The sequence below is a fragment of the Myotis myotis genome, unplaced genomic scaffold (assembly GCF_014108235.1).
Source record: "Myotis myotis isolate mMyoMyo1 unplaced genomic scaffold, mMyoMyo1.p scaffold_m19_p_14, whole genome shotgun sequence".
Classification (NCBI taxonomy): Eukaryota; Metazoa; Chordata; class Mammalia; order Chiroptera; family Vespertilionidae; genus Myotis; species Myotis myotis.
Window position 1 is genome coordinate 22,374,139 of NW_023416318.1, and position 72,089 is coordinate 22,446,227.

Genomic DNA, 72,089 nt, shown 5'->3' on the forward strand with positions numbered 1-72,089 from the left:
TCTCTCTCTTTGGCAGGTATAAACAAAAGCAGTAAAAGACAAATTTACTGCTTTGTCATTTGGCCTGAAGGAGAAAATGTGATTCTTAATTCTTTATCTTAAAACACTTACTTCATGCCTTCAAGATGCTGGTATATTTTTAATTTGACTCTTACAGTATAGCCACCATATTCTCATCACCATTTTACAGATGACGGCGAGGGAAGAGAGTGGGTGAGTAGGTTGCCTGACTTGTGTGTCCACACCTGTCTTACCAGTTGCTGTGCTAAGTCAAAGGCAGGGAGACATCCAGGCAGCCCTGCTTTCATATGCATAACCCTGGGTCAGAGCTGTTTTAAGCCTCAGTCAAGTGCCCTATTCTCTGTGTAAGCAGACTACAGAAAGAAATTTGATGACATGGAATCTTCTTCCCTCCACCTGTATAATTAATTTTCATTCATGTAAGAGGGTAATTGCTGAAAAAGTGATTCCTATAGTTTCAGGATGTTATTTGATTTTTAACAGTGGTTCTCAACCCTAGCTGCACAATTAAAATTACCTGGGGAGCTTTTTTTAAAAAAAAATTCTTACTCAGGCCCTATCCCCAGAGATGCTGACTCTTAGGTGTGGGCAGGGCTGAGACCCACTGATTTTACAGCCTGGGTACTGCAGCCACAGTGTAACCACAAAGTGAGGAGGAGCTGCCTTCTGGCCCATGGTATACAATGGATTTACACTCATAGGCAAGTGGATCTAAATTTGTAAGCAAAAAATGGGAATAATAGTGTATCACATATCAAAGCTGAAGAATTAAATTAGGAGCTTTTTTTCTTCTCCCTTCCAGATATAGATTGACCTGAAGCTCAAGGCAATTGTTTTGGTATTTTGAAGGAAGGAAAGTGGGAGATAAGTACATAAATGAAAAGATATTATTAGCACCAATTCTTAAAAAAAAATTAAAGTTCTCCTCTTAGAGGAGGAACAAATGTATTTGATAAACACATGTTAAAAGCTAGCTTAGAATAATTTTTCAGTTGCCTTTTCTCAACATCTCATTTCAAATTCGCATTTACTTTTATACAGTTTAAGATCCTTGGAGGCAATGAGGTATTGTTATAAGATGGATGGATTCATCTTCCAACATATTAGGATAATGATACTGCCCATATTCAGGCTGCAACCTTTACCTAAAAAATTTCTGTAAGAAAAAAAACCTTACCCCGAGAGACGTGTCAAAACTTAATCATTCAACTTCTCAAGTAAAAAGTTATTTAAAAAAATGATAGCGGACCACCATTTTCTTTTAATTTTGAAAGGGAAGTATTCCAAAATCGTAATGACATTCAAAAGCATTTTAACTCCACTGATGCTTTTCAGGTTCCCAGTCATAGCACCGTGTTAATAGCAGCATTGTGAATGCCTTAAAGGAAAACCAGTAGGGCAGATATTTCATTAAAGTCTCAGATTCCCTTTTAACTTCCGTAGGAGGATTGGGTGACAGGATAATTATGTTATATAGAGATTTATTACATTTTGATACCAGGCAACATCACTTGGCCTATATTTGTACCTGTGATATACCTGAGGTTCCCACAGAAAGCAAGACTAGTACAAGAGCGATGAGGAGCTCAAACACAATACTTGACCTAAATACATTATGTAGCACTGGGTACCTGTTAAATAGGTCAGCCTGTATCTGTTAAATAGGGCTCTTAAAAGTTATGCAAAACTTATTTCTGCCACACAGGAGATATGTCACTAGTCAAGCTGAATAAAAATCAGCTTTTTAGGCAGGAGGAAAATGCTTCTCACCACTGGGAGGAAAAAAAACCTCTTTGCCATACATAAAAGGTCTTAAATACTATACCACGCTTGTCATATGTCTTTAGGCCACAGAAAGTAATAAAAGCAATGAGGCTGATGAAATGCCTAACAATTCCAGGATTCATTTAAGTGGATGGGAGTTCTCTGAACACTGGTATAGAAATTCTATTCTTCCAGAAAAAGCAAATGGGATTTCGAAGGTCTCAGCTACCAAACCAGCATCGTGTACCCTGTCACAGGATGCAGACCTGGGCAACTGCTTTTCCAACGACAAAACAGGGAAAGTTACAACGCACCCGCACTAGGGTGCCTCCCCCTGCACCTCCACTCCTACTTGGGACAAAGTTGCCTTGATCTTGCTCAGTGTGGCTTCATCGGCTGCCTTAAGTGTGCAGGGTGTTCCTTTCAAAACTACAAGTACATCAAAAGCTCACAAAACTCTTTCCATGCTCAGATCAATAATATTTGATGGTGCTAAAGCATCTGCCTGGTCACTAGGCACTAAAACATGGCTAGTGGTTCTCAAAGTGTGGTCTCAGGAATCAGCAGCATCATCAACTGGGAAGTTGTTTAAAAATGCAAATCATAACCAACCACATGGAGATCCAATGAATCAGAAACTCTGAGGCTGGGGCACAGTAATCTGTGCTTTAACTGGCCCTACAATGTGAGAACTCCTGAACTAAGCAATTACTTACCTTGAGAGTGGGCATGATAGTTTCAACTTAACAAAACAATTCTTAATTACCCTTAACAATGAGGGATAAGAATCAAGGTAAAATAAAGAACATCCCCAAACCTCCTACTAGCCAACGTCAACCTCTTCCCTCAAACACACATTTTATAAACAATGGGCAACGTTTATAAGCGGTCCAAAATCCTTTCTAACTTGAACTTAGTAATTCTCATGGGATATCTCTGCTTCTAGAAAACTGAATTAAAGCCAGGGGCACATGAAGAAGAAAAAATGTGAGGCAAATAAAAGCAAACAGCTCAGACTACTCACTAATCATATGGTTTAACCCCTAGGAATTGAAAATATAGAGAGAGTTTAATAAGGAAGTTAATTCATAGTAAGGTGACATTTGTGAAATCTTTTTTTAAAAAAAAAATTCTTGTGGAGTGAACCATTATAGGCAGGCACTAGGGAATTAGAATTCCCCAAGTTCCCATAGATTTGTGAGCTTAATAATATACTGAGTTTGGATGTTTGGTCCTGATCAGTAGCTCTGACATTCTAAAATAAAATTAGATGCTTCAGACTTCTCACTGAAGGGCTGAATTTTTACCTCTCACCTCATTACCCTCCACACTCTCTTAGTAGGTTTAGTTTAATGTATGTGGGTTCCATTTCTGAGAGCACAAACTCTTATGATTTTGCGTGATTGAAAGACATTCATTAAAGAGACAGGAAATGAAGTGTATGCAAATTTGAAGCAAGCTAATAAATTTCTGTTCCCAGTTACACACTAAAAAACAAAACTCAGAGCAAAACAGATCCCAGCTGCTCGAGTAAACTGGAATACGCTCTGGGAAACGGCATTCACCTTACCCCATACACCTGTTAGCCAACAGTCAGGCAGAAGCAAAATCGGCACGAGGAAATTCAGTGGCAAAAGGTAAACAAGTTTCTTCATTTTGCATTATCACCCTAGACGCTCAAAGCAGGTTTTTACTACTAGCTTCTTGCTGATATACTGAACTTCACAGGGGTTAGTCACATACTGCAGGTAGCTTTTGAGTCAAATTCAGTTCCTCTGGGACAAGTGATCATTTTCTTCTTTCTGACCTAGTGAATGCGACAATGCTCCACACATACAGTATTTCTGCCCCGAAGGCATTTATGTCCCACCACCTTACCCCGAAAAGCTCATAATAATGCTAGGCAAAGTGACAAAAATAAGCCTGCCCCTTTTTTTTTTTTTTTGCATATCTGAAACAAAATACATACAATGCTGCTGCTGCTTTTATTGCTTTGTTATTTCATCATTATTCACCACAGTTTTTTGCCTTCATTTGCAGAGTTTGGGTTTTAATGTAATGGCCATTCAATAAAAATGTTGCTTTTAAGGGTTTGCATATCATCCCATTTTCTCTTCAACCCTTCAGCAACCATATGGCAAGCAATCAGGTCTGCAATCACTAGGTCCATATTATGTAGAGCATGATTTCGGCATTATGCTATTACCCATCTGTTTCTGTAGAAAAAGACATGAACCCGTGTATAAGAGGTCAGTGGTTTCATTGCACACTGTATTCCAGAAATCTATCTCTGTTCACTTGAGATCACTTTTGTGATTTACTCTAGTTTCCAGGCCAGACTTTCTCTCCCTCGCTCCTTTTTTTTCTTTTTTAAGAAATACAGACAATCAGCACAATTTGTCTGTCTGCCTATTGCATAAAATTATTCATAACTGTCAGAGTAGACACTTAAACTTTCTTACTTCAGGATATTTATCCAGAAATTCTGCACTTTAAAAAAAAAATGTGGGTGGTGGAGAGAGGAGAAATCAATCTCACCGATTTTACATTTTTAACTACCTACACAATAAAGATGACAGAATTTTCAGGTGGAAGCAGACACAGGAAAAAAAGAAAATCCAGGCTGCTGCCTCCAATTTGAGACTCCTAGCATCAATCTACACTAATTTTTCGGGGCTCAAGGAAAGATTGCCATATATATAGGTATTTTTTTTAATATATTTTATTGATTTTAGAGAGGAAAGGAGAGGGAGAAAGAGATAGAAACATCAATGGTAAGAGAGAATCATTGATTGGCTGCCTCCTACATGCCCCCTACCAGGGATCAAGCCTGCAACCCACACATGTGCCCTTGGCCGGAATCGAACCTGGGACCTTTCAGTCTACAGGCTGACGCTCTATCCATTGAGCCAAACCAACTAGGGCTATATATACGTATTTTTTTTCCATTTCTGTATGCATGCCTGCCCTGTGGGTTCATACATGCTCTTTCAATAGCAGGCTCAATTTGAGTGTTGAATGTTAATTCAGTGGAATGCTTACTTAGATACTTCATAAACATGGCACTTATAATGAACTTCAGATGCAATCAGTTACGACTATGAAAAGCCTCAAAGTTTGGAATTCCATCTATCCTAATAAACCAATGACTCTGTTGGGTAAAACTTGTTACAAAATACCTCCAATGTCCTCTATACTGTTTCCAACTGTTATCATCCCAAAATTGATTTAGGAAGCAGGACAAACACACCAAATGATGAAGCCTGAGGCACGGAACCTTCTGCAATATCTTTTGGGCCATTGGGAATGGCTCAGAGCAGATGTGCTTCTCTGCTCCATCCACTGGTTCTCAAACTTGGCTGCATGTTGGAATCAGCTGGGGAGGGTTAAAAAATCCTGATACCTGCATCCAAACCCCAGAGATTCCAACCTAATTAATCTGGGTGCAGCATGGACAATTGGATTTTGAAAAGCTCCCCAAGTGTTTCTACCATGCAACTCAGATTGAGAACCTCTGGTCCAAGAAGACATAATTAAATAAAGATGATCTTCATTTCATCATTTAAAAATGCAATGACAGGATAGGTTGTAAATACTAGAAAAATCTGCAAAATGTTTAAGGCATAAAAGGCAAAAAAAATTACAGGCTGACAACCATCAGTTACAAAATACATGCTTTGTAACGGTAACAATAGTGGTGAGATTTCTATATAGAGTTGGACTACAGTTTTATTTACAACTTTCAGGAAACGTGAATGTCATAGAATATGTATATACAATGTTAATGCTGGAACTTTAGTAAAATACTGACAAATTTAATTAAATTTTTACAATTAATAAAGGTCATTACAATGTAATAATTGGAAAAATATAAAGCCAAATTACTTAATACTTATTATGTCCATGATGATAATTATTCATACAAAAATTACACAGGAAATATAGCCATATGTCCCTTTTGCAAATCACTCATGTGCTATAAACTCTTAAAGTTTTGATATGTCTTGTATTTCAAAATCAATATTTTTTTAACTATTAAACCTCACTAACATGTATGTGTTTATTTACTTAGTTCACCCATACCACCCCCCCCCCCCCCCCACACACACACACCTAATTTTTGGCAACCATCAGCTTGTTCTCTATATTTATGGGTCTGTTTCTGTTTTGTTTTGTTTAAAAATCAATATTTGGGGGCAAATACTTTGGTAAAGAAAACTGAATTATTTACAGGTTTTAAAAATATAAAGTTTCAGTTGCATTAATGTTTAACATAACTAGCTACAAGCAAGAAAATCTAAAATGAAGCCTGACTCTCAGAACTCATGATGCTTCTTAGTCAATGTCTATTTAATCAAATGGATGGAACTTTAACAGCAATGTTCAAATATTAAAATGGGTGGGACTGCGTCTAAGCACAATGAAAACACACCAGTAGGTAGCCTAACTCCATCTTCCCATGGCCATGGCCATGACCACAGCCACCCACAAGAAAGCATCTTTATGCAGGAAAAAACCAATTGTAGGACTATAATCTTGCTGGTGGGTGTGTCCCTATCTAATTAGCTATCTCACCACTGTGGGCTGGACATGCACACATTATGAGAGTTGGTCCATAAAGATTGATCCCAGTGGGCATTGTACACAATTATGTAAGTTCCTCTAAATTTGTTCAATTTCACAGTCACCCCATCTTTCCTTTAGGCATAGCTTTCAATATTATTATTCCTTAATTACTCTCTATTAGAACTCACCCACGACCGTGCATACCCCAAATGCTCAAACCAGCTTAATCAGAGTTTGGGTAAGAGGATGTGAACAACCCATTTTTCTTAGTGAGTGCAGAAAAGCATCCTTCTCAATATCACTCAGAATAGACACAAAATGTGTTGATTGATTATATGTTGACATATCATTATTCATTACAAAAAATCCTTTCTAAAAGTGATTTGAACTGAGTTACAATATAGAATATATGTACAGTAAGATGAGATGGCTTTAACTATTCAAAGAAAAGGGAAATATTCCAGTTATGAAGGTTAAAATAGTTTCCATGGTTGTCATAATATCTGGCCCTGTGCTTCCTGACAGTCAGAGAAAGAGAGAAGCATGGTAATTTATATACGTTTTATTATCATAAAGAAGAGAGCACTACAATTCTTCAAATTAGACAAAGCTTTTCCTGGTATTACATTTGGGAAGGCTGTCTCATGGGATATTATACAGGTGACATTGACTAACATAATGTCTAGTGTCTTCAGTAACCTTTATATTGCAAAAGAAGACATAGGCCCTAGATCGCTGTTCATGGATCTAGTATACCTTCCTCTCCCATGGTTTCTTTTTCTTATCCATATTTTCTTTTCACCTTATGTTTCCAACCGTCTCGTTATTATTTGTGTCATTGTTGCTATTATTATTCTCTTTAAAATATATATATATATATATATATATATATATATATATATATATTCTGTAAGTCATATTAAATATTTTTGGAACAACAAAGGGTTGAAAAAGTAAATAAATATTGTTTAAAGAATTAGTGAAAAAGTGTTGATCAATCAGGTTTGGAATCCAATACCTAGCTGAGACTCTTGCAACTCAAGGAAAGATTCCTGGTAATGTGTAGACTCCCATGATCTAAGTCTCATCCTAGTGACATAATAGACTCCAAGTTATTTCTTTTCACACTTTCATGTGCCTGTGAGTCATATGTTAAACACAAGGATTCTGATTGAGCAGCTGTGGAGTTAGGTCTGAGATTCTGCATTCCTAACAACTTCCAAGGTGATGCTAATGCTGCTAGTCTGCAGATAAAACTTTGAATGGCAAGGAAGAAATAGCCAATGGTGGAGGTTACACTCTCTAATGAGGGCACAGGTATTCTACATTGATAACTAGAAGTCCAGGAGTCTGGGAAACCAGATGAGCAGGTAGAAAGTGTTCATGTTATTGAGAAAATTGTAAAACCTAACCATATACTCTCTGCATGCAAGTGGATCACTTATCTGTGAGTGCTCTAGGTATATGTGAAAATGGTTCTTTGTTTCAAATTTCACATGATTAGTCTGCCTAACTGCTAAATGGTGTTAGTTGCTTGCAAATTTAGTCTTCGGTCAACTGAACTAGTAAACATCTTGGGGGCAAGAATTATGTTCATACATCTTGGTTCTTTCCCCACCCCACCCCTCGCCCCCCGCCCCCCTTCTCCCAGTCAGTAGTAGATAAAGGTGTTTCAGAAATGTGTTAGTTGTAAATGAGTGGTCAATGAACAACCAAACTATAATAATATGGCCCTACCTCTGGAGAGTCACAGCAGTATTCAGATCTGCAAATCATTGAAACTTTAAGCGTGAAAACATTTTAAGAATAGAGATTGAGTACAACTAGCAATGTATAGTTGATAAATACCACACCATATTTGAACTTCACTATCTATGGCTCTTGCTCAAAAAAGCCATCTATTCATTCATTCATTAAACATTTATTGAGCACAAAAGGCTGACAACTAGTTATGATCCACAAAGAATAATAAACTAAAGAATAAAATAAACTGTGCTAATATGGGTCCTCTGAGAAGCAGATGCCAAGATGACCTTAGAGGAGAGGCTGGGGGAGCCCTTAGCCAGCGGTACTCAACCTGTGGGTTGCGACCCCTTTGGGGGTCGAACGACCCTTTCACAGGGGTCGCCTAAGACCATCGGAAAACACATATATAATTACATATTGTTTTTGTGATTAATCACTATGCTTTAATTATGTTCAATTTGTAACAATGAAATTGGGGGTCACCACAACATGAGGAACTGTATTAAAGGGTCGTGGCATTAGGAAGGTTGAGAACCACTGGACCATGATGCAGTCTGAACATGAGGAAGAATGGAGAGCTTCTACATTGGTCCCAGGAGCAGGCCTGACTTAGCTTGTCACCAAGCTCAGTGATTGGCTGAGCTATGTAGGAGGCATGGCCTTGGAGCAAACCCAGAAGTAGGTTTCAGAGCACAGAAGCTGGGGACCTCAATTCTGTTACCTGGGCTCAGGAGGGAACTGGATGGAACTCACAAAAATGGTACTCCGGTGAGAGGTTAACTAAAAAGCTCGTGTGCATGAAGGAAACAGCATCCGAAGGGAGAAAGAAGATGCTGCTCTCCAGTCAAGGCAGGGGAACGGTTATAAAGAAGTTGAGGCCAGAAGGATGACGTATAACTGTGACATCTCAGTCTGTAGAGGTGGGGACTCTGGTCCTTGCGCGGTGAAACTATACCCTTCCTCACGCACTGCACCTCTCTGTAAAGTCTCCTTGCCTGATAGGGCAGTACCTTGCAGTTACTGGAGCCACTTTATCTGATGGGATGCAGGGTTTGAGTGGCAACTGACGGAAATTCCAATCGTGCCAGGACAGGCTTAGCGTGTCCCCATTCCACATCCTATGGGTGGAGGTGTGGGGGCACGTCCTACTGGCTGCCACGGGCACTATATAGATGTCGATACTCATATGAAGCTACTAACGGACTTCTGACACATTTAAATGTGTTAGTAGATGTAAAGACACCTCCACACAAAACATAGTGAAAGTGAGATTATATCAAATGGGTCTATAACAGAAAGTATACTCAATAAAACCATATGTGCCTCAAGGTAAGGGAAATATATTAATATGCTATGCATTAAAAGATCCCTCTGAGTCAAATTATATTGAGATTTACAAGCCTCTTTTTAGATACTGTAGGGATCTAGCAATATAAAAATACACACACATACCTTAAACCAAGTTAAATACTTGACTCCAAATCTTTGTTTTACCTGATTTATTCTTTAAACTATAAGTTCAGTTATAATCCTTGTGTTTATCTCATAGAAGTGGGATTTTATTTTTATTTGCATATGTTTAAAATTGTCCAATGTAATTTTTGTATTAATTTCAAATAGACTCAAAGCTGGAAGAATTTAAGATGCATTTTACTTTATTCATTATTTTTAGAATAAGTAACATAGTTGCTAATAATAATAATTTTATATATATATATATATATATATATATATATATATATATATATATATTTTCCAGTTTCCTCAATTGTGTCAGGGTGAATTTGAGAATATCATATACTTAATATCTTTAAATAAACCTGCAATGCATTAATTACAAAGTCTATATGTTAGTTGATATCTGGTAAAAATTGGTAGTTTTATTTTTCTATTTCTTCTAAAAGTCTTTTTTGTATGAGTTAATAATCTTTTCCCTTTTTTGGCAAAAATAATGTATAATTCCACACTATCTGATCACAGTTTCCCAGTTCAGTATTCAATGCACTAGGGGACATTTTAATTTCGATTCGTTATACCAATCAAATTTTATAATCCATTTCATTTGGTTGCCTGCATTGCCATTTTGTGGCCAGCCTTAGAGAAGCTTCCCCTGAGTACAGATATGATTGCCCAGTTTGATGTTCAAAGAGCCTGGATGCGCACATTTTTGGTCCTTTGGATTGTCCATTCTCATGCCCAAGGAGGTACATGGCAGGTGAGGAGGGCACTGTCATAGCTAAACTGTTTGATCCCTGCTGCTGTGTCCCAAAGATATAAAAATAAAAGATTCCTGTGGCTCCTTTATTATTCCATTTTGTCTTGTTTTAAATGTGATGGCCTGACCTTTCACACAAGCAGCAGGGAACTTTGAACTTTTCAGAATTCATTTAAAAATATTCAGCTCGGTATTTGTTAATGACATAAAATTAAGCCAGCACAGAATTTGCCATGGACTTACGACATACGAAATATTCTACAGGACTAAAAGACTCTTTTTCTTCCCAAACCTGAGAATAAAGTTTCAAGAGAAAAATCTCTCAAGTAAGATTTCAAGATATTACAGTCAGAACTTGAGAAAGCTTATGTCAAAACCCAAATCTAATGGGAAGAGGTCAAACTCCAGAATTAGGATAAATCTGACACTTTTTTTGTGATTCGGTCATAGGAGAATGCTTAAGGTAAGGGAGACAGAGGAAAGTTGCATGAACTGTTACATCCTTGCTATTAGTGAATGTTTTCCACATGTATACATAAGATACACACATACTTACATATATACATTATGCATAGATGTACATATGTTCATTTCATAACAGTCACACTGGAATGAGTCCTTTTCCAACATCCTCCACTCATCATAAGTCAATTAAACATTTGAGGAGTCAAACAATCTCAGCAACAACATTATAAAGACTTCCTATTCCAATACACCAAGTGCAAACAGGGCTGCTGAAATAATGGGGGCCAGGGGGAAGAACGTAATACTTAGGGTAATCACCCATAATGACCCCAAAATAAATCATGTTTCTTGGAAGAGAGTTTCACATTTAATTAACATTACCACATTTTTATAACTCATATTAAAACAAAACAAAATGGAAAAAACAACAACAGAAAAGTTAAGCTGAAGAGATTCTCAACTACTAATCAATATGATTATAATCTAATTTGTTATATCAAATATTATTGTTCCATACTCATATAAAATAACCACATCAGAATGCTGCACAAAAAAAGTAAGATGTCATATTTACTTAAGGGTTCTTCACATGACAACCATGGAATTCAATGAATATGTCCTTAAATTTTTGAAAATAACTAACTCTTGTGGGACTTTTTAAAATTGGCATGGACTGATGAAATAACAACAACAACAACTGTAGAGCAATAGCAGCAATGAAACATTTCTCTTAAGAAAAATCTTTCCTGGGACTTTGACTATCTAGACAAGGAGGGATGGCAAATATATGGCATGTCTGTTGTCATTCCACTCTCCTACCACCATGGCATACATTGATAATCAATAAAGAGACTCTTGCAGCTAATCTCAGACTTATTTCAGAAGCCTCAATGCAGCACCAGAAGCAGCCACTGCCAATCAATAGGATTTGGTAGGTGATTTGAAACCTATTTGCCACTGCGGACTTAAAGCATGTATTCTTTGGAACACTTTATTTAGCACTTGTTTTGATATACCTCTTGATGTTAGTGTGTTAGTGTGTGTGTGTGTGTGTGTGTGTGTGTGTGTGTGTGTGTGTGTAAAACAGAAAGTCTCATGTGCCTAAATTCATGATAAATTCTATGAGCCAGACCATGCTTTCACTCCTCTAGCATATCCCTGGGCACTAGCACAGTGCTTGGCTCATATTTGTTAATAAATATTTATAGAATTCTTATTAAAAGCAAAACAAAATAAAACATTGGGTCTGTCATTTACATTCTTGCCATATTTGCCCATATTGACTTGTTTGATTACAGCAGTATATTATGACCCAACTGAAATAAAAATTAAAACTAAGACACCCAGACATAACTGCAATGTTTGAGTGAGTAAAGAAATACTGGTCTGCAATCTCCCATCTGCAACTCTGAAAACAAAAAGCTCTGTAAGGTTTTTCATAACTCATGTGGCAGCAAAACCAGACCTGAACTAATTTCAAAGAGAGATTTCCAGCCTTTATTTATCCCATGCAGTGTGAATATTCATAGATTGCAATGCAAAAATGTGAATGTGTTTGATTGTAGGGTGCTGCCCCGGACCCAGCTGGAGATACTGCATAATCTGTGGTATATGTACCATATTACCTTTCTAAAATAGAAAATTTCTGAATGCAGAAATATATCTGCCCCAGGGGCTTTGGATAAGAGATTGCAGACCTGCAAAGTGTGGACTTCCTGCAACTCAGACCCTGACCTATTACACAAATGAGCTACATCACTTAGTCTAATTAAGCAATTTTTAAAGAAGAGATATTTGGAAGAGACAATGCTAAGCAAATCAATTTTTATGTCATATCAGATTTTTTTCTTATTATAAAGTGTTGAGGAGATGATGAGTCTGGACTGTTGATCCCTTTACCTTGGGATCAGACTTCCCATCATTTTTGTTTAAAGGTATCTTCAATCTATGGATAGCCACTGGGAATTTCACACTCCCTCTACTGAATTTTCAGAATGAATCCCTTGCTAAAGGCTGATCAAATCATATTAGGTTTTCATTTGACCCATAGTATTTCTAAACATATATAACAATACACTTTATCCCAATAAGTGTCCCTGGTTAATGTTCCCTTGATGACCTGGCTAAATTAAAGATATTAACATATATATATGAAAGAAATGCATTTTCATAAACTATGTTGAATGTCATAAGTATTAAAACTTAGTTGAGCCCTAGGAAATGCAAAATAAGAAAAAAAAGAATTAAAAAATGTGATTTTCAGTTTTTAAGATTAGAAGTTGTATACAAATAACATACAAAGGCATTTAACAGGATCCCTTTAAGCTTATAGAGGTATTTACTCAGCCTTGCCAACTGCTTTCCTTTTTGTGTGAGTTTGCCACCTCCCAGCAATGTAGTTTATTGTCGTGTGTGATGGGTAACAGACCTGTTTGTGCTGTCACAATGGCCAATAAAACTGAGCTGGAGACTCTTCATTTTAAGCCTAAAATAAATAACTAGATTTCATTGAAGCCTCCCTGTGTGAAGTGCCGCAGTCTTCCCACAGTCTTCCCTTTAGCTGCTTTTCCTGCCCAGCTTCTTAGGAATCAGGAGAGTGCTGGAGTGTTTAGTGACTCTGATACTCCCGTCAGTAAACTGATCTGGTGATAAAATGGAAAGGGCCTGGTACTATTTGCATTTTTACTCAGTTTAGTCACAGATCACAAAATAAATTAGTAAATTGAACAACAAGGCTTCCCATTTGCAAAACCCCAATGTTTAAAGTAATCATCTGTGCTTAAATTCACAATTCCCTAAAAATGTAATAATTTCCCTGTCAACTATGGAAAATAATAGCGCCACAGCATCCATTTAGAACCCTCTCCATGCCAAAGGCTTTGGGCTGTGTTTGAATTTGAAACTTAGGAGAAAAAAAAACACAAGATATGAATGAGTTATATGGGCATCCTCCCCTCCTTAAAATAGTTTGGAGATTTGGTGGAAATAGGGAAGAAATTGAGAGGCAGAATCTGATCACACAGCGGGTTAAGTAACTAGTGGCCACTGATATAGTGTCACAGATAAGATCTCTCAAGCCATGAGAGCATCAGGTTTAGATGCTTTGGCCAATGTGACAGCCCAAGCAGGTTACTCAAAACAAAACAAAACTCCTTTACTTAGAGACAGCAAGCTCATGCCAAATGCTACAAAAATTCCAAACTCAAAATATTATTGCTCTCCAGTAGAGGCTAAGAGTGACTTACAAGGACACCAGCCCACATTCCCAGTTCACAGTGCAACTTGGCCAAGGACTCTGGAGCAAAGACTGTGTTATATTGAGAAATATGCAAGAGTCTTCCTGTCTACACAGTGCTTCAGGCAAGGTCTCCCTTCACAGTGACCTTCCCCCAGGAAATACCCAGCTTCTCTGTCTTAAGGAAAGAGAAAGATGTCACTACCACTGAGATTTTACCTAGCATCCTGGGAAATTTAGGTTTGCAAATCCTGAAACCAGAGGCCCAGAACTTCAGTTCTTTCTAAAAGAGAGGGCTCTTGAGTGGAATCCAACCCAGACATCTGTGGTCAGAAAGCGCACGCCACGCCCTTGGACCACCTAAGCTGAGTTCATTATGATAGATAGTAGCAACAAGTACAAAAGCCTTGGCTTTGCCCCCAGGCTATGAAATATCTTCATCAACATCCCTGTCGAATGAAATGCACAGCTTTGAGTCTTTTTAATAATCGTATCAGGTAATCAATGAAAGGCAATGGGAAAAAAAGGAAGGCAAACAAAAGGGAGGGGGAAAGGCCAGTCAATACCCAAACTATTTGACTTTGAATGTCCAAGTTATTCTATTTCAACCAAATCACTGAACACCAGAAGCAAGTCAACAATGAACTTCATCAACTGAAATCCAAATACCAGGCAGAACTATTTTGTTTTTATTGTGCTTAATTTCTACCAATGGTTGTGAGTTATCCAACACACCACAGGGGAACAAGGTTACATGATCTAATAAATATAATACAGAGGCTGCCATGAGCACTAATGAGTAAATAGCTCCTGGTTTTATCGGTAACTACTTTGCTTTTAATAACCACAGGTTTAAAATATTATATACTGTTGATTTTTTGAAAAAGAACTCTCAGAGTTATAAATAAATAAATCTTAGCAGCAATGTAACCCTAGGAATATATTCCTGTCTGGTGAGATTTTTTTTTTTTCATGTGCCATAAAAATAAAGATGAAAAACTACCATCCCCTGAGTTTGAAACACATTCTTTCAGAAAATGTAATATGACTACACATTATCGCCACTGAAGGTTGCAAAAAAAAGAAAAGAAAAAGAAAAGAAAAAACAAAACAAAACAAAAAACCTATCTGGTTCATCATAACATATTCTTTCCTGATGCTAATCTCATTTCTTCACTGTGATACTCTACAATAATAGTGGTCATCTAAGTACTGTTAATCCTTTTAGCAAGCACTAATAATTATGCATTAGTACAAATAACATTAAAGCCTTTTTGCAAATAATTACATATATAATGGATGTGTCTTTTAAAAGTTGTTTACAGCTAATTAACCAATGAATAATTGTTTTCTCTTCCTGAAAGAGGGAAAGCTTATCTTGGAGTCACAGTTAAAAATGCTTTTTTCCAGTTTTACAGATGTTGTTAGCAATTAAAGCGGTTAAAACACTATTAAAAAGAAATTCTTGTATTAAAGGGCTTACTCATTCCAGTTGCTGCAGCTTCTCAGCTACTGCATCTTTTAAAAATCATTTCCAGTTTGAAAGGGCACCAACGGCCTGAACAGAGCAGACCCCTTTCTAAAGAGTTCAGACCCTTCGGTATCGCCACACCGTGTGCTTGTTGCTATATGACTAGTTTAATTGTGGGCTGTAATAAAGGTCATAATTAATATCCCAACACAGACACTAACAAACAATTTTAAATTGCCAGCATAATCAAATGATGCAAACATCTATGAGCTACAAAAGTTCATTGCCGCAACTGACAATTTCTTAATTGTATTCAGTCATTCATGGAAATTTTATTAACATCGAACTGATGTATCCTGCCCTTACTCTGTCACAACACCAGGGATCTAATTTCATTATTTTCCACAAGATTTGCTTGACTACTGCCATGATTCTAATATTGCTTTAGTCCAGATGTTTATGCTATTTAAATTAGGAAGAAAAGGCTTTTGGGTAAACACAATTAAAGAAGTTTTTTTTTTTTTTTCAAATTTAGTTTAACAAACTTCTTTTAATTAATGCATATAGCTGCAATGTGGAGGCTTTTTCACTGGTTTTATGCTCATTTCCTACTGTGTGCAACATATACTGAGTGTACAGCTATAGCTAAATATAACCACCTTTTAATTTTTCACTTACATCTGAGTGCTCATTAACGTGAAAAATATAAGTACAAGACTGCACTTTTAACTTTAATCAATCTTGTATGTATGTGTGTGGGGGGGGGGGCGTGTAGACAACTTGCATATATATATACACATCACAAACACACAGAAGCACCTATATATTGTAAAAGACTCTGGACAAGTTTCTCTGATATTCGGTCACCTTCGGAATGCCTTTTTTGTGTGTTTTTTTGTGTGTGTGTTTTGTTGTTGTTGTTGTTGTTTTTTGCACAACAACTGCACAGTATAGTAAGTGCATTTAACACCACCTCCCTACCCCCAGCTCCCAATTTTCTCTAAATCAAATGGTATTTTCAATAAATTGAGAAGCATTTTTAAAACAAACAACAACAGAAAAAAAAAGACCTCTGTTAATAGATTACTGGTGTAATTTACTTTCATGAAGGGAGCTTCTAAAACTCATATGACCATCTCATAGGAGCTGAGTTCTAATAAATAAGAGCTTTGTTCTCCCAGGCAATCATTTTCATTCTTTGATTTCTTCGTTTAAATTATTATAGCAATTCAAAAATGCTGGAATGTTATTTAATGCTAGAAAGCTAGTACATTTATATCACTTTTTTGGGGGGGTGTTATCGGTCAAAATTGTATATATAATGGATATTGTTGTACATCAACTCTTAAAATAATATTATTTATAAACATCAGGTAAATTATTAAACTGACTTCCAGGGAATGCCATTTCCTATGTAACAGTGTATGCACATGGTATAGAACGCAGCATGAACGTCTCAGCCCTTCCATATTTTTTTAACCAAAGAATTACCCTTAGAATCAGGCAACTTGAAGAAACCACAGTGTTTTCATGCAAACAGAGCCTCAGCTGTACCTTAAAATCATCTGTGAGAATGCTAGTGACAAGAATCTCAAGCTTACCTTGTTGTAATATCTTATTTCAATTCTGATATCAGCACAATCGATTATACAACTCCAACTGACTGATGAAACTCCCCCAAGTATATCTGAGTGAAAACAATACAATTTCCTCTAAGATCTAGGCTTGAAATGTCTCAATATTTCACAAGCACGGGGATATTTACAAACAACTGCAACATCTGCTATCACTCTGAAATCGTGCCTCTTCCATTTCTCTGGAAGAGGTTAGAATCCTCTCCATCCATAAAACCTTTCCCCACAGGAGTTTGGAAGAAACATAATATCAGTTTATTGATGAGTTTCTCTTACTCCTATTATTTCCTTGTGACTGCATTGATTAGGACTGGCTATTTCTTAGATATCTCATATTACCTGGAAAATCTTCCTCCCGAGAAACACACATTGCATCAAACATTGCCCTTCATTATCAATAACTTTGTAATGAAATGAATCCGGGTCCACTCCCTGCCCCATATAAAAATCAGGTGACAATGCAAGTTTACACATATAGTGGCTGTTTCGGGGCTTATTTATTTATTTATTTATTATACTGTCACTATTGTCCAGAAGGGAAGCATCTGGTTGTTCTCATTCCTACAAAATAACTACAAGAAAAGAAAAACTTGGTTTCTCTAATTTTAAAAGACTTCTGTAAAAAATAAAAATAAAATGAGGTGTGTGTGTGTGTTATGTGTATAAGAGAGAATGAGAGAGAGAGACAGAGAGAAATCAAGAGAGAGAAATAGTTCATGACAGGCATAATTCATCTGGATTACTGAAAAAATTTGCCCAGGGTGGGTTCTATACCTTTAAATGTTAGTTTATTTCCCTCATGAGCTCTCAATTTTAGAAAGCTACGTTTGGCAAAGTTTCCAAGTATACCGTGTCAATTTTATAAAAACTAAAAATATTGTTGAAAAAATATTATCCTAAGAACATACGTAAAATTATAAATATTCAGCACATCAAGCTTTTGATATACTTTGGTGCACATGAACTGAGTAGCTGTCAAAATTACAACAGGCAACTCAAGTAATTATGCAGATTTATGCAAAACATTAACAAGAAGAATTAAATGCACAAATGAGGTGGCTACACTTGAATTGTTAAGATTATGAATAATTACCATGAATCTTTTTGCTCTTAATATAACTTGTTTTTGATAAACAAAGCCTTAATTATCAGAATACTTTTGAGAATTTTGGTGACCTTCATTAATCTTACAAAACAAGTCTCTTGTGTTCTGCATTGTAAAAGGCACATGCTCAGAATACGTACCCGAAACCTTGGGAAAAGCATATGTTAATGGCTACTACAAACTGGTGAAGGATACCTCTGGTTGCAGGTACACGGCATTCTGCACACGTAGCCAAAATAACACTGAACACTAGCATCTACTGTCAGCTGGAAAAACAACAACAACAACACACACACACACACACACACACACAAAGAACCCTGTGACACAACTGTGGAGGGAGGCAGAAGGAGTAGGACAAACTCTGAAAAAGTATTCCAATTTTGTAAAATATTGGGTTAATTTTGAAACAGAAGAAAAATAGCAACCTATTAATTCTTCCTTTCTAAGATGCAATGAGTTCAATAAATCATTTCTAAAATAACAAAGTACTGAAAACATTCAGTCATAACTCTTTTACATGTATCTTTCAAACACCAATTTTCCTTAGGCAAATGCGTCTCCCAAAGACGACAGAAATTGTACCCGCCACCTTGATCACCAGGCACAATTTTCTGAACGTGCTCCTCGCTCAGCTCCAGTGGTAATTTTTACCCTGTCCTCCTTTTCTCAGATAAGCAGTGGGACCTCTTCATGTCCCCTCAGTTAATTTCAGAATTAATTTGCAACGCTGTCATCAACACTGTAACAATTCACTGATCAACAGTTGCAATTCTTCATAACACTGTCAAACTCCCAGCTGCCACCGTGGCAAGCTGCAGTGCCCCGGCTCCAGACTCACTGCTTTGGGACTGGTGGTAGAAAAGGACTTTGGACGCATTAAGGCTTTAAAGCTACCCACAATATCTCTTCCCAGGAGAGCAAGCTGTCAGATCAATGGTGTTTTTGTCATAAAAAAAAAAAACCACTCTCCAAGAGACTCGAATTTGTTTGGGTAAATGTCAAATAGCTTTGATGCATAAAAATTAACTTAAAGAGGTCACACTCCGACAGGGTACAAGCTTGCACTTTAAGAATGGTTGTATCTTTATATATCATTACATGACAAAATAGACCAGGCCAGGAAGGTCTAAATATCCCAGGGACAGTACAGATTGTGCAATGACTCAGAGGAACAGACAGTAAATACTGCTAAATTATGCCCAGACGAGTTAATAATTCTCAAGCATATTTCTGAGGACCATCCTGGCTAAAACACATTACTAGCACATTGCCAAGTCCCTGCCTGCTGTCCCAGAAACTTTTAAGATTTAAAGAGAGGAACTTATTTTAAATGATTTTATCCCCTAGGATTGTGGCCAAGTCAACAGAAAAAGTAGCCGCCTGGGACAATCTGGTCCCCTGTCTGTCCCCATCTCCTCCCATGTGTGACTATGCTATTAGAGTCACAAACTGGTGGCTCCACACTGCAGAGACACAGAGGGGCTGACCAACAAAAGCAAGGAAATAAAAAGCTTTTCCAAACTGAGAACAAAGAGGCTTTAGTTTAAAAAAAACACGAGGGTAAAAATGTATCAAAGAACTTGGCCTAGATCAATCAAGTAATAACAAGAGCACTCCTTCATTCACTAAAACAAAAAAGGAAAAACTGGACTTGCCATTTATGGCAAAAAAAAATTTTCTTTGTCTTCACCCATAATTCATTAGCACTCTTCCTCATCAGCTCTCACTACTTGCGGCAGACCGTCTCCGTGATGTGCTTTCCTCTTCTTACACACACACACACACACACACACACACACACACACACACACTTTCTGATTTTGGTTAGATGCTCACCAGCCTCAATGAGGTGAAAATACAGGTAGAACTCAATAGTATCATGGCTGCTATTTCTATTCATTACCTATGGTAGGTAATGAATGCAACTTCGCCAAATGGTACTCAAGGACACAGAATCAATAGAGGAAGTATAACTAGACGTCTAGTCGGGAATCAACACACAGGCTCAAATGGCTATTTCTTTCGAAGCTCTAGACCAAAATTTCATCTTAGTTTTATTTTATATTTCTGATGTAAAACTCTATAAACTTCTATCCAGTTAAATGCCACTTCTATGTTGTTTTCAAAATTATAACTTAATATCCAAAGGTAGAGAAATCTCCTGAATTTTATAAATCAAACGGTATGGAGGAAAGTGGTTGAACGTAGACCTCAAAATTTCAAATTTTTTAAAAAGTGAAAAACGTAGAGACATAGAAAGACCTGCTGTTGATGGACTATAACTACTAAGGAAGTGGCCTAGGGTATCGCTAGATATCCTGCTTGTCCATGGTAGCTGACAAACTGCCCTGTTCCTCTTCTTAGGGTTGGCTTTTGCTTCTCTTTTGTTGGTGACCCTAACTGGAAGTATCCTAAAAAAGATTCAGACCAGAGATTGCAGAGTAGTTTTTCAGTTTCCTATTTTCATACAAAATTTCAATTGGACTCGGTTAATAAATGAATACAGGGCAGATGTTCAAGTAACTAGAAATGATATCCAATTGCACTGACTGAACTTGAAGGCTGAAATCTGACACTTTGTTGCTGCGGTATCTGCCGTATACCGAATGCCTCGGCCATTGGTAATACATTGACCTTAGTATTTAGTGTTTAAAATAAATGCTGTGATTGTGATCTGGTCAATAATAAACTATTGTGGGGTTGTTGAGGGTGTTTGCTGTGTGTATGGTAGGGGAGCTATAAAAGGCTAATGTTTACTTGTATGTGCTTAAAATGTACATTTTCAACTGTAACATTTGAAAGTTATAATTTAGGGTCCCTGATTTGGTATGCCTCCTCTCCTCCTCCTCCTCCTCCTCCTTCTTTTAAATATAATTTATTTTCAACCTAAGTAAGGATCCCGGGCTCACCCCCATCCCTGAGGAAAGGTGCTTTTCACTGAATGACCTGCAGATGTAAGAAAAAAAAGTGCACTAGGAAAACAAAAAGCAAGTCACTGGACTGGCTGTCACAGATCACAGCGCCAGGTCTTAACTTTGAAGAAAGGTGGTTAATCTCTTTGGCTTCAGAGTCTCTATTCGCATGCTGGAGATAAGAGTTGCTGTTCTGTCCCATTAGCACCGCAGTGCTCAAAGATTCAGAGAATACTTTTAAAATAATATTCCTAAGCAGTTTCCAACTCTTCAGACTCGCAGTTAAAGAAAATGTCTGTCAATTCCATGAACAAGACTCTAAAAATATGTTGTGATTTACTAGGTCCATTTTCAGCACGTAAGCCAGAGTAGAGATCGAGTACAGGTTCCATGGGGCAGCTTTCGAGCTCAGAAAAAAACTGCATAAACTTCCTGGTAGGAAGATGTGCCAGAGAAGATGAGCTGCCTATTCAATATCCATTCCCCCCTTCTTCCACTGTAATAATCTTGTATTTGTTTGGAGAGGCGATGTGCTCTGCTAACAGATTCTATTTCCCAGGCGCCTTTGCACTCACATGTGATTATGTGACTATATTTGGGCCAATGAGAAGTTAACAGAGAAGGCTCTGTAATGAGCTGACAAGCTGCTGCAGAACCCCTTTTTTCCTGCCCGCCTGGCTATGACAGCTGGAGGTTCAGTGGCCATCATTCTTCTAACTGGTGCTGAAGACGACAGAAGAAAAACATAAAAGAACCCCGGCTCCTGGTGCCCGCAGAAAGTCCACCTGCCTGCCCTGAATTGCCCTCTTTCAGGCTCTCTTCACATGAGAGGAGAGACTTTCCCGTCTCCGTTGCTATCAGCAGAGCATAATTCCTAACTGATGGAGCCGTGTCACGGGGCAGGCCCTAGGGACAGGGCTGTGAGAGCCTGGAGCTGAGATGGCTGCATGACACTGTCAAGTTCCCATAAGCCCCTCCCAGAGGAGTTTTTGGCCAAGTCTCTGCTCTGAGCAGGAGCTTGAAGCCTCCGGAGACAATATGACATTAGTGGCTAAGAGTACGCTCTTTGGAGTGTGAACATCCCTGGGTTGAAAGCCAGCTCTGCCACCGACTGTCTGTGGTCTGAGCAAGTTATAGAACTCTGAGCTGCAGTTTCCTCATGTGTAAAGTGAGAATGATAATAGTTTTCCTTCAATAACATGAGAAGAGGAATGAGCACATTGCCTGGCACGCAGTGAGCCACAAGGGACTCTCAGTGATCCCCATTCTCTAGATGGAATTCTAGCTATTCAATTGCTCTTGCAGGTTTATTGTCAGTTCCTTCAAGACTGTCATGGATGTGTGGTATCTTATAACCCAATGTTAAGCTCAACAGAGTGGACTCCACGTGTCCTAGGAGCCCTTGAACATCCACCTGGATCAGGAAGCAGGGCACAGGCTTAGTTAATCCTTCACATTAACTACAGGGCCCAGTGACGGAAAGAGTTATGTTTATCTTGGTTAAACAGAGAGTAATTTTATTCTTAAGAATCCAGGTTCTGGAAGTTCACAGCATGGATCACTTGTGAATCCAAAATAGCCATTATCTTTATCTCCAGTATTATAAAAATATAATAGAAACACAGTTTATAAATATTTCCGTGCTTCCACATAGCATCCTATAGGATTTAATTATTTTTAAAGTAAAATGCGACTTTTCTATACACTTGAAATGACATCAAAATCAAGAGGTCCAAGGAAGAAAAAAAGCAAGGAAAAGGCTCAGCCCTCCGCATGTCCTATACATCCCTCAAGAACCACTTCAAGTCCTGCTTCTGTGATAAAGTTGCCAGACACAAAGTTCTCTCTGTACTGCTGTACCCTCCTGGTTCTGGCTCTTACTATGCTAACCTCACACATGGTCAGTGTGAGACAAGTACATTGAGGAATTGAACATGTAAATGCAATGTCCACCTAACTAGCCTTCCTGCTTCCTATCTATCTCCTACCCCACCTCTGGGATGATCATGTTGCCCATCTGTTTAAACTCTATCAGGATTTCCCCCTTTGGACTTCACTTGATTAAAAAAAAAAAATGCTTCAGAACATTTCTTTCAAGACAAACTGACTCCAAAGCCTAACAGATAAAAGAAATAAAGGCACAGCTGTCCAGATGAGAGGCCCGGAGCACTACAGAGCAGCTTTCCTGTGCTCCACAGCCCTCATCCCACTGTCCAAAGGCGTTCCAGAGAGCACAAGTGGGAAACCATTGCTTCAAACACTCCATTTAAATCCCTGCTTTCCTCACTCATCTACACCCCTTGCCCCCAAATATGCAAAGCAAACATGCCCCCATGCAGAACTGCCCACAGTTCCCTCTGCTTGCACTCTGCTTATTTTGTTCCCTTTATGAAGAGTTCTGCTCTCCAGCTTGCTGCCTGGTAAAAAACCAGTCCCTGATTCACACGCCTGCCCTTCTTCTGTGAAGTGTTCTCAGAGGGGCATAAACCACACTGGTCTCCTTTTCCTATGCTCTCCATGGTGCCTTGTGTGTGCATCTCTTAGCTTTCACTGTCCCCAATTATAATCACGTCAACTACCCATCCCCATCACTTCCACTGATGGTATCCCTCAAGGACAGGTCCTGTTTTTTATTTATCTTTGTGCTCCAGGGGCCTCTTAAGGAATCTGGAATAAAGTAGGTGCTCAATAAGTCATTGTTAAGTGAGTAGCTAAGCAAATTGAGACATCAACACACTGATCATTTCATATTGTTTGCTATTTGTTTTGTTATTATACCTTCATAAGTATCCTATATAATAAAAGGGTAATATGCAAATTGACCCTAACAGCAGAACAACCAGGAATGTCTGGTAGCTATGACACACACCGACCATCAGGGGGCAGACGCTCAATGCAGGAGCTGCTCCCTGGTGGTCAGTGTGCTTCCACAGGGGGAGTGCCGCTCAGCCAGAAGCCAACTCATGGCTGGCCCTCATCCTTGAAGAACCACTTGAAATCCTGCTTCTGTGGATTGCACAGCAGCAGTGGCAGGAGACTCTCCCACCTCTGTGGCAGCACTAAGGATGTCCAACTAACGGCTTAAGGACTTCCAGGGGGCTCCTGGCAGCCAGAGGGATGTCTGACTGTAAGCTTAGGCCTGATCCCCTGGAGAGTGGGCCTAAATTGGCAGGTAGACATCCCCCAAGGGCTCCCAGGCTGCCAGAGGAAGTCTGACTGCCAGCTTAAGCCCAATCCCCCAGGGAACAGGCCTAAGCCATCAGTCGGACATCCCCTGAGGGACCCTGGTCTGTGAGAACATGCAGGCTGGGTGAGGGACACCACCCCCAGCCCCTGCCCTGGGTACACAAATTTTCATGCACTGGGCCTCTAGTATACTAAATAATTTGAAGACAGAGACCATTCTTATGTTTTTCTTAATTTTATGACAACACAGTACTAGGAACATGGGAACACTAATAAAATTCTTTCTAACTGAAATAAATTATATTTGAAAGAGTTGGCATTGAGTCAACAAATACACAAAGGTTGTTTAGCACATGGCAAATTGTACTAACATCCAACAAACATGCGATGGAAACAAAACATTTGGATTCTACTTCAGAGGTAAGACAAATATATTTTTGGTAGCAATAAATCAATTTTGAAAATAAATGTGGCATTTAAATGTCATAAAATTTTAAGATCTTAGAGTTTTGGGACATTGGATGCTTTTAAAGTGACTGTGTTATTTCCGAGTTCAAGGAGCTAAAACAAGAAAGAGCTAAGCATAGTCATATTGGTACTGTAAACTTCAGAAAAGGTGATTTTCAAGTGTTACATGGAAAGGTAAGCAAGATCTCAGGCTAGAGACTCATAAAAACAACAGCATCTCAAGACAATACAGAGACTTTCTGAAATGAAATTCTGACAACATAGAGGGGACAGGTTTCTAAATAAGTCATGTGGCAGCACAGGGAGCCTCATGACAATGGCACATTCTGTGAAGGTGCCTACATAGATTAAAGGAGGGTAAATCACCAATGGTGAAGAATGTGCTCTCCAAGGAGGAACAATATCATGTGAATAGAAAGCCTAAAGTGAGTGAAGACTTGTGAGAAACCCCATGACAATGCAATCTTTGAAAGCTATATCTAGAGCAAAAGGAAAATGAAAAGTGTTAGAAAGTTTACTTGGGGCAGAAGGAACAAAATAACTGAGCACAGAGAGAAAGTAGAGCCAGTCAACACTTTTTTGTTGTTGTTGCTTTCTCTGTCAAAGAGAGCTGTTTTTTACATAAAAGAATAAACACATTACGGGGGGGGGGGGGGCACATCAAGTCTAGGAGAGATTGGAAGATGTACAGGAGACATAGTCGTGCCCAGGGCTTGTCAATAACTTTATGGCTCAAGATCCAGAGAACTCACAATTGATACCTGGACCACCTCTTAGGAACATGTCGATGGCTCTGAAGAGGAAAAACATGTTCAACATGAAAGTGATGAAACATGAATCTCTTGCTTAGCTTTGTCCAGCATCAATGATTTGATTCCACATGTAGATGCCATGTTTACTGAACACTTGAGTGCCTCAAAACTGAGAAGCCTGCTATATCAGATGCTGGCACAATGGCAGTCTGAAAATGTCCCAGCATGTTGGAATAGGTTGAATCAAGTCAGATTCAATTTAATAGGGAGTAAAATTTTCCACTGGATAAAAAGAGAAATTATTACAAAAAGAGAAAGATTTGGAAAATGTGGCCTAGAAATGATAACTTGATTGAAAAGTATTTAAGACTCTTCGTAAACTGTAAGCTCCATGTGCATAAAATATCATGATATTGCTACCAAAAATGTTAATTCAATCTTAAGCAGCATGTAGAGCAGCAACAAAATTCCAATAATAAAGGTAATGGTCTCACTCTACCATTAAAAGTGCAGGCTACAATATATTGCTGATTTCTGAGAGCTATATTTAAGACGATATGTCACTCACTGAGATACATTCAAAATAAGAGCTATTGAAAAATGTGGAAACTCAAAATCACACACTAGGAATAATGACGGAAGAAAGTGATGTGCTCTGTCTGCAGAAGGGACACTGGGAAGGGGAGATTGATACACTGCCTTCGAGTATTTGGAAGGCTCTCAGGTCACACCTGTTGTGAATATTTCCTATACAGATCCAGGTTCCATGAGTAAGAAGTAGTCTTTGACCTAGCAGAGCAGTTCCCTAAACTTTTTTTTAATCTCAGAACCCCTTTACACAAAAAAATATTGAGGACTTTATGTAGGCTATATCTATTGATAATCACCATATTTAATATTAAAAATGAGAAATTAAAAAAGTATTAATTTAAAAATTAAAATTACATGTCAACATAAAAAACATTTTGAATGAAAAACAGCTATTTTCTAAGACAATAATAATTTAATAGGAAAAATGGCATTTTTTTCCAAATCTTTTTAATATCTGGTTCTACAGAAGACAGGTGGATTTTCATATCTACTGTATTCTGTCTACTATGATGCTACATGTCATGTAGGCACTGAAAAACTCCACTGTACATGTGTGGGAGGATGAGAATGAAAAGAACAATGTCTTATTTAGTATTATTATGAAAACACATAGTTCACGAGGGACCCTGAAAGGATTTTAGGAACCCCTAAGGTCCCCAAACATACACTTGGAGAAATGCTGGCATAGTATGAGGAGAAACTATAAATAATTAAAATTACCCCAGATTGAAGTGAATCAGTTCATGACACAACAAGTTCTAGTTCCTGGAGATATCTGGGGAAAGGATGAATTACCACTTGTCAGGAATGTCATGCTTTAGGGAAGGAATACAAGAAACCATTCTACCTTCTAAATCCAGCACCATCATTCTATGGCCATATTAGAAATCGCCTTTTTACAGATACCTGTTTCTAAAGTAGTATCATTCAACAAGTACCCATGCCTATCAGGTAAATATAGGCTTAGAGCTGCTGGGAAATGAAGAGATATGTGGTTTAAATCCTCACACACTGCAGAATTCCCTATGCGGCATTTCTGAGAGAGGTCACCTAACATCGGATACTTGAACCCTTTGGTGATAAACATCTATTTCAGGAAACTCAACTATTTCTATTCTCTCTATGTTACACATTTTTTCATTTCCCTGGAAATCTCCCTCTTCTACCGTTTAGAAAGTCTGCCTCCACTAGAACAATCTAGAATACCACTCTCCCAGCTTCATGACATGCCTTCAAGTATCTGAAGACAGTAATTGCATGTTTAGATGTCTTTTTAATATAGAGCTTAGACTTCTTTTGGGAGATAAATATGGTTTCAACAAGTGGGCCAAAGCTATTCCAAAAAAAAAAAAAGCATTTTAATGAGAAAAAAAAAAAGAGACACATTAATGAGGAGGTTATTAAACCTTTCTCTTTACAAAAGTATTTTTTAAATAAATCTTTTAAAATACTGTGCTGTTTTTCAGAGGAGCTCTATAAATCAGCCAGGTCCTCCTTTATATGAACAATTAATTTTCTAGTCTGAAGCTGACTTATTGAAGGTGTTTTTAAATCTATATCAAAATGAAGTTTTCAGCTTGTTTTTATAGTAGATTAATCAAGATAGAATACAAAGTGATTTTGTATTCAGTGAAGTTACATTATATAAAATCTGAGTAAGGTTACTGAACTGATTATTAATGAAAGTAATATATATTATGTATCGTAACCTGGAGTCAAAATCTGTTTTTATGTTTGAACTGACCCATTAGTCACAAATGAACTTCCCCACCGACTCCCCACTCTACGAATAACCGACATAGGATTCAACAGCAAGCAGCCTAGGTGCTCAAAAAAGACACATTCTAGCAGTTACACCAATCAGTATCCATTTTCATGGGAGCTGAATTCACACGCAATTAAAACTTAGGGCTCTGTATCCACTCTCAAAAACCCATGAGGAAGCCCTGGCCAGTTTTGTTCAGTGGATAGAGCGTCCGCCTGCAGACCAAAGGGTCCCGGGTTTGATTCCGGTCAAGGGCACGGACCCAGGTTGCAGGCTCCTCCCTGGCCCGGGCCCTGGTCCGGGCTTGTGCAGGAGGCAACCAATTGATGTGTTTCTTTGTCTTTCCCTCTTTCTTCCACTCTCTCTAAAAATTAATGGAAAAATATCCTCGGGTAAGGATTAAAAAAACAAAATAAAAACAAACAAAAAAACCATGAGGAAAGGGTAAATGGTTATTCCCTGTGGTTGCCTGGGTTTGGAACCACAGCTCAATTATTAGCTGCTCTCTAGTACGCAAACCTCCAGCCTCTTATTTTGTTTAACAAATTCCTCAAGTTTTTCTTGAGTCTTGAGTATAGAAATTGAATTTGAGGTACCACTTGGGGGCCTAATACCAATATGGTTACAAGCCCCATCTTTCAAAACAGGAAATACCTACTATTTTCCAATCTTGAGGAGGGGCTTATGTTATTAGATGTTCTGAAATTATGAGGAATAATTTAATATGAGAAAGGAGACTTATTTTGTGTGTTTTTTGTTTGTTTGCTTTTCTTTGTTTTCTATTAGCATGAAGAGCAGAGTGAAATAACTATGGACTGCTGCTTTGTCTAAACTTAGAACACTTTCCACTTGAGAACTAAATGAATTCATCTCTTCCAATCATTGCTGTAAATAATATTTACTTTCCTGCCTATAAACCATTAACATCCTATTGTTTTTTTTTTATAAGGTAGGTCCTTTATCCTCCTATTGTCAACTTTTCTACTTATCATAAAAGCCTCTCCCCCACCCCACCATTTTTTTTATTGAAGTAAAATTTGCATATGGTTAAATGCATAGGTCATAAGAGTACAATTTGATTTATTTTGATAAATGCAAACATATAACCACCACCCCAGTTAAGTTCCATCACCCAGGAATGTTCTCTCATGTCTCCTTCCAGTCAGTAACCATCTACCCATAGTTCTGCCTTTTCTTCAGCTTCATGTCATAGACATATGTCATCATATCAGGTTTCTTCCACTCGACACAATGTTTTTTAGTTTCCTACATGTTACTAAATGTATTAATATGTCTTAATATTGTTGGTTAGTATTTCATTATATAAGTATACCACAATTGCCCATTCTCCTATTCCTGGGCATTTGGGTTGCTTTGGTTTGGGGATATTATGAATAAAGCTGATATGAATTTCCCCATACAGGTCTTTTATTGTAGATGTAGTGTTTCATTTCTCTTGGGTAAATATCTAGGAGGGGTGGTGATGGGTCACAGAGAAAGTCTAAGTTTAACTTCACTGGAAACTCCAGTCCTTGTATGAGAGTTTCAATCGCTTCACATCTTCACCAAGATTTGGTGTTAGGAAGCACCTGTGCACCCTCTTTTTTTGTTTTTTTAGGGGTAGTGATAGTTAAATCAACATGTTTCTTTTAAAGGCTAGTTTCCAGTTAAAGCAGGTTTCTTACATTATGTCCCTTGAAATTTTCAATCAGCTTTTATTATCTAAAAAAGTGTCACATAAAATATTCCCAAAAGGTAATAAACAATGATTCATGCTACAGATAGAATTTTAAAACAGGGTCTTCAATATAATCTGCCCAAAGCCTAAATTTTATAGAACAGGAACTTGAGAAATAAAGAGTTTAAAGAACTTTCCAAAGGAGATACACCTAATAGAGAACAGAGGTAAGATTAAAACCTTCTCCTCACCCTGTCTGATAACCTTAGGACAATTCCATGTGACTTTTTTTTTTCTTTTTTCTTTTTTTTTTTTAAAGGCTGGACTTCTGCTATAAGGGACAAATTTAAATCTCAATTTTCTTGATATGACTTTCTTCTCTGAAAGCTAAATATTAAGAGATTTACATTCATGCTATTAACAATATACTGAATTTATTTAATAGCATTTTCAGAAAATATTAACAATATTTTCTGAGATAGTAGTACATCCTTGGTCAACCTTATAAGTAGGGAAGGATAATTTTCCCATATTTTTTAAAAAGGAAAATAAATGACAAAGAATTAGGCCTGGTTGGTGTGACTCCGTGGTTAAGTATCAATCTCTGACCCAGGAGTTCGTAGTTCGATTCTTGGTCAGGGCACACGCCTGGGTTGCAAGCTTGATCCCCAGTGTGGGGTATGCAGGAGGCAGCTAATCAATGATTCTCTCTCTTCATTGATGCTTCCATCTCTCTCCCTCTTCCTTCCCCTCTCTCTCTGAAATCAATAAAAAACATATTTAAAAAAGAATTAAGAGATGCCCAAGTTCAATGAAGCGCAGCAGACATTCCTTGCACTGAGTTCACGAAATGTTTACTATTTTTATGTGTGCTATTGCGTTCAGTTTTTGAAAATGTAAAATTGACCCAACTGTTTTACCATAGCACAATTATTCCCAGACAGCTTCATGTGAATGGTTAACAGCCTGAAGAAGATATGGCAGAAATGGCCTTTTAATCACACTTGTCCACATGCCCAGGCACAGCACACCTGCCCTGGGCGCCCCCTTTCCAGACCCCTGTGGAGGATGACCGCCCCTCAGGCTTCCTTAGTGTGCATTTTGCACATGTGGCTGTGCTACCAAGCAGGCAAAGGGGTGGATTTTTTTATAGATTTATATCAAAATCAATCATTTTAAAAAGTTGAAAAAATCCATTTTTTAAAATATCCCGTAACATAAAGAACCCTGGATTAGCTACAAATCAAAGAGTTTAATACAATGTTTTGTATCCATGGAAAAGTGGAAGAAATAAGACAAGTTAACATTTTCTAATAGTAAATCCTGAAGAGCCCTTCGGAGTGAGTAAAAAAGGGTTTGTTTTTATCTTATGGGAAACTGGGTGGTTTGAACACTCGGTTTATTGCTTTATATCATTTTCCTAATACTATCTTTTCACATGTATTTTCCTCTAACATCAAACATTTTATAGCACCTCTATTTGGGCCAGTTTTTATAAACAATTACTTTTACCTTGAAAAAAATATGCATGACTTTTATCTCAGGTATTCAAGCCCCTTTGTAAAATTTATATCAACAGAAGTTAAAAATATATCATTTGGTTTAGTTAATATTTGAGTTTGCAGGAGCAAAATCATCAGTCTCCAGCAGCTGTGTGCCGTGTGTTAAATCTAGAGCAGGCATTAGCCTATCAGATATGCAAATATTTATATCCTCGTTGGCTAAGTAAACTGTTCGGCTCTGCAGAAATGATAGGTTTGTTTTGGAATACTGTTAAGTGACTCCTTTTTTTCTAATCATGGCTTTTCTTGTGCTGAAAGTCACACTTCTGGTTTGAATTTGCCTAAAATTTCTAACATAAAAACGAATAGAAATCCTTATATACCTCCAGAAAAAGAAACCAGATCAGTATCTAGGGTGTCCCCCCAAAACATATACACATTTTGAATAATTATTAATTCCAATGTGTTAAATCTGAAAAAAAGAAACATCAATTGAGCTATCAGCTGTTAAAGTGTGTATACATTTTGGGGAATAGCCTGTATATCAAAACATAGAAAAATTAGACCAGGAACAGGAAAAAAATGTATTGCAATTTTGACCTTCAGTTTTCAGATATACAAATGAAGAAAGGGATCCTTAGAAAACCATAACTTTCATTTGAAAGACATTTAAAAGCAAACATATTAGGTTAAGAGTGTTAATGAATAAGGATTCAAGTCTTGGTATGTTTTTTTAATGTGCCATACCATATTTAAATAATCCCTTGTGTTTGAAAAATCAGGATTTTTTTTCCTAATATCCAAGCCCATGGTAAGTATCCAAGTACATGTATATCTCTGTGTGCACCTCTGATTTTGTTTCCTCAGGATGGAGTCCCATAAGTGGAATTGTTGAGTCCAACAAGATCAATAGTTTTTAAAATCTTGATGCTTATTGATAATAGTGTCATCTCAATGAACACCAGTTTCTTAAATTGTGAAATCAGATAAACAAGGCATACCTGGCAAGATCATAAGGAGGGCTAGAGACAAAAGTTCTCAAAAATAATTATTCATTATAATGATTTTCTAATGTTTCCTAAAGTGCAGATTGAACCCTAGAGAAAATAACCATCCATTCCCTCGATGGATTTTATTTTCCCCATCTCTAAATAAGATAACTATCATCCCACCAAAGACAAAAATCATCTGATTTGAACGCTATAGTCAGGGTAGAAATATTTACAACCACCAAGAGTGCCAGGCTCTTTGCACATATTTCCTCCTGTATCTCCACCTGTAATGGCTTAGGTAACCTTGTGAGGCAGGTATTAAAATCACAATATATAGGGAAAGAAATTAAGGTACAAATTGTTAGGGTAATCCATTCTACAAGGCAGCTCTGCCCCACTCAAAGCCCCTGCTTCTCCACAGGCTACCACATCACCCGTGCATTATGTAATGGCAAAGAGATTGTTCAAGTAGGTCATAAAAGGCTTCGTAGCAAAAACGTCATTTGAATTAAGTCAAGCCAAGAGGAAGAAAATTCGAAGTAAACAAACAGCAACACGCACTACTTTATGGTGGAAAATATGTTGAGTCACTGAATAAGCTGCCTTGTGCCGGCCACTGTCCCAGGTGATCGGAAGATGGAGATGAAAAGTCGCTGTCAGGAAGAAGTTTAAAAGCAAGTAAGACAGACAAGCCTGCAAACTTATTGCATCAACGTGATAAATTCTGTGTTTGGGCTATGCCAGGATGCCATAGGCATGGAGGACAGATAACTTAGCCCAGTGCCAGAGAAAGGGGTCACGTAGGCTGAAGCTTGAAAAGTGAGTAATGATAAGCTAAGCAGAGAAGCGCACAAGTGAAAGCTTTTGAGTGCTGGAGGTTCGGAAATCCTGGAGCCCAGGTGGGTTTATGGAGATGGCATGAAATGATGCTGGAGTGCCGGCTGAGCCAGACCACAGTGCTTCTTCTGTGCTCTTGGAGGGGCTGGAACTGCATCCCGAAAATGACCAGCTCTGTACAGATATTACTTAACCCTTTGTTAGAACTCCAACTGCAACAATGGTGACAATTATGGTATCTAATGCCTAATGTTGATGTTTTATATGAATACTCTAATCCGCAGAACAGTGGTTCTCAACCGTCCTAAATGCCGCGACCCTTTAATACAGTTCCTCATGTTGTGGTGACCCCCAATTTCAATGTTACAAATTGAACATAATTAAAGCATAGTGATTAATCACAAAAACAATATGTAATTACATATGTGTTTTCTGATGGTCTTAGGCGACCCCTGTGAAAGGGTCATTCGACCCCCAAAGGGGTCGCGACCCACAGGTTGAGAACCCCTGCCTCAGAACAATGCTATGCGATTAATACCGTTATTATTATGTGCCTACCATGGTATTTTCAGGGACAGAAAAGTAACAAGAATGTCATGGAATGAGAAGGGTATATTCAAATTTGCATTTTCAATGATCATTTTAGTAGGGATTTATAGGATGGCATTGAAAAGACTATTTGGCAAAATGAAGCTGGTTATGAAGTAGCTACCGCAACCAGGCAAGATATTACAAAGGCTGGATTTAAGGCAGAAGTGGTAGGACTTAAGAGGAAATAGATTTGAAAGCTACTTAAAAAGCAGGTCATGACCTGCTATGGAGGATCAGGCAATAGAAAGAATCTTGGATGACAATTATGGTCTGGATGGAGGTCCTCCTTTTCTCTGAAATAACACAAGAGGAAGAACAGCTTTTCCAAAGGAAGGTAATCTCTTTATACTAGAAATGTGGATTCTGGAGTCATAATCTAGAGGCAACATGTCCACAGTCATGGGTACGTACGAAGTGGAAAGAGCAAAGAAAGATGATGAACAATTGTGTAAGGAACCATTGATCAATTATTGGGAGTGCTGCTGTGTGTATGGCTAGAGATCTAGAGCTGAGGAGCAAGCGTGTATACTTGGAATTATACACAGGTAAGAAGAAGTTGAACCTGTGAGAGGATCTGAACAGCCCAAAAGAGAGAATACAAACGGAGAGGGGAGATAAAGATAGAATTAAGAAAAGTATCTACATATGCAGTATACATAAATAAAATGATTTTAATGAAGATATGAGAAATCTAAGAAAAACATTTTTTCAAAGAGCAAACCCCTACTTTGTGTTAATCCAGTTCTACTCTCAGCCTATCTCGTGCCCTTTCAGATCACACCACCCAAAAATAAAGAGCGTCAACTATGGCCAAGTGCCACAGCTCTGACCTTGGAAGGGAGTGAAAATAACTGATGGACATGAAGAATCAAACTCCTGATCTTCTAACCAAAAATCAGTAACCAACTATAGACCCCCATTATGGACTCAGCTCAAATTTCTAGTCTTCATACTCATTTCTTTCTGTTCCTTTTCATATGCAAAGCAACTAGTTAAAGATTTTAATTGACATTTTCAAGAACAAGTCATTGAATCTCACTTGAAGTCTTTAAATTGAACTGATATGTTCAAAATTAATCCTGTAGCAATTAGAGAAACTGTTTTACACGTGACATGGAGACAAGACACTCTCAGCTTTACTTGGGCTGGGGGGGTGGGGGGTGGTTGCTATCATAAGTTCCTCCTTTTTAAGAAGAGATAATGGTTAGAGACCACTTGCACAATTACTTCTAATGCTATTGCTGCCTGAGAAATAATACACTGAGGCACTCCTGGCTGAGCCTTAGCCACGCTTTCTTAATATGCTATTCTACCAAGGTGAGAATGTTTAGGGTTCTTCAATTCACAAAGGAATAAACTTCTAACTTGTTGAAGGCAAAACCAAATATATATAAACAATACTTATGATGCTATATAAACAATCTTTTTTTTTCTACTTTAGAGCAGAAGTACTGTATGGAGATAGTAATCAGCCGTAATTATCGCTTTTGAAAACTCAAGCTTTAAAATCCACAAAATACTTTATAAATAAATGCAGGAAGCTTCATAAAATACATTTTCTCAATTCAACAAAGAAAAAAATCAAACCAGTTAGGACACTCAAGTGTTATTTGCAGCAATCACGATAAGTCAATTTTGGCTTAAACCATGATTGTTATAAACACTCACAAAACATATTATTTACCAGATGGCAATCTTACTCAAGCAAACACATAAAACTTATGTTTCATTATTATCAAATAAGGATGAACTTGCCACTGGGATAACCTCCACTAGTTAAACAAACATCTCCACAAAATGAGTGCATGGTTTCTATCATTGGATAAGTATATGGAGTAAAGGGACTATCTTAATATTTAGCAGCTCCAGCTTATATTCAAGAACCAAAGCTCACAACAGAATACACACACATGCAAAATGGTATAGTTTGGTCTGTACTTGGACTTGCACCTTCACTCTCTTAGTAAAAAGCTACTACATCTTAATATTCAGAGAACCAATAGTTTACAACTATGAGCCAAGCTAAAAAACCTTCTTATTATTATGTTTTTAATTAAATGTATTGGGGTGACATTGGTTAATAGAATCATATAGGTTTCAGGTGTACATTTCTATGATACAAGACCTGTATATTGCACTGTGTATCTACCACCCAAAGTCAAACCATCTGTATTAAATAATTACTAGTTAATATTATGAAATGTACAAAGCAATTCTAAGACTTTCTTGTCACTGCCTCCTTCGCCAAATACAATATCAGAATCTATCATCCATGGAATGTACAATGTAAGAGTTGTGCTTTATAAATTATAGCATCAGAGACTAATGACAGAATACTGAAAGTCTATTTGTGATGAACACCAAATTATCATATCTGTGTGTGTGTGTGTGTGTGTTAGTCTCTTTGTCAAGTGATCCTTTTCATAACTGCAAATATTTTTTAAGATCACAAAAATTTAAAATAGTTCCAAAGCTATTTTTAAAATTCTATTATGACAATTAAAATAGAATGAGCACAGTTCTTTTGCTAATTTATTTGTTTCCTGGCCACAAGCAATACTCTCAAACAAGTCGCCCCTCAGAAGCTCCACTGGAAAATGAGACAGACACTCCTTGCACTTGTACAAGCATGGTGAGGCTCAAAGGTGTTACCGCACAGCGGGCCATGGAAGTAATCAGGAACTGAGACCTTGGACAGAAACATCAGGACCCTAGGAGAGACAAAAATGACAAATCTTGTCTCCTTACCTTGTCAGATCCTCCAAGGCTAGAATTCAAGCACTATGGCATGAAATACATACTATAGAGCATTTATGTCCAACAGGACAATAAAATGTCCAGATTGTCTCTCCCTAGGTTACCTCGCTTGTTGCAATACCTTGTGCTGGAAATTCCTGGTTTCTCTTTACTGCGATTAGTGTCTGTGGCAGAAGTTCATGTGAACTGTCAGCTTTCTGAATGCAAACAGAGGTCTAACACATGAAGACAACGGAAAACACAAATTCTGGCCTTTGAAAAGTTAAATGGGTATATTAAATTAGAAAAGTGCTCCGAAGACTTTCCTCTTTTACAAACTGTCTTCTAAAATGAAGAGCTAAGGTCCAGGACTTCCCACTGCAAAGCATCAAAGGGAAAGAAGACCGCTCTCTGCAGAGAGCCGGCAGTCACTTCCCTGGCAATCATGTCACTATCGAAGGACAGATTGCCTTTATCTTTTTTTTTAATTGTTTTATTGCTTAAAGTATTACAAAGAGTATTATATATGTCTCCTTTTTTTTCTCCCCTTCAACTTCCCCTAGCCTCCCATACCCCGCAGTGTCTTGTGTCCATTGGTTATGCTTATGTGCATGCATACAAGTCCTTCGGTTGATCTCTTACCCACCCCCCACAACCCTTCCTGGCCTTCCCGCTGTAGTTTGACAGTCTGTTCGATGTTGCTCTGCCTCTGTATCTATTTTTGTTCATCAATTCATAATGGTCTTAATTATCCATAAATGACAGATTGCCTTTAGATTGCAACTTTCTTGAGGGTCAAGTCTCTCTCTATTACATTCCGAATTGCACCTAAAACACTGAGGACTTTCAAAAAAATACTAGTTTGTGACACACAAAATGGGTCACTTTCACTGTACATCATACCAAAAATTTTAATGCACTCAAGCAAGGTAGTTCCATTGTTACCAAAGATCTAGAGAAAAGGCAACTTCAGGGGGAGGGAGAGAACCTTCTGACAGTTGTTTCTTTATGAACTGTTACTTGGACCAAAATTGAACTATGATTCCAGAAATAAATAAAAAGAGTGTGTGGTGTGCTTAAAATTTCTAATACCCCAATACATTTACTTGGGGTGTATTTTTCTTCATAAGATCTATTATGTTCATTTCTTGCTGTTTAGAAAAAAAATAAATGACCCAGGAAAGATACGTAGCAATACAGCCAAGCCCCAATTTTTTAAGTGACTATTATATATAATTGAAATGTATATTGCTGTTAGTCTTTCTTGTTTTCACCCAAATTAAATGCTGGTAGAAATATTCAGAAAACTGTTTAAGATAATTTTAGCATCTAATAAAGACTTTCATTATTCATTGGTATTGTAAACATATTTCCTTTATATAATTAGTGTAGCTTCATTATAAAATCGTTTGGAAAACTATCTCCCATAATTCCTCTACCCTAATACAGGCCCTCTCAGCTCTTTTACTCTTTCTGCAAGTAATGGACATGTTATAGGAAAAAGCAGCTGTTCGCCCTCACTTTCCAGCCGACCCCCAGTCACAGAGCTGCCCTCCTCCCAGCAACAGGGTGATAGAAAATTATCTTTGAGATAAACACCAGAAGATCTGTTTTTAAATGAGCCATCTTCATGTAACTACCCAATGAGTGCAATCATTTCAATAATTCTAACTGAATTTTCTCAATTGCGAAGACTGATATTCCTTATCAAAATGAATAAAAAATCATTTGATAGCTACAGAGACATAGAAATTGAACTTCTTTCCCTACACACTCTACTCCCTCATGGACAGAAGGGATACAGTGAACAGCGCTTCTCTCTGTTAATGTGCCTTGAAATTCTGCAATACATTCGAATAGGTCCTCCAGAAGACTACTGGGAAATATCATCTGTCCACATTTGTGCCACTAGTTCCCATATACACCCCTCAGTGCCCCTGGTTAATAATGTGATATTTCCCTAGGCAATGAAAGGCATAGGGCCATGACCCTTCTAAAAGCAGAAGAATAGCATGACAATATAAGTTCCGATCTGCCATGAAGACAGGGTACAGTAACGTCTCCTATGCAGCAAATTCAAGTGTGTGGGTGGTTCAAGAGGCCTCTGTTAGTCAGAACCCGAATACCATCTCTGAGCTTTTTCAGGAGGATCTCTGTGGGTGTACAAACTGGCCCGTGCTCTGAAGAGTCTGCATGTGGGAGGTTCTCCGCTTGTCCTCTTTCCCTAAGTGAATGGGGAACAACACTTGGGAATGAGAGAAAAGGTATCCAGACTCTATAATCTCACCTCTGCCACTTCATGGCAGTCTACTTTCTGTTTCCAAACCTCAATTTCCCCATCTGAGAAATGGGAACAATATTAATACTCACTTTGTGGGTTGTCGTAGGAATCTAAGAAGACAATGTAGCTTTAAGGTTGGATAAACTTTTGAGGATGTTGCATATTTTTATTACTGAAAACATAATTATGATTAATGTTAGCGAACTAAGTTAGGGCTGTTGTTTTACTGGCATGTTTAGAACTAGGAAAATCAGAAAATAATCCCTATTGATCTTATAACAAGCACCTACACTAATAAAAGAGAAACATGGTAATTGGCGTACAACCGCTACCCTTTTCATTGGCTAATCAGCGAGATATGCAAATTAACTGCCAGCCAAGATGGCGGCCGGCAGCCATGCAGCTTGAAACTAACATGAGGCTTGCTTGCCTCAGTGACAGAGGAAACCAACGTTCCCCGCCTGGGGCTGCAGGCCTCTGAGCCAGCAGTTTAAGAAACATTGTAACAAATACCGCCGGACTTCAGCCAGCAGATTCGCAACATTGTAAGCAAAGGCCAGAAACCTACTTTCAGCCGTGGAGGCCTAAGAGCTGGAGCCAAGCCTCAAGGTAAAGCTGGCCCAGAATTAAAAAAAGAAAAAAAGAAAAAAAGGAGCAGTTGGGAACTTCAGTCACTCCCAGCCTGAAAACAGCCCTCAGCCCCTCACCCAGACTGGCCAGGCACCCCAGTGGGGACCCCCACCCTGATCCAGGACACCCTTCAGGGCAAGCCAGCCGGCCCCACCCATGCACCAGGCCTCTACCCTATATAGTAAAAGGGTAATATGCCTGCCGGCACCGGGATCAGCGTGACAGGGGGCAGCGCCCAAACCCCCTGATCGCCCTATGGCTCTGTGTGTGACAGGGGGTGGGGCCCCAACCCCCTGAGCAGCCCTGCCTGATAGGGGGGAGCTCCCCAACCCCCCACCCCACGGGCCCTGCTCTGTGTGTGATGGGGTAGAGCCATAACCTCCCCATCAGCCCTGCCCTGAGTGTGAGAGTGGCGGCGCCCCAACCCCCTGATCGGCCCTGCTCTGTGGGTGATAGAGGGCGGTGCCCCAACCCCCTGATGGGCCCTGCTCTGTGTGTGATGGGGGCAGCGCCCCAACCCCCCAATTGGCCCTACCCTGAGCGTGACTGAGGGTGGCATCACAACCTCCCAATCTGCCCTGCTCTGTGCCCGACCAGGGGCTGCACCTAGGGATTGGGCCTGCCCTCTGCCACCAGGGAGCAGGCCTAAGCCAGCAGGTCGTTATCTCCCGAGGGGTCCCAGACTGCGAGAGGGCACAGGCCGGGCTGAGGGACCCCCCCACACCCCCCCGAGTGCACAAATTTTTGTGCACCGGGCCTCTAGTAGAGGTATAAACTGAAAAACCAGCCACTTATAATTAAGCAGCTCTGTTCTAATTTTTAGATTGCAATACAATATTATAATTCCTTACTTTTATTAACTGCCAAAATCAATTTCAGAACCCATTTTCCCAGTACTCTGGAATATAAAGACAGAATTTTCCCCCTTAGATACACAGATGCAGTTTCATCTACATGCTTGCATTTCAAAGGCATTTTTAAAGCTAGAGTGCATATAATGAATAAACTGTAATCATATCTTTATCCCAACTCAATTACAAAATCAACTCATAACTTAGAGCCCTGCAATAAATATCTATTTCCAATTTTAGGCTGATCATTAAATGTGGGTCACACCAAGAATCTGTTAAATGAAAAAATGTTAAAATTTACTTACATCACTTAGAGCATATTGATTCTGATGACAATTAATCCACATGAAACAAGTGTTACATCTACAAAGACAACAGCATTTCAAGAAAATTCCACTCAACTCCCATGAATTGCTGCCTGCATTCCATATTCTCTCTCCTCTCTCTCTTCTCTCTCTCTCTCTCTCTCTCTCTCTCTCTCTCTCTCTCTCTCTCTCTCTCTCTCTCCCCCCATACCCTTTCTTCAGTGGCACCCCTTCATTCCCTCTAGGACCTTGGTGTTTACTTCCTTTCCTTATCATCTTCCTACCTAGTCAATCCTAATCTCAGAAAAGAAGTGGAATAAATTATTCACACACAGATATACTTAGTCATAAGGCTTCAGAAATTATAAATCCCAGGGGGTAAATGCATTTTAATAGTCAAAGTTTGTGAATCTAATAAAATTATCCTTTACCTAGAAACCCTTGAAAAAAATTATATCTGTTTTGAGATATTAAGAGCTCTGTTGAACAAGGGAGTCATTATTTAGAACTCTGTTTTTCATCTGTGAAATAAGAAGACTGAATTGCCTGGAGTTTCTAATACTCAAGCATCTTTTAAATATAAAACAAATGACAATTTCATATGATTTAACTCAATAGATTGTAGGTTATAAACATAAATACATCAGTAGATTAGTTAGGTAGCATTTATGCTGTCAAGTAGATAGTTATGAGAAACCAAGGAGTATTGGAGTCTATAGCAATGCCTCATTTGAAGAGATTCAGACTAAAACCAAACAAAAAGACCAACAAGCAAAAACTGTTATGCCAGTCAAGCTAAATGATGCTGATATGAGGATTGGTAGGCCAGCAGCTTATGAATGCACAACTAGATGCTTGTAGAGATCCCCTCCAGCTGTAGCACTCTGTGATTCTGTCAGAAGTGCATCGTGCCAGGGGAAAGGAGTTCTTAAAAATATTAGCTTTACTCTTCTGGAACCATTGAGACATCACTGGGGAGTTAATAACTGCAACAACCAGTATTCTGCCACTTCCCCATAAAGACCAGTCCTCAAACAAGAGTTACCTTGATTAGGAAACTAGAAAGCAAGAAAAAGATGATACCATGAATGGAAAAGGAAAGTCACTAAACTACCAGATTTCCTCCATGACAAATATCGAGGTTGTGGAACTCTACTGAACCTTCTCCAATCCAGAAAATGACACACTTCTCATCAGCGGTCATAAAAATATTAGTGGGACATCTCTGAAATGCATTTATACTGACAAGTTAGTCTGAATTTTAAAAATAGGAAGAACAAAATCACAGAGGTTTTCTTCCACTATTTAAAAAGTGTCCTTATGGATCTCAGACACATTGTCTAAGAAGAGCTCCACTTCCCTATCCTTAGCATTTACTAGGCAACAGACAGAAAATTCAAGCCACACAAGAATGCAAATCCCACCACGTGAGTTTGGTTAGGTTAAATGCATACTCATAATGGGTTATAGGTTTAAAAAATCAATTTTACCCACTTGAGTCAATTGTGGAAATCTTAATATTGACCATGCTTACTCAACTGTCTGCCACATGTATTACGGCTATTGCAAGCCTTATTCATAAATGATATGTGTATCACACCCTGTCTTAAAAAAATTACGGTTTAAAAAGTATCTTACTTTTCTCTTTTTAATGGAGAAATGTCGCCATATCAAAATATTTGTATATGTAGTATGTAAATATTTATGAGAACATTTACTGGCTACATATAGAGCAACTAGACAAGTCTTAAAGGTGTATTTCTTACAATAAAAAGGTCATATACTTCAAAGTTTTACAGAGGAAAAGAAAAACACATTCCTTCTTCTTTTATCTCCTGCTTGCCTAAGACTTTCCATTTCAAAACCTATATAAATCTGGTAATCTTACTTCCAAGGACATAAGCACTAGAGTTATACAATACTGGTAAAGTGTGGTAAATTTTGAACATGTATTTTTCCAAGGAGAGAGACAAAGAAGGTACTTACAAAGCTGCATGGTAAAGTTTAAAAAGACTTGAAGTTTCTGATTCCTTGGTCACACTTTTAAGTATTACAGGATATCAAATTCCCAAACAAAATATACAGGGGTGGGCTAAAGTAAGTTTACAGTTGTTCATGTGGAAAATAATACAATAATAAATGATAATACAAGAATAAACTGGGTTTTGTGTGCTCACAACTGTAAACTTACTTTTGGCCACCCCTGTATTTGTTTGGTTCTTCTTGCTGTTAAGCCTAGGTGCTTATAAAATATGGGTGTCCAGAACCTATATACTGCAAAAATCTCTACAATCTGGCTTTACACATTCCTGGAAGACTTATAAGATTTATGATAGTCATTCATTGCTGTCTTATAGTTTCAAGTGTCATGTCTTATAAAGAAAAGCATCCATTTACTCATAAAGAAATAATAGTACTTCATAAAATAGCCATTTTTATAAGCATTACAGTAGATTGATCCAATCAGATATGTGATTATTAATATTAAATATCTTTGATGTAACTACCATAAAATCAGTGTAGAACTTTAATGGTTCCTATGCAGTATAGACTCCTCTATCGCCCTGGATCTTCTCACTACTATCCAAACATGGAATAGCTTTGCATACCTCACTCAAAATGTACAATATATAAAATGAAAAGGATGATGTTTAAGCTCTCATAGATTTGGAAACTCTCAGAATAGGAAAACATATAAGCCAGGTGAAAACACCAATACTCACACAGAAGAGGAAGTACTGAGATTGTGCGAAATGAACCGTGTTGGTCTATGACAAACAGGAGAGTCTATGTGCCATCTAAAAGGGATAAGAGCAACTTTCCTTTGGCAGGCTTGTCATTTATAAAGGTTAGTACCCCATTGCCAGATCTTCTCGTTTTTTTAAGAAAGGCTGGAAATCTGGACCTCATGACTTTTCCCAATTTTTAACTATGGGCAACTAGTTTAAAAAATTATAAAACCCAAATGGATAGACAAAAATGCTCCAGGGACCAAGGCCAGCCTCTGGGCCATAGATTAACAGGCTGTGCAAAGCTATGCAGTCCAGGGTCTTTGACTTGCAGCTCTTATAACCACATTCCTGCCAAGCTGTTCTTGCCTGGGTTTGAACACCTTTCGCTATGAGGAATTCAGCACTCCTCAAGGCATAGTCTATATTCTAGACAGTTTTTTCCTTCTTTGGAATAAAAATGTACTTGTCATCATTGTATCCAGAGCCACCCCGCAGCATCACAGAAACCTTTTTCAACATAAAAAGCTCTCAAATACTTGAAAACAGAAGCATACAATATACATTTGGATAAATAAACAAATTTAAACATTTCCAAACCTATATATGTGACTCGCACAATTTAGGGGTATCTTTTTAGATGTCAGACCGATTTTCCTTCCTGTGACTTAATAATAAAAATTAATAATGGTAATAGCCACAGATCAGGTGTTGAGAGGTATAAACCCTATTGTTAAAGGAGACCTTTCCAATGACTCAGAAAAAGGGAGGAGAAGGAAAGGAGCCCATCAAAGGCTGATGCAATACTCCACGTCTTCTCAATCCTGCAAGGTGATGAGCTCATTCCTTTCCTCAGGTCCGTGCATCAATGCCTGTGGACAATGGCCCTGTCCATTTCCTCCCATTTATAAGTCTGAAATACTACATCCCATTCCTCCATCCTCAATCAATTCCTCTCAGATGTATATCCAATTCAAAATTCCACTTCTGGTTTTCAATCCTCCATGGACCTGCAGCCGTCTACTCCACATCCTTTCGCTCTCACTAACCTCTTCAAACCACCTTCCCCTCCTTTTCTCACAGAAACTTCTTCCTTTCCTTTCTAACCTTCTGAACAGTCTCCCAATCAGTCTCTGCCCTGAGAACTCTCTTTTTATTACTATTTCTCAGTTGCCAATCCCCCAAATATCATTTCACACAAAAGCCTTTCAGTGATAATTATTGGAGAGGTTTTATAAAATAGTTGGATAATACTATTCATTTGCCACCTGTATTTCGCTGTTGAAAAATCCATGTTGGAAATGAATAGCATTGTACTTTATTCCCCCTCCCCTCCTGTCAGATATGTGAAAATGTGATTTTGTGAGTTTTGTTAGGGGTGAGAATTTTACCTTCTTTTCCTCTTCTTGCAATGGTATCCGGTATCAACATTGCCTACAAAGTGAGTAAAGACCCTTGAGTTACCACAGCCATATCACTTTTTTTTTTAACCAAGGAAAAAGGGGATAATATGAAATCTCCCTCAAGTGCTAAACAAATAGCACTTTATTTAAAGTGTTCATACTCCTCACTAATTACTTAGGTGTGCCCACAGACACCAGTGCAGAACCGTATCCCCTTCAACCATCTTCAGTATATCCTTAAATTAAATTCATAAAGAAATGTGGGTTTAAATCAGAAACATGCTTCAGCAATTGCAAAATTGTTTCAACTTTCTCACTTTTTTTAACAGAAGAAAAGCAAAGCTAATAGAGTCTTCCTTAGAGGTGAATAATATATATACAACTGGGCATATATTCAGCAAAAATATAGCATGACTGCCCTCATCTGATTGAAGTTTTGTAGCAGAAAAAGTATCTCATCATCTCACCTATTTTACCAGAAAGAAAAAAAAAATTGAAAGAAAAATATAGACTTATAAGTTTAGAGAAAGAACTTCAAACTATCCTTCCTAGATTTAATAATGGAATATTTTCTTGTTCACATTCTTTTCTGAATTATCTATATCCCAAAAGGAATTTGCTTTCTATTTTCTCTCTCGTTCCTTCAACCAATATTTACTGAGTGCATTCTATGTACAAAGAACTGTAATAGACATTGGGATGAAATCAGAGAACAATACAAATAGGACCTTCACCTTCACAGATCAAGAGATTATATTTCTTCAGGTGACTATTTAGTTACATACTTTGTGATAATTGTTGGATAAAGGGGGATAGTACAGTATAATAAAGGTATATAGCAGAAGGACCTAGAAGGTCAGCAAATACTTCCTTTAGGAAGTAAAAAAAGCAGCAATTAAGTATTAGCATGTCAAAGATAGAACATGTGAAGGCTTGCAGCAGGAAATAATACAGGCACCATCAGGTCTTAAACTCAGAGTGAGCAGAAGAAATATTCAAGCTGGTAGGAGAGGGAAATTTCCCATCACTTGGGACTTGAGAAAAAAACAGATAGAAATAAATGTATTATATTTATAAAGGTATGTGAGAAAATCAGTTAAGAGGCCATGTGGTCAAGGGAAAGAGATCACAGTAGCTTCATCTAGAACAAAGACACTGTAATAGAGAAGAGTGCAGAGTCAAGAGAAATTTAGGAGGTAAGACCAATAGAACATGGTGAATGTTTTGAGATGGGAGGTGAGAGACGGAATGCAAGCTCACCACAGGGAAAAATGGAAGATTTTATTTTGAGTGGGACTAATGATCAGTTCCATTTTTTAGAGACTGGGTTTGCCCATGAAACAGGGAACTGGGATGGCGAAGCACCTCACATAAGTCTGAAGGGACCTCCATGCTAGAAATATACAAGCATAAGTCATCACTGTAGTAATTCTATCATGCAGAACATACTTAAAGCCATCAGCATAAATAAAACTTCCTGGAGGAGAAACATAGCCTGCCAAGAGAAGAGGGACAAGAATAAAGCTTTGAAACTCACAAACATTTCAAGGTTAGAAATAAAAGAGTAGGCTAATAAAGACAATTGAGTAAAAGAAGCCAGACTCAGACAAGAAAAACTAAATGTGATGTCATAAACCAAGGAAAGAACATGTTTGTTCATTTAGGATAGAGCAATGCAATGTCAAAATATGCTGAGGGGCCACAAAGAAAGGAAGACCAAGAATAAATGTAGGTCCCTTCTGAGAGCTGAACTGGTTCAATAATAGAAAACCAAATAGAGTGCATTGCTGATAAGGAAATAAAGACAGTGAAGAAAAATATTTAGACATGCGACTAAATTTCACAATACTTTTACCATGTATAGGAGTGTTTTAGGCTCTGAAAACCGGAAAAAAACCAAAACTACCATTTCACACACTGACATAGCCTCACAGTCTTCCAATTCCTGTATCACCCTTCCCATCACCTCTCCCACTCAGCAGAAAATTCCCATTCCAATCTTCTCTTCTAACTTTGTGCCCACTCACTTCTCTCTTCTACCCTTTGAGCATCCTCAGCAAGAACAGACTCAGTTGGCAACCTTGTAGGCAGGGAACCTTTATAATTTGATTGTTCAGACATTTAACTCATGAGCCTCACAGTTCAAAAGACTGATGGCTGATAATTTCTTAAGAAAAGGCAGAAGGACTTGATTCTTTAATGTAATAGGGAGTTAAATAAAAAAAAAGTCACTGTTCACTTGTGCTACCTCAACCATAACTGTACTGCATTGAAATTGTCCTTATCTATTCAATAACTAACTGTATCTTGTCATGTAAAAGCTCTGACATGACAATTAACATCTCTGTTATTCTGCAAGTAAAATTAAATCGCTCACTAGTAAAATAGAATAGAGACAACCAGAAAAGGCAGATCTGCCACCTATCTTCTTACCCATTCTATCCCTGTTCATTTTTCTCTATAACTTACAGAGAGAAGGGAGGGGGGGAGACTTAGACATTTGTTCCATGATGTAATAGAAGATTCACCCACCAAATTATGTGTCAAAGCAGAATCAGACCTCTACAGTCACCCTGGTCATTGGAAGAAGACAAGTGTAGGCAAAATGTTACACACTGAGCCCAGCACAATTCACCATTTCAAAAGCCCCTCCTTGTCCTTCCCAGTATGTCTTCAAGGATCTAGTGAAATGATGACACCAAATCCATGATGTATTAAAGACCTACCTGTGCCAGACACTGCAACTGATGTATCATGCATATTCTCTCTACAGGTGATCAGTTGGTATTACTGGTCCCATTTTTCAGAGATGGCTAAACTAGAGAAATTATACAATTTGCCCAAGGTCAGCCAACCATTAAGCAGATAATGGCTAAATGTCTCTAAAAGTGACAGTCTTTCCACTACATCATACTGCCTTCTTAAGTAAAAGTTACTTTCATATTGAAGAATTAAATCAATGTGAATTATTAAATTATATCTATTAGAACCCATGGGAGGGTTGTATAGCAGCAGGGTTAGGAGAATAGACTCTGGAACCATAACCCCTAGATTCAAATCCCAGCTTTGCTTCTTACAAGCTGTGTGACTATGTGACCTTGATATTAGGTGAATTCAACCTCTTTTTGCCTCAGTTTGTTCATCTGTAAAATAGTGATAGCAGTGTGGCAAACTTATAATTCCTGTGAGAATTAAATATATATACTAGTGTGTGTATGTGTATATAAATATATGTATATATGTTAGAGGCCCCAGTGCATGAAGATTCGTGCAAGAATGGGCCTTCCTTTTCCTGGCTGCTGGCACCGCCTTTGCTCCAGCCCAGAGCTGCCCTTCCTCCTTCTCATGCTGCCTAGAGGCCCGGAGCGGCTGGGGCAGTGTACAACTCCTGCCTCGTTACCATGGTGACGACGCAAGCATCCCGCCCCACCCCAGCCACTCTGCGCCTGCATATGCAAATTAACCCACCATCTTTGTTGGGTTAATTTGCATACTCATTCCTGATTGGCTGGTGGGCTTCGCAAAGATATGATCAATTTGCATCTTTCTCTTTTATTAGTGTGTATGTGTGTGTATATCTACACTAATAAAAGAGAAAAATGGTAATTGGCATACGATGCTACCCTTTTCATTGGCTAATCAGGGCTATATGCAAATTAACTGCCAACTAAGATTGGCAGTTAACTGCCAACTAAGATTGGCAGTTAACTGCCAACTAAGATTGGCAGTTAACTGCCAACAAGATGGCGGCTAATTTGCATATGTAGGCACAATGCAGGGAGGCGAAAGGGAAAGCAGGAAGAAGCCCCCTGCCACTGACAGTGATCGGAAACCCAGGGGGGAGCTAAGAGCTGGGGGCAGGGCAAAGGCGGCCCTTTGCCCTGCCCCCCAGCCATGATCGGAGAATCAGGCGCCTTTTCCACCCTGGCCAGTGATAGCAGGAAGTAGGGGTGGAGCCAGCGATGGGAGCTGGGCACGGTCGAAGCTGGCAGTCCCGGGAGCTAGGGGTCCCTTGCCTGGGCCTAAAGCGAAGCCCACGATTGTGGGGCCGCTGCAGCTGCGGGTCCCCGCTGCCCAGGCCGGACGCCTCAGCCAGAGGCGTTAGGCCTGGGCAGGGGTGGAGCCTGTAACCGCGGGGAGCTGGGGGTCCCCTGCCCAGGCCTGACACCTCTGCCGGAGGCCTCAGGCCTGGTCAAGGGGCCGATCCAGTGATTGGTGATCAGAGGGTGATGAGGGTCAACTCCTCTGGCTGAGGCATCAGGCCTGGGTGGGGGGCTGGGGGTCCCCTGCCCAGGCCTGATGCCTGGGCCAGAGGCATCAGGCCTGGGTGGGGGGTGGAGCTGGGGATTGGAGGGATATGATGGTCCCCTTGCCCAGGCCTGAAGCCTGGGTCAGAGGCATCAGGCTTGGGCGGGGGGTGGAGCAAGTGATCAGAGGGAGATGGGGGTCCCCTGCCCAGGCATGATTCCTAGGCCAGAGGCCTCAGGCCTGGGCGGGGGTCAGAGCCAGTGATCGGGGGGAGATGGGGGTCCCCTGTCCAAGCTTGACACCTCTGGCGGAGGCGTCAGGCCTGGGCAAGGGGCCGATCAGGCGATCGGAGGGTGATGGGGGTCAACGCCTGAGGGCTCCCAGTATGTGAGAGGGGGCAGGCTGGGCTGAGGGACACTCCCCCCCCCCCCCCACCCCCACACACACACACACACACGTCCAGTGCACGAATTTCATGCACCGAGCCCCTAGTGTGTGTATATATATATATATATATATATATATATATATATATATATTCTGTAAATAGAGTAAGTTAATAGTAAGTACTACAAAACTATTTTAATATAACCATATTATGAACCCAAATTGATGATCAACACATTTGTCATACATTAAGATTCTCATAGGGTTGATCTTTGCAAAAAAGAAAAATAACACCTTTCTATTCTGCACAATCCAAATAACTATGTAGACCAGTAATCTACAACTCCAGCTGTGCATCCAAATCACTTACAGAGCTGGGAGGGCTGGCTCCAGCTCTGAATTGTCTGCCTGAGTTGGTTTGGGGTAGGGCTTTGGAATATGGCTTTTAGCAGTTTCCACCTGCTGCACCACCATGGCTGAGAACAGATGAAACATGGAAATATACTCACTTTCATTTTAATGAAAAAAACAACAACAACAACAACACAGATTAAAATAGCATGCTCTTTTTCTTCTTTAAAAAAATTCAAGAGTGCTAGCTACTAAAATGTTAACAGCATTTATCTCTGGGTGGTAGAAGTATGCATAATATTTACTTTCTATTTTATTTATTATAAAGTCATTAAATTTTTACAATTTACTAATAGATGCATTCCATATGCCTGTTTTGGTACCATGTCCATGGCATTATTTTAGGAATTAAAGGTATGACCGAGAACAAAACACTGTCCCTGAGCTTGGGGGGCTTACAATGTTGTGGGAGAGGCAAGGAATAAATAAATAAAAGTACAAGGTTAGCAGGTGATATATGCAAGGAAGGAAATTAAGCATAGAAAGGTGATTGAGAGCAACTGCTGGGTTATTATAATACTTAGGATAGTCAAGGAAGTCTTCTCAGAGAGGTGATATTTGAACAAAGACCTGCATGAACAAAGGACCCAGCCATAACCAACAGAGAGAGAAAAATATTCTAGGCAGAGAGAATAATAATACCAAGACCTTGAGTGTTGTAAACACACATTTCGTTTATAATCAGGTTAAAAACGACAAGGTATTTCATTTGGGTGAAACAGAAAAATAATTTTGCAAGGCCACAGACGGTTCCCTAGCCCTGGACCTCCATCATTAAACTGGCCTCTGTGACACTCTGAATATCAACTATGAAAGGAAAGGTGGAACTGAGCTTCCACCCTTGGTTTTACAGCACTAGTTGCAAAAGCAAGTTATACAAGGGACTAAGGTTGTTTCCTTTACTCACCAATATCTAAGAGGACAACATAAGTCAGCATCATTCCCTTCCCATGTCGGTAAAATGCCGCTGGATGTTTGCACCGTGCCCAATGACTGAATGATGTGGAGCATGTCAGAGAAGCATGAAACATATCGTGGCCATTGTGTAAGCAATCTCAATAGAAATGCAACATGTCTAGAGTTATTAGAGACTACAGAGTGCCATTAAGGCCCAAACTGCTGCATGCTGCCGATGACTGAGAAAGAGCGGGAACAAAGATAGAGTCCATGGGTTCAGAGGCCATGAACTACGAGGTTATTAAGAAGGTAAAAGCTGTCATTGTTTGGCCACCTTTAGATCCCTTTCATCTAAATACATTGTGTTTTTTTTTACTTAGAAAAAGCAATATAAGCTCCACAGTTATGCAAAGCCTGACAGGAACACATTCGAGGCATTTTCCATTCCTAGGAATGGGGACCTCTCAAGCTAGTGAAAGGGGAGTTACTCGGATCCAACGATACCACAGACATCAGGGTACCCAAGACGGAAACACAGTAAAGTTAGACCGTGACTTGGGAATCCAGGATGCAAGCACCGAGGCCACTTCCCCATCCCTGAAGGCCTGTGGGGTTTCACCTTCACTTCTCTTTGCACATCTGACCTATCCCACTTGCTGAGCTGCTTTCTCAGCTCTTTACCGCCCGGCCATCCATGACTCCAGTGTGCATGTGATATTAGGAAAGCAATCCCAGCATCAATTCTCTCTGACCTTGACCTTTCATGTCAAGGGTCCATCGAAGACTGCAAATTCTCTCTGTTCCTGCTTCCAGTTCTCTAAGGGGAAATATCTGATTGATTTAACCAGGCTTGTTGTAGATCACTAGGCCACCCCAGAGTTAGGAGGCCGCCTGCGTTTCAATCAGTAGCAGGGCTTGGGCCCTAGTAGGGGCATATGGGTGTGGTAGTCAAAGAATCCTGTCTCACCCTGATTAGAACAGGAACCTGGCTTTCAGGAGGTGTGGAAAGATCCACTGGGCCTACCAGGTATTGCTAGGAAAGGTAATAACTGCATAGTTTATGTCATCAGTTACCATCTGCTCAGTCTAAAGGGGTGCAGATTTGCTGATAAGGGGTTTTGAGGGACAGATTTCAGGGATTCGAGGGACTTCTATGGAGAAGTTAAACAAACAATCTCAGACTACTAAAAAGTTCCCTTACCAGAGTTTAAACCAAATTTCCTCTATCCAGATGGCTTCCAAGGCCAAGAGGGAGGGAAGTCCCGCTGCCTTTTTATGTTGGTCTTGATTGTTGTTAATGATCCCCAGCTGTAAGGCTCCCACATGTCTTTAACCTCTCTCTGGTTGGCCTCACATCTCTGCATCTCTTGCAGGGAAAATGGAACACTAAACACAGCACCCATTCCCCAGCAGAGCGTGTGCTGCACAAGTCAGGGAGGTCAGCCTCCAAATGGACCTCAAGTTTTGCTCAGTTAGCATTGCCAGGACCCTTCATCCATCCTGGAAGGAGCCAGCCTCAGCATTCTCACTCCTGGAGGCGATGTGGAGCCATGCCAGCTGCCGGCAGGAGAGCCAGGGCATGCGGTCACCTGTGGCCCATGCCAAGAGGCTTCTTCTTCTGCACGCACAGGAATAACTGCCAGGCAAGGCATACTTTCCAGGGATGAGCTATGCATTAGGGATTCTGATTCTGAAATGGGACTCTTTGCCACATGAATTTTCTTCCCAGGAGTGTGCAGCTAAAGTAGCAATGAGTTGTTCATGGTACTCTCTTATTCACTCATTCAAAATACTTATCTTGCGTTGGCTATGGATTGCCAACACTTGTAAAGGCAGGGGACACAGAGGAGCTGTACTGAGGAGCTCACAGTCTGGTCAGCAACACATTTATCCTCATTGCTCTATACAGGGTGGGGCACAAGTAGGTTTACAGTTGTGAGTACACAAAACACAGAGTTTATTCTTATCCTATTATTTATTAATTATTGTATTATTTTCCATATGAACAACTATAAACCTACTTTTGCCCGACCTTCACTACGTGAGGTATGCATAGTGCTAATGTAACATGGGGGACAAGTACTCTGCTCAGGCCAGGGGCATTTGGAGGATAAAGAGGGCAACTCCCGGGGAGGACTTCCTGGAGGAGGTGACAAATAACATGTGCTCCAACCAGACTGTGAATGAATAGAGAAACAGATGGAGAGAAGACTTCCAGGCAGGAAGAACACGTAGGCAAAGATGCATAGACATGAGGGAACATGGCGCATGAGAGAAACTGCAATTCTTTCTTAGGACATATATGAGGACCTGATAAGAAGGAATCAAGAAAAGCAGCGAGGCACTCCACCTTGTAAGCCACAGCAGGGAGTGCCTTGTTTATCTACTTTCAAGAACCTCACTCTGACTGCCCTAATCAGCGCTCATCATTGACCTTTCTGACTATCACTATACCATAGACTAGTTATTGAAACTTATAGGCTACTTACTTAGGGCCAATTGAGTACTATATTTCTTTAAAAAGAAACAAAAACTGTTTCCTGTGTAATTATGCTCTTCCTAACTATAATACCAGACCCAAGACAGCAGGGAACCCTTTGATCTTGCTGTCCTGCTTCAACAAATACTTGTTGAAATGAATTGAAAATGTCCCTGAGAGGACATTGTTGTCCCACTAGCAATGATTAACAGGAGTCTAACCGTCTTTATTGGAAATATTGCCTTAATCCTCCCTCTACACACACACATACACACACACACACACACACAGGCACACACGCACACGCATGCGCGCGCACACACATGCACGCACACACACGCACATGCACACACGCGCACACTTTATAGCACATCCACCAAGTCTGCTCAGTGGCATCCCAATTGTCTACCCTAGGGGGCCAAGCCTAGTCCAAACGACAGGCCCCAAGTCCAGGTGAGTCTCCTACTCTAGGATTTTAAAAATGGACCCGATAAAGAAAGTTCAATTTGCAGCCAAATAATCAAGTTTCCTTTGTTCTTTCATCTTATTCTAGGTCGGAGGAACTAAGACCCTCCTGGTGCCTTTATTATGGTTCTAGAGAGGAAGAGAAGGAGAGATTTGAAAACCCAGCCAAGAGACAGCAGCCACGGTGGCATCCAAACCATGAGGGGAAAAGGCAGGATTGTGAGCAGGCAGTGGTGGTATTTCATTCCACCCAGGACATCAAAGGGTCGTACTACTTGACAAACTCTCACCCACCTGACCCTGCTCTTCTCTCTTTCCTGTCCAACATGTTGGTTCTTCTCGCCCTAGTTTCTCCCTCCTGAGATCACCCAGTGTTCTAGTTAACAAGGCTCTTCTCTCCATCTTTTATTAGATCCACAAATATTACTTAAAGTGAAAACAAAAGAAAAACAGGAGAGCACTGGCTATAGATACTGGTGTAATGTGTAATTAACTTGTCCTACTTTGGACGCTGCTTGTGTTTAAACTCTTGTCTTAGTTGAGCCCTCTATAAAGAGGAAAATGGGTTTTACGTCTATCTGATTCCAATGCCCTATTCTTCCTTCTTTATCACACAGAAAATTCAAAGAAAGACTGTAAGACTCATGGAAAAATTAGAGTAAGTTTGCTCTGTATTTCATTTCAGAACACCCAGCATTTATACCAAAAGGAAAAAAGGAATCAAGGCAGGAAAGGGAATTAAGCTATTTCAACAATATATTGCATGCCAGCATTTTTACACATATGCTAATTCGCTTCCTTGTAACATCTCTAGGGGGGAAGGCCTTATACCCATTAAAAGGATGAGAACACTGAGATCAAGTCAGTGACACTCCAGATGGAGATTCAGACCTATCTGACCTCCACAGCCTGCTCCTTTTCCTGGACCACATGGCAAATAAGAGCAGTTCCCATCCCCATATAAATACAAAGCTCCTTTCAGAAGACATTTATTACAAGCCCATCGAGCCAGCCCCTCTGTTAGAGGCCACAGATACAAAGTGTGGTAACACAGAAGGTGGGGGGGTCCCCATTTCCAGGCTTCAGGAAACAAGACCATTTGTATACAAAAGCCAGAGCACATAAAATAAAATAGTAGGAGTGCTATTTTGAGTCACACATCAGATCAGCCTGCTGACACTTATAAAAATTCTGTCCAGAGAGTTGCTGAGATTTTCCTCAAATGCCAAAAGTCAGTTGGTTAAAAAAAAAAAAGAAAAATCAGCCCCCTGGGACAGATCTACAATTCCTCCCTGACTCCATGTCATGTTTCCTCAGTTTACTTCCAGTCAAAATGCGAATTTTCCCCCTAAGCTGCCAGGGCTGGGGGTCAGCCTAGCTAATGAAAATCAAGCTGTCTCTTTTTCCCCTGCCATCAACAATGGTCAGATAACAAAATGCAGGTTCTGATCCTGGCATGTTTATTGTTGATGATGATGTCTAAACTGATGGCCGACAGCTTCATTTTCTCTAAGCTGGGAAGGCCCTGCTGGGAGAATTGGGGAGGAAAAAAACTTTTGATTTTGACTCATAGTAAAACAGTTGGATAAACATGACATGACATGGATGTCAGAGTGCATAATACAACGGCATGAACCCAGATGGGACTGGAGAGTACACAGACATGGACAGAATACATGTGGCAGAGATCTGGGCTGGGCTTGATCACCCTCTGTATTCTTACAATACTGGGAAATATTAGCATGGCGTTTTGATGAAAAGGCAAAGTGGTAAAGTTCTTGACAATACAGATCAATCTGTTAAACTTCACTATGTGTTTGTAAAATAAAGCAAGAAAAAAACTAAACATTCCCAGGTAATTTTGGTTCTAAGGGTGCATGCTAAGGACAGGAAGCACTCATTATGGGAGATGAGGGGGTGAAAGAGAAATAGAGCACATTTTTGAGAGAGTGACAACTGAGCTAAAACATTACTGTACCAGAATACACTGGGTGAGTCACTTGAACTATTCTAGGCCCGGTTTTCTTTAGATGTGAATGGTCCTTTCTCGCCATCACCTCTTGAACACTCCTTAGCTCAGATGGTTTATTCCAGGCAACCAAACCAGTGTCAGTCTTAGTTCTTGCTGCTGGAGGAGTTGGGTTCCCTCTTCTCAATGTATTATGAAAAATTTTCTGAGCAAGTTTGGACTACAGAAGAATATACTAGATATCACAGGGTAGAGCCAAAATTTCCTTCTCTATAAAGTTTCTTAGAGCAGTGCTTTTATTTAGCATTTTATAGATTGCAAACACATTGATAGCCTGATAAAAGAAAAGGACCCTACCCCAGAAAAAAATGCTCATACATGTAAAATGCCAGATATGATTTCAGGAGACTCAGGGATTCCTGGAAACTAAGAGAATTCATGAATCCCAGGTCTAGAAGCAGTAAAAATTCACTGGATTTCCTGGGAACCACCAGCTAATAGTTTCTTCCTAGCCATATATGCCAGTGCTGAATTCATTTCCATATTCTACATAGCCACTACTTAGAACAGGATTCCATGCCTTTACTTGTTTTGCAACCTCTAATAAACAGAAAAGGAGAAAGGCTCCTTTCCGCCTCCATTTTTGGAGTCTTGTGTTTCTGCTGGCTACAGCCTTTATCTTCCATGGGGGAACAAACACATCATGAGAGATTTCAAATATTCTCAACCCCACAGGTGACTATTTTCCTGTGTGTGTTCACTCTCTGCTCTCCATTCTCTTTGCTCTTTATTCTCTGACCAGACATCCTGGTCCCATCTGGCTTCATCTAAGTCCATCCACCTTGCCCCCCTTGCTTGTGCAGCTGTTCTAACCACTGACCAGCAGCTTCGGTAAAGACGGAGAAGGAAGTAGAGGGTCACAGCGCCCCTGCAGGAGGGGAGGCTCTCCCTCAGGAATCCGTGAAATTGTGGCCAGTGAGATATTTGAGTCAAAATAAATCAGTGTTGCCTTGGCACCAAGACAGCGTTTATTGCTGGAAGGAAGTGACGGCTTAATTTGTGGATGAGATCAGCTGGCTCGGGGCCAGAAATACTAGCTCCCCCAGTGGAGGGTCAGTCAGTACGGAAGGGGGTGAAATTAATCCCCTTTGTTGGATGGCTTTCCTGCAGTTGTGGCTCAGGGTTCAGGATGTGCTGAAGCCTTTCATTCTGGCATGAAGTCTGACCCTTCAAGTCTGGTCACATCAAAATGAGGGTCAGCCCGGCTATGGTCGCTCAGAGGTTGAGTGTCAGCCTATAAACCAGGAGGTCATAGTTTGATTCCAGGTCAGGGCACATGCCCCGGTTATGGGGCTCCATTCCCTGGTGTGCAGGAGGCAGCTGATCAATGATTCTCTCTCATCATTGATGTTTCTATCTCTCTCCCCGTCTCCCTTCCTCTCTGAAATCAATAAAAATATATTAAAAAACAATAAAGTTCAGTACTTGCTAATGGAAATAAGCAGGGCACATGCTACCATAGAGAGTTTTCTAACTAGAATCTAAACAACCTCGGACTCCTCACTATGTTCAGCTCAGGGGCTGGGAGATGACCTTCAGGCATACATTTCAGTGAGTCTTTTTAGAAATTTGCCTTTCAGGGTATGGCCAGGGGTCTGCAGCTTATTAGAAAAGTAGAAGTTGAGTCCCACCTTAGATCTGCTGAATCAGAATCTACATTTTTGAAAAAGGTATCATATAACTCATATGCATGTTGAAAGTTAAAAAGTACTTTATAGAACCCGAAGAGGTAATACGTGTTTCAGAGAACTCTCTAGCAACTCAGGCTAAGTTATTTTCTCCTTTGATGGATGAAAACAAATTTAACTGGTTTGCTTCAGTGGCAAGAATATAGCTTTCAGAACATATGAGAACCAGAAGAAATGCGACAGCTTGATGTTTCTTCTAAACTGGAGAAGACATTCTTAGATGCATGGGTGCAGGCAGTGTGGGACAAAGTTTGTCTCGGCTGCACAGAGAAGACAAGAAGGCTCCAAGCTGCATGGAGAGGAATAAAACCATAGCAGACCACTCTGCAGCCAGCAAGCAGTTTTGGACTGAAACTTGTTGAGAGATTATGATTCCACTACTTGTGATTTTCAACCCACTTTAGGTTTCTTCTAATTAGTGTCTCTGCAGTTCCCAGGTGTGATTGACAGTGATGGAGCTCTGTGATAGAGCACCCTTCTCTCCATTCATCACAAGGCCCATAGATTATAGCAGATCTAATAGAGAGTCAGACATGATATGTTGTCCATGGCACTGTCACTTGTGATAAATGAATTACACGAGTCTCGACGTTTTAGAGACTCCAGTGAAGTGTTAGATCTAACAAAGCCATTAAAAACTTAGAGAAAGGGGCAAAAAGAAATATATTAAGCACTGCTCTGATACAATGCTGATACATGAAGCAAAAAATTCACAATTGTCAAGCTACCACATTTATATTTTTAAAAATACTGTAAAATGTGCATTTCCAATTACAAAAAAATTCTTCTGAAATGTCTTGGAAATCTTCACTTACTACATAATGTCAGCCATAAGAATCAATAAAATTTTCAGTCACCCTAGCAGTTCAGAATGCTTTTACAAATTATTTCACTGTTGATAGCATAGCATTTATGTGAGCATCTCTAAATTAATTCATATTCAGACATCTTTACTTATAATTGCAAGTTATCTACTGGTCAGTTGGCAAAAATAAACAAGAGTCAAAGAAACTACTCATCAGACACTGGTTTTCAAAGCCACAGATAACCTAGGGAGAACAATGTTAAGGTGCAGAATAAACATGCAACATAACAAGTGTGAACCTTAAATAAGAAAAAAAAACACCAGACTAAATGACAGCTCCAGACTCATAACTGGACACTATCAAAAAGGACAGAGTTGGTCAAATGCCAACCACTCAAGCTACCCAATGTTTCTATAATCTGCACTTATTTTACGGGTCAATGGTCTCTCACGCAGACCTGCTCAGTACATTGTATACATGAACAGAAACGCAAAGTAGAGTTGCTTTTCTAGTGTTGTTTCACTATATGTGTCCTGAAGACCTGAACACTTTATAATTCATTTGCTATTTTATATATTTGTGATATACCAGAATGCTGAGATTGATTTAAATGCATTAGGGGCCAAGTACCTAGGATAAGACCAAAGCTAGAGTTCTCCCTAAGTTTTGTGCATATTAGTATTTTTAATATTTTTAATTCTCAATTTTTTGTTCTTAAATTCTTTTATACTAGTCAGTGCATGAGGTTTGTTCTGAGGAGCATTTGCCTTAATGAAGATCTATTTTGGAAGGCCTGCTCATCTCTTATCTGCTTGCTGATACACATATATTCAATCTTCGAGTGTCAAAGTTATGATACAGTTTAAGAAACAAAGTAGTAGCCAACATTTCTGTAAGCAATTAACACCGTCCTCACTCTAAGTCTTAAGAAAATCTTTAAAATGGACACATTGAGATGCAATAAAGTGTTTGTTGTCAATTTCCCAGGTCTTTTAGATTCAAGTGCTTAACAGTATCCTTTTTCCTTGAAGCAAACTGAATGGAATGTGCTAAAAAAAATCAGCACGATATGCTCCCAGTGCTTGATGTTGTAATAAAAAGTAATAATATTTCAATTGATGCTGCTTTACTCAATATTAAGATATTTGGTAAGTTTGAAGAATTATTAAAGAAGTGCATCATATCTCTTATTCAACGGGGCGCCCAAGAAATAGCTACAGAAATCCAATGGGCTATACAACTGTTAATACTGAACCCCAGGAGACCACTGCAATACTGAATAAAAAATATATGAAGCACCTCAATCCAATACTAGCACTTACCCACTCTTGCTGTTTTTGCTGGGGAAGGTCACAGCAAAATCTGGTCTTTTCAAAGCTTATCAAATGTTCCCCATTAATGAGGGATGCTAGTACAAATAGCCTCCATTCATTGAGAAATATATTGAATTAATCTCTTTGGTTAGGATTCCAGACTTCTGTTCTCCATCAACTAGACACAAAAATTTTACCTTTCTGAGTTTTAGCGTTGGTAGCTTCTCATGACATTAATTTAAATATGATACTTTGTAAACTGAACTATCAGAAATACCTTCAGGAAATGCTAGTGTCTCAATAAGTCAAAAATTAAAAGAAAAAAATGTGAATTTGGACTCTCTAGCTACATTAGAGTTGCTGCTAGTGACCCAACCCAGGATAAGAGAGCAAATCATCAGCTGATGCCCTTCACATCCAGAACAGGGAACTCCAAAATATTTCACCACATCTTTCTTCCACAAAACTATCAATCCTAAGCTACTTGTTGGCTTCTAGAACAATGTGTTCTATAGATCTGGAATCACTAGCCACCTTCTGGATTGCTAGTTATTTATTCAACAGTGTTAGACACTCTTCTAAGTGCTGGGGGAGATGCCAGACATTAGTCTCAAAAATACATAATTTAGCCAGGCGATGTGGGAATTAGTGACGAGTATTATAAAAAAATGTAAAGTTAGTAAAGATGGAAACACAGTTTTACCAGATGCCAAGAAGGTGGAAGAGCACCCTCAACAGAAGGAATAGAAGCATATAGGAGCCAAATATTATGAAATATTCAGAGAATGGCAAGCTGTCCCACTGGTCTGGAGCACCCATGCGTTGGAGACAGGAGAGGGAGACATGAGGCTGGAGGTGAAGGTCGGGACCAGCTTGTATAAAGCCCAGAGAGGAGCCGACCAAGGTTTTTTGCACAGAAGAGCAATGTGATACCACTGGTGTTATATATTCCAGAAGGTGTGTTCAATTTGGTTTTCCTCCCTTTTGAATTTGTACTAGGGATTTGTTTCAGTTGCTGCATGCACTGATTTAAAGTAGTGGAGCCCAAGTAGGTTTTATTCAGTAAGATCTGTTAATAATTATAATAAACAACAACAATAAACAAAAACCACAGAATGATAGACTTTTAGAAACGGTGAACATTTCAGATAGTATCTCTATATTTTCCTAAATGAAAAAAAAACTAAGAACTAAAGAGACTAAGTAACTTGCAGAAGGTAAATATGGAAATTGGTAGCGGAAAAGAGATTATAACCCAGTCCCTGCATCTGCAGTTCTATAACACTTTCTACCAGGTAAATACACTTCATCTCTTTAACAGTTTCCCAGCATTAATATCGGCCCTTTACAAAGCTATACACCCTGAATGACTTCTGTCTAAAATAGATATGTTTGAAAAATATATTTTTTAAAAAACTGAAAATTATTAGGAGTGCTCATTTCTATGGGGAAAAGACTCATAGATTAGAATATTTGTTAGTCAGCGGCTCCATTTATTCAAAAATAATTTGGACTTTTTTGATTTTATGTGCAAAGAAAAGGGACAGCCTCTCCAGCACACCGTAGGCAATGAAGCCTTTGCCAAAGCAAGGAGGCATCAAGCAAGTCGATAATTGCAAAGAGGCAGCTTTAGATGAACAGAACATATATACTTGGAAAAAAGAAAGGTGAAGTGTCCTTTACATTGAACCATTCAGATTTTAGAAATCTTTTAATTCCAGCACGTTAATGAGCCAGGACTTCCTCCATTCCCAATCAACACTTTCACAAACGTTTTGCTTGTATTGCCTTTTGCCTTTATAGATCATGGGTGAGGTGAAAATATTTTTTGTTATGTACATTAGGACTGTGTGTATATATTATGTTCCTACTTGGATTATTTGGGAAGAACTGTCTGGTTATAACCTAGTGGCCAATCTGTTGAGAATATCAGAAATATAATACACACTGGGTCTGACAGTGTCTAATCAGCCTGACATTCTGTTTCTGGATTCATCCTGGCAAGGTATCGAAGTGTTTAAGCACCACATGCCTCTCTCTTTGTTCTTGTCCTCAAAGCCTGCAGCCACTACCCCACTGGACCCCTACCCCCAATTTAAGATGACCCCTAATTTAATCCTGCTAAATGCCAATTGCTAACTATATGGAAACTAAAACCCATAAAAGGAGCTCAAAACGTCTTTAAATGAGTTTCAAAATATACTATCTTTTAGAGTAAAGTTACATAATTCCAATAGCTCCTGTGCAAAATATAGCTCAAATCCTCTTTCCCTAAATTCTTTCTCTTAAGCTTTGAGGACTCCCTCCAGGTTAAATTCTGGAGTTTGTTAAGAAGTCCGTTTTCTTGAATCTTGTTGCAAAGTCCCTTTATCACTTTCTTATATACCTAACTAGAGGCCCGGTGCATGAAATTTGTGCACAGGTTGGGACCCTAGGCCTGGCCAGCACTCGCTCACACCCGCCTTGGCTGGCCTGATGCCGCCCACTGGCCAGCCCGCCCCCCAACACCACCGCTGGTTGGGGCCTGCAGGCTGGGGGCAGCTCCTGCATTGAGCATCTGCCCCTGGTGGTCAGTGCACGTCATAGCGACTGGTCATTCCACCATTTGGTCGATTTGCATATTAGGGTTTTATATAGATAGATAGTTATGGCATTGTCCATCTTGAGTTGTTTCTTACAAAAAAAAAACCACACACATTTAAAAAAAAAAAAAAGAAGAATTTCTAATAGGCTGCTAACGAAAAAGAAAACTGGCAAACTAGATCAGTGATTTTCAATTGGTGTGCTGCAAGAATTTTTAATACCTGACTATTTAGTCAGAGGAACTGACCTTTTTTCCCTTAGATTATCCAATAAAAAAGTGACAACAGTCAACATAATAGCCATTAGGTGTGAAGGAATCAGAAGAATGCCTGTATTTTTGTCAGATAGGCAAAGAATGTATTTTACGGTGTGCCACAGAATTTTAGTAATTATGTGTGCCATGAGATGGAAAAGGTTGAAAATCACTGATCTAGATAATGCAAATTGGTAGGTTCTAAAATATATGCATGATAACGATGATCGTAAAAGCTACCACTTCTTGAGTCTTTTCTATATGCCAGTAATGTGCTAAGCACTTTCCAAATACTGTTTCACAAAACACTAAGAGTAGCCCTATGAGTGAGTTCTCACCATCCTCATTTTTTTTCAGAAAAGGAGCCAAAGCTCAGTGCTATTAGGTGACTGACTCAAGGCATACAGCAGGTCAGTGGCATTTTAGCGGGTTTCTCTGATTGCAAAGTCTGTGTGTATAATCTTTACACCAAGACCAGGCACTTTTAACCTTGGGCTCCAGGAAACCCTAACATCTCAGCTCTCCTGTTACACGGAAGCCGGGACTCCATAGCCCATAAATTTTGTGGATGCTACTGTTTGTGACAAAGAATGTCATCACCCAGCTTTATGGGTATATGATGGGACCGTAGAAAGGCCACTTAATCACCATTTGTTAGGACGCATGACAACAATGGCCTGGCAGATCAGTGGCTCAGGGAAGGAAAGTGCTCAGCGTCACCCATTCTCTCCTCTCACAGTAAAGAAAGTTTTGATAATAAGAAAGAATACTCCTAGGAGAAAATATAAGAAGTCTCTCCATTTAGGAAACAATTTGAGAACACCTAGATTTTTTTTTTTCAGTGTGGATTAAGTTCTGTTAAGTATGCTGTCTCCTTAATTGGGTGGCACTGCCTCCTGGAGCCTCCTCCGGATCACCCAGAGGAATCACCGGTCCTTATGAGACAGATCCTGAACAGCAAGAATCAAACCTATGCTTTGCAAACCGCACTGGAGAGGCCAAGGATTTGTGTAGGGCAGAAGCGGTTGAATCTGTACCAAACTACCCCTTTGAAAGTTCATGGAACTTATATGATTTTTTTTTCCTCAGCAACTGCTGCATTGCACTTTCAGTTAGTTCTTTCTGTGGGTTTGATAGAACAGGTATTAGTTATTACTCCTGCTGTGATGTTCCTCTCCCCTGCCCAGTACATCATTATCTGCCTCATTATCTGCTCTGTACAACATTATCTGTCTGCCTCAATCATCCCATCCATAAAATGGGGTTAATAATATTGGCCCTCATTTACCTTGAACAAATACTGCTGGGGAAAATGAGAATATAAATTAAATTGCTTGCTGCTTTTTGGAAGAAAGTTGCCTTAGAAACACAAGCTTATTATTTCTCCATAGAAAAAGCAAAATATATTAGGGCTTGCACAATGTTGCTAGCTGTGATTCTGCTCTTTCTTAACCCTCGGCAGAAGGACTACATTAATTCCAGTCCCTAGGTGAACCTTTTATTCCATTTTCCACTGGAGGGAGAAAAAGTTACTTTGCAAAGAAAGGAAAGAAAGAAAAAAAAATGTAGTATTCCCAAACCTCATTTACGGAACATTCTGTTCTCCAAATTACAGCACAGCAAGCAGGCAAGTGGGAACTTTTAGATTCCTGCATCCAAGCCGGTTCCACACAGCACCCACTAATACAAAATGGCTTTAATTACTTTAATATAAATCCTGGAAATGTGCAGATGGATTGTAATAATTATGCAAAACTGCAATGGTCCTTTATAGAAACACAGATCTTGCTGGCTTAAAAGAGAATGAAAGGAACACAAGTTCAACACAATATGTCAGGAAGCATATCTCCTAAGAAGTCCTGTATTTCAAATACCAAGCTGTACATTTCATCTGATGTGGCAGTTGTTATGGAAACTATGCTTTTTGATTGAATAGCAGAATAAATACCTACCTAAAACCAGCATGATGGGCGAGTGCATAAATTAAGAACTCCCCAAGACAACAATTACTTAGAGTTCTTCCTTGAGATAAATTTGAAAATTGTATATACATGATGCAATCTATTATGAGTTGAAATATTTCTGAACTGAATACTCTTCCTTATCTCAACAGTTAAACCTGCTACCCTATGTGTGTGAGTGTCACTGTGTTTATCCACCAAACATACTCACTCGCATCCTTGTACACTTAAGGTTTCATGAATGAAAGGTCTAATGTTTTCCACCCCCCCAAAATTTTTTTTTCAAATAGCATTTCTTCACTTGCCTTCTAAATTAGTATAGGAGAAACCTTGGGAAACAAATGTTGAGTTATTATCATTTTAAAATTAAGTGGGTCATACATAAATGGGAAAGATCCCCAGGCATGAGAGAAAGGTCAGTCAAACAGGGCTTTCATATTTTCATGAGTCTGATATTAGACTGCTGCTGATTCCTATCAATATTAACAACCTTTCATAAATCATAGTGCAAATACGTCTATCTTTCTGTGTAGACATAATTCACCCATTTGCTGACTTAATTAAAGAGCCACAGTATAAAGTATGAAACAAACATATTGAGGCTTGTTTTCCTCTTTCACATTTTACATGGAACGATATGCCACAGAAAAAGTGTGAGTGAGTGCAACAGGCACCCATATCACAAACTTCTCCATAATGGGCATGCATTCGCCCATTGGATCAACATCTTTCAATTTATTAGCATGACAAAGGACACAATTATTTTGGATATGCCTGAATGCAATTTTCATTAACTTTGCAATGATTTATTAACAAAAGTGTCAGGAATGTAATAAAAGCAGCAGGACTCCTCAAAATGCCAAAAAAAAAAAAAAAATGAAGAATACAGCCGAATTTCCCAACATGCCTTACGGCATCAGGTCAATAAGGTTGCCTGATTCCATCAAAAGCATCACCATGGTGAGTGAACTCTGCAATTAACAAAGAGTAAGCACAAAAAAATGCTAATATCTCATTTGAATGTAATTATGCACAGATTACTGTTCACTGGAACAAGAAAAGGGATTTTAATTGTCATCCAAAGTTACACGCAAAAAATTTCAGTTAAGGGTTTTTTGGAGTTGGTGTTGTGTGTGTGTGTATGTGTGTGTGTGTGTGTGTGTGTGTTTGAGGAGTTCATGTGAGAATAAAGCATGCAGTTCACAAATTCTTATGTTCAGGGACATTGTAAACAGCATTGCTTTTGTTTAAAAAATACAACTTGCAAAGTTTTAAAATAACATCATTCCATGTATGTTGGTAAGGTTAGTTTATAATAACTTTCACCATCGCTTGCATTTTAATACTATTTGATCTCATTTACATGTTTAAATTTGTTCCTGTAATAAAATTCATTAGTATGTTTATCATAACCACATAATGAATATAGCCCTTATGTAAAATAAAAAATTGAAAGTACATTAGAGACATTACAAGCTGTTTGAAATTACTGTGCTTTGCATATTATACCTTATTAATTAAATTATAAATTATTTATTTATGTATTTCTTTAATCAGGGGCAAGCACTAGAACAATATTATATTAGTATAAGAAACACAATACAACTCAAAGCTAATTCACACATGGACCAATTTTACGCAGAAGCATGCAGATCCATTTTGCCATGGGGTGGCGAATGCCACTCCCCCTGCTGAGCATCAAGGGATGTGAAATCGCTGTTTAAAGGAGAGTGGAGGGTAGAGGGATTAGAAATGTTTCTTGTGCAAGTTAAAAACTTCACTTGTTAGTATAATATCTCCCTTTGTCTTCTCATTTTATTAGTATAATTAGATCGGCTATGCAGATGGAAGCAAAGAGGAATCTTTATAGGAGCCATGGATAAGGAAAAAGTAATCTTTTCTATTCTTTTTTCTTTTGGTTTACTTTGTCAGTAATAATGGAGAATATGAATGGGAAAGAGAGTGAGGAGGAGAAAAAAGGAAAGAAAAAAATGTATTGGAAAATGAACCCAATATTTAGGGGAACAGCACTAAGTTCATTTTTCTTATTCATCTTTTTTTAAAAATATATTTTATTGATTTTTTTTTTACAGAGAGGAAGGGAAAGGGATAGAGAGTTAGAAACATGGATGAGAGAGAAACATCAATCAGCTGCCTCCTGAACACCCCCTACTGGGGATGTGCCTGCAACCAAGGAGCATGCCCTTGACTGGAATTGAAGCTGGGACCCTTCAGTCTGCAGGCTGACGCTCTATCCACTGAGCCAAACCTATCAGGGCCTTATTCATCTTTTTAAATAATTTTTCATAACCATATGCAGAATGCCTGTGCTATCTTTCTCATTATGTTTATATGATTTACAGATCTCTTTTTTGAGTTAGTTTTCTAAATCCAGATTTGAGTACACTGCCTGGATTATGGGTTCAGCCTATGTCTATACACACAACAAGATTTGATTATTTTGATAAGCAATTACTCTGTCTACATGGTCAAACATGATAAGGCCTTCAGCCATTACAGCTGGGGAGTTGAAATGAGGGAGGGGAGGAGAGGGGAAGAACAGTCACTGGACTGCATGGTATGGGAAGTTCACAGGTTTGAGAGTCAAAGAGGTCCAGGTTTTTAATCAAAGCAGTCTTCCCTCCTTCCAAATAGGAAAAATCCTAAATCATAGTTATTCTGAGGATTAAATAAGATTAATATTCCAAAAGGGTTCAGCATAGCTCCATAGTAGGTGTTCAATAAATGTTAACTCCAGAATTATTTTTGTGCAGAACTACAATAGAACAACATACCAGCATCTCCTTCTCAGAATTCCCATAATCCTGCGTGGCATGCTGGGACTCATTTTTAATAGATGTCAACCTCAGATATAGAGAAAAGCAAGCTAAAATTGAGACTGGCAATGTTCAGAGCAACTGATAAAAGGGACCAATACATGTTACTTATACATATCTCCCTAAATAATAAAAATAATCTTACTCACTTCATTAGTTTTAAGTTCTGCAACTGTCTTCCATCTCACAGTTTCCACAATTTGGTAAACACCAGGAGAGAAGAGTAGATAGAGAAGCCAGTAGCATGAAGAGAAATTGCAGGAAACAGAGAGGCTCATTATAGTGAGAGTTTTGGGTTGTAAATTTAACAGGGTCTTTTTCAGATTGCTACGTGCAAGACAACTGTATTCACTTCTTGGAATCCCAGCTAAACCTCATTTCTGAGCTACCCCCACTGTTAGTTGGAGCCACATAACTGAGTTCTGGCTAGGTAGACAGATAACTGGGGAGACTGAAGTAATATATGCTATTTCTAGACCTGGCATCTGAAAACTCCTACCAATCTGTCATGCTGTTTTTTGTCCTCCATACTCTCTGTCTGGATAGAAATGAACCAGCCAAGGGCACTGAGTCTTCCAGAGACAAGGCCACAGGATGGAAGAAACCTAGGTCCCTAAATGACTGTGTGAAGTAAAGCACGCCCATCGCAATTAGACTGTCAAGAAGGAGAAACAAAACTTTGTTGTGTTATGCCACTGAGAATTTAGACTTCTTGGTACAATCATCCAGACTAGAACTTGGTCATAATGAAAGGTGAGCAGTTTTTATTTTTATGAAAAATGTCCTTTTATTAGAAATATAATTCTAGATATAATTAATTTTATTTGTGTCAGAAAAAATGACCTAAATTATAATGCTTTTTAATTTTAAATAAAATTTGACAAAGATAATTGTGGTCTTGCAAGATTCTTTCAACAAGAGTTTTCTCTAGTACTACAGGTATTTTCTTTTTTACATATACATGCTTTAGTTTCTAATTTTTTATTGAGATGTAGTTAACATATAACACTAAGTGTACAACATATTGCTTTGATACATTCACACATGCAAGATGACTACCACCTTAGCGCTAGCTAACACCTACTATTACAGGTTTTTCTCATAAATGGTCACTAAAACACATGCCTACATGCTGTGTTTTCAAGTAGTGCTCTTTCTATAACTACAGGACAGGAAAATTAACCCTTGAGAGACAAATATACCAATACATATAGATGTTCATTACTGTTGAGTGAAATTAGATTCACTCAGCAAAAGGTTTCATTGAAAACACACATTTCTAATCAAAGCATTCTGCTTTCCTGAGGGCAAATTTCCAGCCAAAATGTTTCATTAGCAAATAATCAAGACATCCAATCTTTGTTGTGCTACTTCTAAACTTGGAACTGTAAGTGGGCAACATGGGTGGATAGAGGACTCACTGCACACAAGAGCTCTGAAATCAATAAATAAAACAGAAACGGAAATATGTTACCGACCTGCTCAGCCATGGAACAATGTGGGATGCCACATGAAAAAACCATGTCAATAGGAAAGAGAAACAAAATTGAATTTCATTACGTTTCTAATACATTTAATAGGTAAAGACTCTCCAAATGGTCTAATATTCTATCAGTTGCTAATTTAATCAGCACATTTTTAAAAAAACTTAAAAAATAAATCTCTCTTGCCCTGGCTCAGTGGCTCCATTGGTAGGAGCGTCATCCTGTGCACCAAAGGGTTGTGGGTTGATCCCCAGTCAGGACGCATATGGGAGGCAACCGATTGATGTTTCTCTGGCACATCTATGTCTCCCTCTCCCCCTCCCTCTCCCGCTCCCTCTCCCTCTTTCTTCTTTCCCTCTACCTCCCCCTCCCCCGCCCCTCCCCCTTCCTCTTCCTCTTCTTCTCCCTCTCCCTGTAAAAATCAATAAAGCATATCCTTGGGTGAGGATTAAAAATATACCTATATCAGTCACTACTGTCAATATTTGGCATAATATAAATCATCTTTTGTAATCGGTGTGCATTTTCTCAGTGTTTATTTAAGCGCCTAAATAGCCTTTATTGGCTATGAGCCTATTAGCATGAGGCTGGATGTTCTTCAAGGGGAAGCTTGTTTACATGATAGCACCACACACTTTAGATGGTCTATTAATAAATACTTGTGAAAATAAGAATTATGAGATACTCACTAGCAAGACAGCAAGTACAAAGACAGCTTATTTTAATTGAAGGTAAGCTCTGAAAGTATTTTAAACCAAGAAGCCGACACTATAGCCAGTAGATATACAAGATGGAGCAAAAGTAGGTTTACAGTTGTGAGTACGCAAACATAGAGTTTATTCTGTGTGATCTGGTCTCATGATTACCTCCCTGACTTTGTCTTCCTCCCTCTTCCACTCCCTCTTCTCCTGCCACACTAGCCTTCTTTTCGGCCTCTTCAAACATTCCAGCAATGCCCCTGCCTCAGGACTTTTGTACCTACTGTTTCTCCCGCTTTGAAGACTCTTCTCAGTAAGACCTTTGTTCAAATGTTATCTTTTCTGATGACCTTATTTTCATTTGCCATCTTTCCACTTCTTGCCCCAGCATTCTCCATCCTCTTCTTTTCGGGCCTATTTTTCTCCATAGCACATATATTTGTCATTTTTTCTTTCTTGTCTGTCTTCCCCCATTAGAATGTAAGCTATATGAAGGATGTTTCCCTATTCTGTTCTCTGCTTTATTTCCAGAGCCAAGAAACTCCAAATGTTAAGAGGAGTATATTATCTTATTCAATTCTAATGGGCTCTTTGAGTTAGGAGTTATCAGTATTCTCAATGAATAGTTAAAAACACACACAAACTGAAGCTCCCAAAGAATAAGTAATTTCTCATGTAGCAAAGGGAGGAAGAGGCAGATGGAGGAAAGAAGTCTTGGTCTGTATTTGGAGACATCTTGTTGCTTCCATCCTACCACCTGCTTTTACATAAGAGAAATTACACCTTATTTACTTAAAGCTTATTGGGCTCTAACGTGTGAGATGAGTTAAGTATTCTATTGTTTTTTGTTCAATTTCCCCCTTCCCTAATCCATTTTATTGAGTTTCTTGAACTTATCTGAGTTTTAAAAACTATTATATCTAAAAATTAAATAGCATTCTATCAAATTTGTTTTTATTTTTATTTACATTAAATTTTTTAAAAAGTATTTCCTTCAAAGTTGACACATTATCTAACTAGGAATGAAATCACTGATGTGAACCAACTTCCTAGGGTATATCTGAGATGTATAAAATGTTTCCTTTGATTTCATGCTGTAAGAAAAATAGAGTACGAAAAATAAGTTTTAGGGACTAATTATAATTTATATTATTTTCCTAATTTCCCTATACTGATCATTCATTTTTCACCTAACAGAAATATTGAGAGAGAGAGAGAGAGAGAGAGAGAGAGAGAGAAGGGAAGGGAGGAAGGGAGAGACAGAAAGGAATGAAGGTCAAAAGGGTTCTACTTCACAAATGGGTAATAGTCATTCTTATTCAAATCTGTCTCTAAAATTTAGAAAAATTTTAAAGAATTCTTCAAAAAGATTTGGGGACCTTTGTAGACTGTAATTCAATTCAGAGAACCATTTTTAAACTGATAAGAACAGATACTACACTTGATCGTAGCCAAAAGGCCGAGAAATGAGCAGAGAATAATTTTAGTTGAGACCACATGAAATTCAGACTCCATTTCCACAGAAAAGAATAAACTATGTTTTGTTGAACTAATTTAGTTTCCAGATAAAACACACACCAAAGACACGTGTCCTCTGTGGACATTTATCTTAAGGCACCTTGAATATTTAGGGATTTCCACAATTCTTTGTGATGCTGAAATTAGCATCTGTTCATTAACTTATTGGATATTATTCTATGGAAAGATTTCCCCTACCAAGTTTAGACATAAAAATTAATTCCTCAAGCACAGATGTTTAAACAAATTTAAAGGTAATTGCAAATAAAAAAAGATATAGACGTAACATATCTTCTGCTAACTTACAAATATTAAGTTTAATATATATGGAAAAGTATACTGCAATGAATATATTTAAGTAGGGAGAAGGAATCTGAAGCCACACACTTTTCTCTTACAAAAGCCAGTTGCTTCTAAATGGATCAAATATAGATGTTTTTAAAAAGCTTTAAAAAATAAATAAGCAATGCCTTAGCAAAATTCCAAGTCAAAATAATGATTGGCATTATTATTCCTAAAATGTTAAAACAATTTTTCAATTCTAAAAAAAAGCTACACACAAAGATATTAATTCTGATTCATCACTGTTTACCTACTGATCATTTTACTCTCTTGCTGTGCAAAGTGTAAAGCATGGAGCAGCCACTTCTGCTTCCCCACCCCAAACCCACTGAGTCAGACTCTGCATTTTATCAGGGTCCCTGAGAGATTCAGATATACAGTAAAGTTAAGGAACATTTATGTATACTTTTTTATAAGAATTAAACCAACTGGACAACCAAAAAAATGGGCATAAAAATAAGCTATTATAGAGCTGGTACATTTGGAGGAGGAGGAGAGACTATATTTCAGGGATCCTATCTCGCTTGCTTCTTATTTTGTATAGAGGATAAATGCTAATAGAAACCTATATGCAACACCTATGGCTTCTTGAACATTTACTCAACTAGCCTGAAAGCAGAGGGGTGTTTTTTGTTTGTTTGTTTGTTTTGTTTTGTTTTGCTTTTAGAGAGAGAGGAAAGCAGAGGGAGGGAGGGAGGGAGGGAGGGAGAGGGAGGGAGAGGGAAACATCTATATGTGAGAGAAACATCTATCAGCTGCCTTCCGTATGCACCCTGACTGGGGATGGGACCCACAACCTGAGTATGTACCCTGACCACGGATGGAATAAAAAACCTGGGTATGTGCCCTGATCAAGAATCAAACCCACAACCCTTCGGTGCATGAGACCATGTTTCAGCCAACTGAGCCACACCATCCAGGGCTGAAAGCAGAGTTTTTGATCTCTACCAAGAGGACCTTCATTATCACCTGAATAAAAATAATGTCATTCTGAAGTCTAACATTTAAATGATATAAGATTCCAATTTAATTAGGACAACAATGTGAAGCCAGCTCAAATAAAAAGCAGGAACAATTTTCTAAAGGATTTAAATTACAAGCTTGTGACAGACTATGACAGATGACATATTTACTTTTCATAGGAGCTAAATGTGAGCTAAAAACACAGCAAATTTGAAATTAATGAATCTAATGACAATATATTTTTAAAGAACACTTTCTCTTAAAAGCGAAATAGATCTATGAAGCCCAACAAT

General features: G+C 38.8%; 1 non-coding gene across 1 annotated transcript; it reads right to left on the minus strand.

The window, feature by feature from the left end:
* Window positions 1-70,253: 70,253 nt before the first annotated feature.
* Window positions 70,254-70,444, minus strand: LOC118669577. Its single transcript, XR_004972035.1, has one exon. It is a non-coding gene; the product is annotated as a U2 spliceosomal RNA (small nuclear RNA).
* Between the last annotated feature and the right edge of the window lie 1,645 nt (window positions 70,445-72,089).